Source organism: Mauremys mutica, unplaced genomic scaffold, assembly GCF_020497125.1.
Source record: "Mauremys mutica isolate MM-2020 ecotype Southern unplaced genomic scaffold, ASM2049712v1 Super-Scaffold_100166, whole genome shotgun sequence".
NCBI lineage: Eukaryota > Metazoa > Chordata > Testudines > Geoemydidae > Mauremys > Mauremys mutica.
Window position 1 is genome coordinate 603,227 of NW_025423279.1, and position 60,948 is coordinate 664,174.

General features: G+C 52.6%; 4 non-coding genes across 4 annotated transcripts; 2 read left to right on the forward strand and 2 right to left on the reverse strand.

The window, feature by feature from the left end:
- Nucleotides 1-15,467: 15,467 nt before the first annotated feature.
- On the forward strand, nucleotides 15,468-15,541 carry TRNAI-AAU. Its single transcript has one exon. It is a non-coding gene; the product is annotated as a tRNA-Ile (tRNA).
- Nucleotides 15,542-26,246: 10,705 nt separating this feature from the next.
- TRNAA-UGC lies at nucleotides 26,247-26,318 on the forward strand. Its single transcript has one exon. It is a non-coding gene; the product is annotated as a tRNA-Ala (tRNA).
- A 12,646-nt stretch (nucleotides 26,319-38,964) lies between these two features.
- Nucleotides 38,965-39,046, reverse strand: TRNAS-AGA. The gene has a single exon. It is a non-coding gene; the product is annotated as a tRNA-Ser (tRNA).
- Nucleotides 39,047-42,946: 3,900 nt separating this feature from the next.
- TRNAD-AUC lies at nucleotides 42,947-43,018 on the reverse strand. Its single transcript has one exon. It is a non-coding gene; the product is annotated as a tRNA-Asp (tRNA).
- Between the last annotated feature and the right edge of the window lie 17,930 nt (nucleotides 43,019-60,948).

A 60,948-nucleotide genomic window follows, 5' to 3' on the forward strand; every position in this document is an offset into this window, starting at 1 on the left:
GACAGTAGAAGCCCCGCCCACCAGAATCAAGGGGGGCGTGTCTAGTTGCACCCGCAACAAGCCCACTCATGGTTGTAAAGAAATCCCACCCAGCCCCCTGCTAGGACAGGATCTCCTGCTCCCACCTGTTTCCTTATCACCATGAGCTGCTCCCCACCAGGCACCACACCCCAGTCACACGCCCTTGGTCACTATGCAGCTCAGTGGCAATCACTGCCCCGAAGTGACTCCGGTGCAGGCACCCTCAGCATGAACTCCCCACACCGGATTCTGTCCACACGCAGAGAATTCTCTCCGCCGGGCTCCTTCGGTTCCTCTCGCTGCTCTGCGTCCTGCCACCAGACACTGCTCATCTGCATAGCCCCGCCCATGGACACGTGACACCTTCTGTCGTTTTGGTCTCCAGTGAAGGAGTTGCCTGCGGGGGAGTGATCACGTCACCAGACGTCACAGCGGCCGGGCGGGGATCGTCTGTGAGCCCCGCGCTGGGGGCGGGGCTTCAGGGAGAGACCCAGCCCCATAGACAGCCTGGGGTAGGGAGACATTGGGGGAAGGGATGAGGGGATGGGGGGAGAAGGGGGGAGGGAGAGACCCAGCCCCATAGACCCATATGGGCAGGGAGATATTGGGGTCAGGAGGAGAGGAGAGGGGGTTGGCAGAGACCCAGCCTGGGGTGCAGGAGAAATGGGGTGGGGTGGAGGGAGACATGTCGGGTGGGGGTGTGGGTGTGTGAAATGTTGGTCCAGGGAATCTGAGTCACTCCCAGGACATGCTGTGCAGGGGGGAGCACAGGGGCAGGGAGAGAGCCCCAGCTCCAGCCCCACAGAGCCCCAGAGGGATATTGGGGGCAGGGGAGGGGATGGAGCGAGGAGAGACCCAGCCCCATAGACCCCTAGAGGCAGCGGGATATGGGGGGGTAGGAGAGGGGATGGCAGAGGAGAGACCCATCTCCATAAACCCCCAGAGGCAGGAAATGAGGGGAGAAGCGGGGAGGGAAGGATCCAGCCCTATAGACCTGTAGGGGCAGGGAGATATTGGGGGCAGGAGGGGAGAAGGGGGATTGGCAGAGACCCAGCCCGGGGTGCAGGGGAAATGGGGTGGTTTGGAAGGAACTGGGGAGGAGAAGAAACACATGGCCGGACACACATTTGGACAGGGAAACTGACTCACTTTGAATACATGCAGAACTGGGCAGGGTGGAGGCAGATCATGCTGGTCCCAGGGTAATTTTGGGGGGTTCTGATTCCCCACTCAGCCGGGGGGCTCCCCTCTGGGCTGAGGAGCTCCGGGGTGGGGCGGGTGCAGGGGCTGGGTGTGTGTGTGTCAGGCTGGGGGAGCTGCCTGGGCAGAGGGGCTGGAAACAGGGGCGGCTCCAGGCACCAGCTCACCAAGCAAGTTGTTGGGGGGGGGCAAGCTGCAGGGGGCGCTCTGCTGGTCACCGGGAGGGCAGCAGGCATCCCCAACCCCTCCCCCACTCTACCCCCCTCCCAGAGCTGGGGGAGAACCCAGGAGTCCTGGCTCCCAGCCCTGCCCCTCCCCTCCCCGAGCTGGGGGAGAACCCAGGAGTCCTGGCTCCCAGCCCCGCCCCTCCCCCATTCTACCCCCTATCTCCCACTCCCCTCCCAGAGCTGGGGGGAGAACCCTAACCCAAGCCCTGCCCCTCCCCCCTATTTCCATATGGCTCCATCCAACAGCCCCCCCCCAGTGGGCAGAGACGAGGCCAAGGGAGAAGCAGGCGGGGGGGGGCGCTGGGGGCGCGGCGCTGCGGGGGGGGGCCGGGCCAAGACCCCGGGACACGCACCTTCGTGTCAGGAGCCGGAGGGGGGCGGGGCGGGGATGAGGGGTTGCGTTGGGGGGGGGGAAGGTGTCAGGTTGACCCAGGGACCCGCCCTCACCTGGGCTGGAGAGGACGGAGGCGCCCCGGGGCAGGCTGGGAGTTGTAGTTCCTGGCTCGTCTCAGAGCGGAAGTGACGGACAGGTTGCTCAGACAACGCGCCCCTTCCCGGTGCACACTGGGAAGCGTAGTTCTCTCTCTCTCTGTCTCACGCGCGGCCTCTATTGGAGGAGGGGCCGTAACTCGTCACTTCGCCGCGCCCCTCCCCGCTCCCTGATTGGCGGAGAGAGCGCGGGACAGAGACTCGGTGCGTGGGGGGAGGCCCCGGTTCCCTCCCCGCCCCCCCGGGCGCGCACTGCGGCCGTTGGGATTCGAATCCCGCTCGCGGCCAGGGGCTGCGCGGCTCAGTCCCCGCGGGCGGCACCAGTGGGACCCGCCCCGGCGCTGCTGGGGGGTCCCGGATCGGGGGACGCGGCTCGAGGGCAGCCGGCGGGCGCGGGGGGTGGGGCCGGTCCGAGGGGCGCTGGGGCGGGATGGTGAGTGGTGGTTCCGCACGGGGGGGCCGGGGTCTCAGACCCCCAGTTCCAGGCACCAGGAGAGGGGGCAGAGGCAGCGCGGAGTGAAAGGGCTTCACACCCCCCCCCAGCTGGGCCTGGGGGGCAGCAGCGGGATCGGGGGGCTGAGCTGCCTGGGAGCAGCCCCACACGCGGCAGCCTGGGGCCGCGGGGCCGGGCGATGTCCCATCCCGGGTGCGCGGGGACCCAGGGGCGGCCCCAGCCTGTGAGTTGTCGCAGTTCAGGGGCTGCAGCCTCGTCACCCACACGGGCACTGTCTGAACTTCAGAGCAGCCCGGGATCCACCTCCCCCCTTCCCCGCGGCCCCGCCCCGCTCACCCCATCCCCCTTCCTCTGTCGCTCCCCCCCACCCTCACTCACTTTCCCCAGGCCGGGGGGGCAGGCTCTGGGCTGGATTAACATGGGGGCAAATCAAATCAGGACATGTCCCTGTGGGGAGGGTGTTTCACTTGTTGATAAAGGGCGGGGGGAGCCCTCAGTGTCTGTCTGATTGTGTCTCTCTCTCCTCAGGATATTGGGGTTGAGTTTCCTGGGTCAGGCGCTGCTGATTCAGAAAAGGATTAGACATTTATATGGACAAGATCATCTTAACTTCGCTGGTATACAAAACGTAGAAGTGATATAAATCTTCATGCTTCAGGATATAAGCCTACCACTAACTGATGGGGGTCAGGAAGAAACTTCTCCTATGGGCAGGTTAATCCATAGTTGTTTTTCTATGGGGTTTCTCAGACTTTCCTCTGACACAGCTGGGCCTGTGACTTGCCCTGAAAAATAGATCATTGGTGGGCCTTTATATTAGGGGGCTGATCATTTTTTGTTTTACAGTAGTGTTTAGCTGTCCCAACCAAAATTCAGGGTCCCATTACAAAAACATAGTAAGAGATTGTCCTGTGCCTCAATTACAAGCTAAACAAATAGACAAGATAGGTAAACAGTAGCATAAAGAAGTATTAACCTCCATTTATAGATGGGGAACTGAGACAGAGATGAAGGACCAGATTTTCAAAGGTATTTAAGTGCTTAAGATGCAAAGAGATGCTTAAAGATGCTTTTGAAAATCCCACCAGCAGGTTAGGTGCATAACACCCACCGATTTCAATAGGAGTAAGGCGCCAAACCTAACTTTTAAGCACTACTGGTCTATTTCCCATTCCAATTTTCACCAAAACCAATACGGTTCTGCTCACTGATGCCTAGAATATTGCTGGAATTTTGGAATTAATTGGATGTGGTGTTCACAAGTTCATGTTACAAACAGAGAAATGCCATCAAGTAGAGTGAAGAACTCACATTACTCAGTAAACAAGTTTTCAAATGTTTTCCTCACACAGATCACTTCTTCAGATAAAGAATATTTCTTCTCCCAACCCGCCCTGCCTCACATGTACAGTACCCCGCAGCAAGAAGAGAGCATGAGAAGGTAATTTTAGGACAGGATTAAGGGCATGGGTGCAAACAAAGTGGTTTAAAAGTGATGGGTGCAGTCAGTCATTACATGATGATGGACACAGTCTGTGACATCACACTCCATTGCTAAAGAAACAATTGTGACATCTCGTGCAGAGGAATGTAAACAAGAAGCGGGCAGCATTATCTCCTGCAAATATAAACAACTTGTTTGTCGGAGTGATTGGCTGAATAAGATATTATATTATGCCCATAACATCGCAGGCCATAGATGGTCAAAACACCTGGCATTATGGTCACTGCTGTGGTGATGGCACTTTTACATCACTGGTACCTGATGGCTGTAGATGGTCAAACCTTGTGGGATTTTTCCTTATATGGACACTCAGAGCCACAAGTAACAGGTGACCAATCTCAAGCGAGTAATAAAGAGATTGTGTGACACACCAGCCAGCCTCTGCCTATAAAGGCTGGAGCTGCCAGTTCAGCTCACAAGCTCCAGAAATCCCAACAAGAACAGGCTGGCTGCCTCCTGTAGGCAAGACTTGAAAGCCAGATGCCTAGCATGATGGAAACAAATAGAAGGCGCAGAAGCTGTGACAGGTTAGATCACAGGGACCTCTGAAAGGGAGGGATGGAACTAGGATGACCAGATGACAACTGAAAAATCGGGACAGTGGTGGGGGGTAATAGGAGCCTATATAAGAAAAAGCCCCAAATATCAGGACTGTCCCTATAAAATGGGGACATCTGGTCACCCTAGATGGAACATTTTTACAGTTCTTGGCAATAACAACAGAGTTACAAAAATTACCATTAGCAATAACAACAAATTCATTGCAGGTGTCCACCTACAATCATTTTTGTCGTCATGCCACACCTTTGGCTCAATACCATTGGGGTTTGGGCCTTTTAGGGTTAACCTGTGGCTTCCCTTTACAAACTTAAGTTCTCTCTTTCCTCCTTGTTCTGAAGGATCAAACCCTGATTTTTCTTGCTTAACAGAATTCACTGGCTGATGGGGTGGGCTCTCTTTGCTAACAGCTATTAGCAAGTTTCAGAGTAGCAGCCGTGTTAGTCTGTATCCGCAAAAAAAAAAAAAAAAAACCAGGAGTACTTGTGGCACCTTAAAGACTAACAAATTTATTGTAGCATGAGCTTTCGTGAGCTAAAGCTCACTTCTTCGGATGCATAGAATGGAACACACAGACAGGAGATATTTATACATACAGAGAACATGAAAAGGTGGAAGTATGCATACCAACAGGCAGAGTCTAATCAATTGAGATGAGCTATCGTTAGCAGGAGGAAAAAAAACTTTTTGAAGTGATAATTAAGATGGCCCATAGAAGGTGTGAGGAGAACTTAACATAGGGAAATAGATTCAATTGGTGTAATGACCCAACCATTCCCAGTCTTTATTTAGACCACAGTTAATGGTATCTAGTTTGCATATTAATTCAAGTTCAGCAGTCTCTCTTTGGAGTCTGTTTTTGAAGTTTTTTTGTTGCAAAATTGCCACCTTCAAGTCTGTCACTGAGTGGTTAGGAAGGTTGAAGTGTTCTCCCACTGGTTTTTGAATGTTATGATTCCTGATGTCAGATTTGTGTCCATTTATTCTTTTGCGTAGAGACTGTCCGGTTTGGCCAATGTACATGGCAGAGGGGCATTGCTGGCACATGATGGCATATATCACGTTGGTAGATGTGCAGGTGTACGAGCCCCTGATGGTGTGTCTGATGTGATTAGGTCCTGTGATGGTGTCACTTGAATGGATATGCGGACAGAGCTGGCATCGGGCCTCCCTGGAGCCCTCCTCACGCTCCTTTCCCCTGGTACAGCCTTTGTTCCAGCTCAGGTGGTAGCTAGTGGATTTCTCATGATGGCTGCCCCATTTGTTCTCTTCCACCCAGATACAGATAGAAAAGTGATACATTTATACAAATAGGATGACCACACTCAGTAGATTATAAACTTTGTAATGATACCGTACAAGAGACCTTTTGCATGAAGCATAGTCCAGTCACTTTATATTCACACTCATTAGCATATTTTTATAAAATCATATAGAATGGAACACGACAACAGTGAAGATGACGACAGCAGAGACACCTCCAAAGAAATGCCCTAGAGCCCTTGGGCCATCACGCTTCAGGAATGTGTGTGAGGTACTAGGAGACCTGGAGATGGGGGGTGTCCTGCTGGCCATAGGTCAGTGTTGTGAACCTCCAGTTACTAGGCTGAGTTTATCCATCCCCTAGCAATAAAACATTGTCTTGTTTTCACAGCTACTTTTGATCTCCTGGCTTCTGCCCCCTACCCAGCTGGCAGGGCATTGTGCAGCACCCTTTCCAGCCCACCTGGGTGCAGGAGACCAAGGAAGAGAGCATCTGCCATCCAGCTCCATCCCATCTAGAGCAAGTGAGTGGAGGTCTCCAGAGCCATCGCCAGTGTGGTGGGAATGGCCCAGCAATAGGGCTCCCAGCGCTTCCCTTGCAGGAGATTGTTCCCAACGTCGAGAGTCTTTGGGGAGGGCAGAACCTGCCAGGTGCTGAACACCCACAACCGCAAGCAGTGAAATCAGTGGGAACTGAGGGCAACTCCTCCCTCCTAGGATTGGCACCTTGTGAACGAACTTTCATTGAGGACTGTCCGGGTTCTGCTCTTTCTCTGGCCTGGGAGGGAGCGGGGCCTACTGGGGTGGAGGGAGCTGCTTGTCCAAACTAACGGAGAGCCCCATTGCTCTGGGAACATTGGGAGCAGCCTGTGCTGTGAGCTGCTGCCAGTGCGTGTGGACGGCAGCCCCCCTGCCCTGGGGTGGGGTGTGTGGTGAGGAGGAATTGCCTCAGCAGAGGGGACGTGGACAGGGGAGCAGGCAGGCCCGTTAATGAGAGGCTGCCTTGAGCCCAGACTCATGGCTGTTCCCCATTCAGTTCCAGGATGGAGCGGCTGAAGCGGATGCTGAGGAGGAAGCCTGGGCAGGTGGCTCTGGAGCCAGTAGGGAGCAGCGTCCGTCTGCCCAGGAGGAGAGTGGCCCCTCTGTCCCCGCGGACGGGGAAGAGACCAGTGGGCAGGCAAAGCGGAGGAGCTCTCTGACCTTCTGGAGGAAGAGAAAGCCACCAGTTCCCTTAGCAGGCCCAGAGGCACCTTCTGGTCCCAAATGGAGGTGGCCCCGAGTAATGCTATGTAGGGACCCAGGAGAGGGCGGGAGCCAGGCAAGGTGGCTCTGCGGCTTCCTTTCCAGGAAGCAGAGGAGGCAGCAGCCCAGCCCCAGGGCCCAGCAGAAGCCATCCACCAGCCTGGCCACCGAGGAGCCTCCAGCCAGCCCAGAGCAGGAGCTGGGCGGCTCCTGCACAGGAACCAGCAGCTCCGCCTACTCCCGAGGGGCCAGCAGCTCCTCTGTGGGATCTGACAGTCCTGAGGCTGAAGGCTCCCTCTGTGCAGGTGAGGGGAGACCCTGGGGACAGGGGGAAGGACGGGGGCAGTGGGGGACTAGGAACACCCTGTGCCCATTGGGTCACCAAGGTGCCAGGACTGAGCCACGGGAGCCCCACTAACACCAGTGGGGGTGACACAGCCACACCCTGTGGCAGGGGTTGCTGGGCAGAGTCGGGGGAGCTCCAGCCTTCCCTGATGATGTTGGGGGGGGGCTGATGGCCACGGGGCCCTGAGGCTGATGGCTCTGAGGGTGTCTCTGGGAGGGGCAGGGTGGGGCCCTCTATGCCATGGGGTTCCTTGTTGAGGATGGGGGACATTGAGCCATTTCTCTACACTGCATCCCCCCAATGGCAGCAGGGATTGTCCTTTCTCCTTCTCTCCCTGGTGCAGAGACCCCCAGTGCCCAGCAGCAGTGGGCTGGGAGGAGGAAGAGGAGTGGGTTGAGGAGGAGGAGGAGGAGGAAGAAGAGACGGAGGAGGAGGATGTGTCCCCTGAACAAGACACCATCAGGGTCATCCAGCAGCACCTCCAGGGCAGAGCTGAGGTACAAAAATCCCCCAGCTGCTCTGCCCCCGAGTCTGTCCTGCCCCTTGTTCCATCGCCACCCACGCAGGGGGGTCTTGTCCCAGAGAATCCATCACCCCCAATGGGGGGAACTTCTCCCATGTTACCTGGCACCCCAAAGTGGGGGCATTTGTCTCACGCAGGCCAAGGTGCCTGCTCCCCGCAGACACTGTCCCAGTTACAACCCCAGTCTGTTCAGGGCGACACTGGTTTCGGGAAGCGGGGCGGTTTTACCTGTCCAACTCCATGGGGTTCCTGAGCCATGGAGCTGTTGTAGGTGGGTTGGGGAGGTCCCCACCTAACCATCTCCATCTCTCTCTCTCTCTCTCTCCCCCACTCCTAGTTGGTGGAGGACAGGGCCCAACAGCTCGGCTTCCTCCATGTTGTCCCACGTCTGTGCTTCTTGGCACAGCAGCAGGAGCTGGACTCTCTGGAGCCCCAGGTCTCCAAAGGGCCCTCGTGGAAAGCATTGCGGTGAGTGGGACCCCGTGTCTGGCCCCTGGGGCGAGGGACCCAGAAATGGGAGGAAAAGTTGGTGGGGCCAGAGGGGGAAGCAGAGGACAGTGGTTCCTGGGGCTGAGGGCTGGGGAGCAGGGAAGGGAGAGCGTCTGACTCCGATGGGGAGCTGGCAGTGGGGGAGTTGTCAGGCCGTGTCTGCATCCGTCTACGAGCATTGGTATTTTCTTGAAATTTGTCAGACCAACCTAACTAACACCTAACCCACATTTGAACCTCTTTTCACACTCTTGCTCATTCTCAGGTTCTGCTTTGCCTCCAGACAGATCCGTTGTCTTTCAGGACAGCCTTGCTCTTTCTGTCTGTTTCACTCCCTGAGGTGTCGGAGTAAACACTCACCTTCACTCTATTCTCAGACAAACACTAGTATTAACTGTTTGCTACTGATTTGTGGAGTGGAAGATGCCATTTCTGGGGGATTGTTCCCAAGCTGCAGTACTTTGTGTTCAAACATCTCCCAGCTTCCTTAGTGAAAAATAACACCAGGTTTCTTTGCAATATACATGAAAGGAGGAGTTTTTCACCCTAGATAGGACTTGAACCCACAATCTCTGGCTTAGGAAGCCAATGCCTTAGCCATTAGGCCACAGGGGCTCTAAAGAGCAGTAGAAAGAGGGATGGAAATTCACTCTCATAATTGCACATTCCTCATATTCACTCCGAAGCCAAATACCCCATTTAATGGCCTTACAGAAACGTCTGCATCCCCTGGCAGCGAGGCAACTGGGCAGGTCGCTGACAGAGCTGAGCACCACCTTTCTGCCAGCCATCTTTAGAGAAGAACCCCACCCTGGAGTCACCCCTCCCTCCTTCAGCACCTCCACGGCTGTGGCTCTGAGTGGCAGTAGGATGATTAGGGGGCGAATCCTGGGCTGGAAGGGGGGTAAGGTCGGCCTGTAAGGAGTAACCAGGTGGGGCAGACTTAGGGGGAGGCTGTGGGCTGCTGGTTGGTTGTTGGGATCCTAGCTCTAGATTGAAGTGGCACAGTGACCTGACCCCAGGGATATAGGGCCGACATAGTGACCCCCTTACTGGCCTCGGTGACCCCCAAACCCTTGTTACTAAGGGCATTGAGGAGTCTCTGTCTCTTAATAACTTCTGGGAGCTCCCCAGCAGGCTGCGGGCGTCAGCCGCCTCCTGCCACACAGGTTGGAGCTGTGCCAGCTGCCCTCTCGCTTGCAGGCCCAGTGTAAGAAGAAGGAGGCCTGGTGCTGGCAGAAGAGGGTTTTGATTAATCAACCTCTGTGTTATGGGCACAGAAGGGGAGTTTATGCTCCCCCAGGGATGCCACTGAAGGCTCCTCGTGGGATCCTTAAGGTCTGCTGGGAGCTGTGATGTCCCCCTTTTGCCACCTCAAAGGCTCCCTCTTGGACACAGTGGGGTCACCCGCTGGCTGGAAGAGTGTGGGGGCCACGCTGCAAAAGCCTGCCTCTGAGCAGTCATGTCAGGGACTCGGGCTTAATCCAAGTGCAGAATCTTCAGTTGTGTATGTTTCGCTCCTTGGAGCTATACGGATTTTCGCTCCTGCCCAAGCGGCAATGGAGAAGCGGACGAGACAGGCCGGCCCGAAGATGCCTCCCTCCCACTTCCCTGTACGCTGTGCAAAGCTCTTGGCCTGCCTCATGCCTCGTCAGGAAAGCGCGGCCATGCGGCCCAAGCCTGAGTCACGTCCGCAGCCTGGCCCGCCCCGCCCCCGCTGACAGCGCGCAGAGCCACGCGAGTCAATGGCAGGTCGAGTCGGGAGCCTCGGCTCTTTCCCCTGACAGCCACACACACAGCACTGCCTAGCGCCCCCAGAGCCTCCCTCGTGTTCTCCCGCAGCAGCCGCCTGCCGGTGTGGTGGGAAAAGGGGACCAGGAAGCACTGCAGCCTCATTCCAGGACAGGAGGCCCTCACCACGCCCAGGCCTGCCTCTTGCCTTCAGCCCAGGCAGCCAGAGGTGCCGGGGAGCTCCCTGGCAGGCCGCCGCTTCGCCTCAGCCACCTCTTGCCTCATGGCCTAGGCTCTTGGGGCTCTGCTGGTCACCGGCTCGCTTGAAGGCCCAGAGGGAAAAGAAACAAGTGCATGTGTAGTGGAGGATGGTTTCGATCCATCGACCTCTGGGTTATAGGCCCAGCACGCTCCCGCTGTGCCACTCTGCTGGCTTTTCATACTTTCACCCAGCCACCACTATCCAGATTAGTGCCTTACGCTCTCTCGCACTGGCAGAGAGATGCGCAGGCTGTCACTGAACTGAAGGAGGGAGATCACTTTTTGACAGGTTATGCCGCCTCTTAAAGGTGTTTGGCTGGCAGCCCTGGTTCCCAGGTGTCTCCTGGGGGAAGAAAGTTTCTGTGCAAAATATTAAAACTTTTAACAGAGAGGAGGGAAAGGCCATGGCCACATGATGGGGCCAGTATGTACCTCAACATGGTTCTTCTATGTGGGATGACTCTGAACACTGACTGATCTCCACTCCCTTGGATTTGAAGAGATGTTTAGTTGTGCATTTGGGAACCTATAAGGCTGAAGCAATGTTATGGATGGTGACACTAAGATTGAAGGGTTTTTTAATGTTGCAGAAATTGTTAAAAACACTGAGCTTAAACTGGAACTGCCTGTTGCTAAAGACTGGTTTCCCCACGTCAGTTCCATAAGCTCTGCTAGAAACACCCTGGCTTCTCTCCTGCCTCGGTGGGAACTAGAGGGAATCGTCCCCTGCTGCCCTTGGCTCCAGGTTGGTTTTTCTGGGGAGGGGACATGGAATTGATTTGTTTGCTGTTGAGAAGGGAGCCAGGCCAGTTCTCAGAGAACGAGAACTCCCAGCATCTTCCCAGCCCAACCCAGGCTGCTGCCCTGTCCCAGCCTCTGTTCCCCTGGGGGCCCTGCGTGTTTGACTCTAGAGCAGGCCGGGAGCAGCAGCTGAGGCAGAGGACAGCCTGGGCCAGGCAGATAAGAAGGAGTTTAGCCAGCAAAAAAGGTAAAATGGCAATGGAGTATCACCTTGGACTCGACGGCATTTCTCCATTGGTCTGTCTGCTTTGGGGCAGGGACAATAACACGTCCTGCTGCATTCGTTATTTCAAAGGACAGTTTAGTATTTTCATTCTCACGGTGCACAAAGCAGGACTCAACCTTTGGCGAAAACTAAACAAGCTGCTCACAGATTCTGTCAGCCCCAATGAGCCATTTGGGTGAGAGCTCAGACCTGCCCCGTCGCAGAGGAAGGGGTGGGGGTCATCTGTGTGGGGACTGGAGCACTGACCTACCTGCTCGTAACTCCCAAACGTTCAGTAACTCTATTATCAGTGCCTGTGAGTGTTATTTAAACCATAAGAAAAACCACACTAGGCTATACCAAAGGCCCATCTAGCTCTGAATCTTGTCTTCTGACAGTAGCCAATAGCAGGTGCCCCAACAACCAGTCAACAAGGCCCCACTGGGAATTGAACCCAGGCTCTCCTGTTTACAAAACAAATGCTTTAGCCAGCTAAGCCATGGTACCTGTGGGTGGCTAAAATATACTGTCTGCCCACACCTGACTCCCTGCCATTGCCACTGGGGCCTGACAAGCTTTGCTTGTGTTTGGATTCTGCAAAGCAGAGGAGCAGGTGACGTTTTCCTTACAAGTTGTATGTGAGTGAATCTTTGGCCAGGTCTGCACTACACAGTTGTTTCAGCAGAATTATATTGCTCAGGTGTGTGAAAAACACACAACGCTACCTCGGTCGGCAGCTTGTGGCTGGTGCACACACTGCAATGCCGCGTCTGGCGACAAAACTGCCCTGTTTTGGTGACAAAATAAAACAACTTCGATGAGAAGCCTAAAGCTTTTTGCAGCAAACTTAAAGTGAGAGAGTGTCAGTGTGGACACTGCTGTTCATTATATCACCATAACTGGCCTCCTCCAGTATCCCACAATGCCCGCTGTGAACTCGCCTGCCCTGCATTCCTGCTACAGAGCCATGGGCCCCTCCCCTTTCATCGCTCTGGGAAGTTCTGACAGCTGAACCTGCTGCTCTGCTCCGGCTGCCAGGAGCAAATCACTGCCATGGATGCTGCTCTCTCCCGCCCTGCGAACACAGAGCAGGGTGGCGGGAACTTCCATACATTGGGGAGGCACCGGCATCCGAACTGTGACACGCCCAGGACATCCCTTCCCTCGAGGAGGCTCTTACCTTCTAAACAGGGACGTCTGTTTTCTAGTAAAACCACTAAAAGGGAAGGAGAAAACTCAAAAGAGGTTCCTCCTGGCGCTCACGTCCGTGAACCCGAATACTCTCTCAGTCCTCAAAGAGAGACCTGGAGAAGGAGACTTGCTGAGGCAAAGCCACAGGGGTCTCTGAGGTTTCCCTGGCCCCTCACCCCTCTCCTGCCTGCCTGATGTCAGCATCTCTCTGTGAGGTCACCACCTCCCCACCAATAGTCTGAGATCCTGCAAAAGGCCTTTGTGATGTCACTGCCACACCCCTCCCTTGCTGTGCTAATGTCCTGCCCTTTCCAGGCACTTTGGAGGTTTGAGCTACTCCCTGTGGATCACCCCACTCAAGGAGAGTTCGTTCTAGGCAGGAAGCCGGCTAGACAGGAAAACATCAGATGCTGCTCCCAATACTACACTCAGTTTTTCAGAAATTAGTAAAATTTATGGCCAGAAGGGACCATTAGAGCATCTAATCTGACCCCCTGCATATCATAGGCCTCCTGTATGACACAATAGCTACTTTTGGAGCAAACACATTCCAGAAAGGCATCTAGTCTTCATAAAATGACATCAGGAGATGGTGAATCCACCACTTTCCTTGGTAGCTTGTTCCTGTGGTGAATCATCCTCATTGTTGAATATTTGTGCCTTAGTTGTAATATGAATTTGTCTCTTTTCACCTTCCAGCCATTGGGTCTTGTTATGCCTTTCTCTGCTCTATTAAAGAGCCCTTTAATACCCAATCTTTTCTCTCCATTAAGGCCCTTCAACACTTCAGTGAAATCACTTTTCATTCATGAAGGACCCCCCACCGCCGAATTGCCACCGAAGACCCAGAGCTGAAGAATCTCCGGGGGCCCAGGCCCCACGAGAGTTTTCCAGAGCCCCCAGAGTTAGTGAAGGACCCTGCTCCAGGAGCCCCGAAAAACTCTTGTGGGGGGCCCTGTGGGGCCCAGGGCAAATTGCCCCACTTACCCCCCGGGCAGCTCTGATGGGCCCTGGAGCTACTGATATTTCAGGACTCCTGTGAGACTTTCAGCTGGTTGGTTTGCACTCTGCTCTCATTGCTTCTCTCTCGGGACTCTCTCTTCTTCTCCCTCTCTGCTGCTCTCCTCCCCTAGACATTGAACCCAGCTGTTGCTGCTGCCAACACCAACTGGCAGAAGGGCCTATAAGTCCCCTGCCTGACGGGAGGCCAATGCATGTGGGGGGCCATAAGCAATATGATATTTTCTGTCTTATTCTCTATCCCTTTCTTAATGATTCCCAAGATTCTCTTTGCTTTTTTGACCGTCGTTGCACACTGAGTGGATGTTCTCAGAGAACTATCCGCAGTGACTCCAAGATCTCTCTTGAGTGGCAACAACTATTTTTGGCCTCGTCATTTTATATGTATAGTTGGGATTATGTTTTCCAATGTGCATCACTTTGCATTTATCAACAAATCTGTCATTTTGTTGCCCTTTCACCCAGTTTTGTGAGATCTTTTTGTAACTCTTCGCAGGCTGCTTTGGACTTAACTTTCCTGAGTATTTTTGGATCATCTGCAAATTTAGCTACCTCGCTGTTTACCCCTTTTTCCAGATCATTTATGAATATCTTGAATAGCACTTATCCCTGACGCCCTGGGGGGCACCACTATTGACCTCTCTCCATTTTGAAAACTGACCATTTATTCCTACCTTGTAACCAGTTATTTACCCATGAGAGGACCTTCCCTCTCATCCCATGAGAGTGTAATAGAGCAGAATAGGGCTTCCTTGGGAAGGGGAGTGAACTGAGAATATATCAGGGGGTCGTGCACATTTACTGTCCTGGTGAAAAAGTGTGTCTGATACCCAGTCTTTGCTGCTCCTGCCAGCTGTGACTGCTGAGGACATTTTCCTTCTCTCCTCCAGGGTCTCCCTTCTGCCAGAGTCTCAAAAAGTCAAGCTGCCCTGCAGACTGTGGCAGAGCAGTTTGGTAATAGGCTGCAGGACTCACCACGTAAAAATGTAGCTGCTGTAGCACCTTGACTGTCCATGGGCCAAATCCTGCAGCCTTGGCAGCCCTGGATAACCTCCCACTGATGGTGATGGGAATTGAGCCTTTGTAACTAGCTGCTGGTACCTGAGGTCTCAGCTATGGATTAAACTGGTGGCAAACACAGCTTCAGCCAAAGAAGTGAAGGATGTAAGTGAAAGAGCAAAGCTGGCCCTGGGGAGCTGCTGCAGTCCCATCACCACAGCTGGAAGGGAGAAGAGGAAAAACTCCCTAAAGTGCTGGGAGCAGCCCCGAGAAAAGGAAGTTTGTCAGTGAGATCAGTAGCAATAACTATGAAATGAGGAGTGCTTTGTCCTCTGTGCCGACATGGTTGAATTGTGTTACTATACTGTGAGAATAAGCTTTAAAATATCCTGCTCTAATTTCAGGATGGGTCTGTAACCATAATCAGTATCTGTGGGAAGTGGCCTCTGGATAGTGATCTTTGGGAAGAGCTGGCTGAAGAGCCTTCCTACTCACCAGAAGTTCCTGGCTTGGCCTGCCAGTTCTTCCTTGCTGAACCTGGCTTTTCTGTCAGGCTCCTTTCTTTTATTTCTTCTCATGAAAAGAAAAGACCTCACTGCACAATCCTTGTTCTAGACACAGAGACCCTTCCTTGCAGCTAAGTCTTGTGGAAAGTGTTAAGTGGTAAATCTGGAGCTGATGGAAAGGTTACCATGACTCAAGTTGAGCTGAAGCTGCTGTGAGTGAAACACAGAGCACTAATCAGTATCTGATCATGGCAGCTTGTGGGAGAAGTGCATGTTAGAAGCCCTCTGTCAGCTCAGCTGTGGCTTTCCATGCACAGAGAGCCAGACAGCAAAAAGTCTGCAAGTCTTGAAGGAAATGGGGAATGTCTGTACTTTGGAATTTGAAGGTGTAGTCTTGGACCATCAAGTGTAGTGGTTGCAAAGGCTCTTTTGGGGAAGGCACCATGGCTTAGCTGGCTAAAGTGCCTGTCTAATAAACAGGAGATCCTGGGTTCAACTCCCAGTGGTGCCTTGTTCTATAGTTTTCATCTCCTTTGCTCACATTTTCCTGTGTCTTTCTAGGAAACAGAAGAGACCTCCCTTGACAATCCAAGTAATTGCTTGTGAAGGAAAAGGCTTCTTTCCAGCAGAGCATTGGAGAGAATCAAATCCTCAGTCTGGAGTTGATCAAAAGGCTATTGGCATTGGCAAGGAGGTTGCTCCGGCTGCAATTTGCTGTGACAGGAGACCCTGTGTCGTGCGCCCATGCAATTCGCTGGGGATATCTATGCACAGAGCCCCTTCTAGAGGGTTCTCTGCAGGGCTTGCAGGAAATGGAGAATTACTGTCCTTTCACCTTTCATGTTAGTGTTGATGAAAAATGGAGCAGTTCGGGGAGAAGTCCCAGAGCGTGGCACCATGGCAGAGCTTGCCAAGAGAGCTGCTGGATAAAGAGCAGATTCAGGATCCAGCATCCAGTGCTGCCTTGCTGAACGTGCCTCCTCTTGTCCCCTTTTGGTCAATCTTTTTTGTTAATGGAGAAGCCCAAATCTGGCTAGCTATAGAAATGCTTGCAAAAGAAACGGGTCTTTTTGCTGACAACTGTCAAAAGGAGGCTTTGGATAAACATGGAAACAAGGTCAAGGTTACTGAAACTCATCTTGCATGTGCAGCTGTTGAAACTACAAGGCAGAGCACTAAGCACAGTATTATCACGGCTGGTCACAGCAGGATCTCTGTGTGGTGGGATCTGTGGGGTACAATCCCAAACTGTGGGACTGCTCTGTCCTCTTATCTCTCCAGCCTGGGCTGTGTCTTACAATGCCGCACTAGTGACAAGCAGCAAAACCCCCTCCATGTGCTGTGATCACTCAACCAACAACATGCAGCAATGCACCCAACTAAGTGGCATGAATGCTATATAAGCCACTTCTCAATTATACATAGAGAGACACCAGCATATCTCCCCAGCCCTCAGCCTTGCACCTCAGAAATGTACCATCTTACACTGCTCAAAACCTCTTGAAAAGTGCAAGCTCATTAATTAATTCACCATTTCCTCAAAAAGAAAGTGAACATGCACCAGCCTTTTTAATCTGAGCAGCTTTCCCAAGCACTTTGGACAATTTCACAAGTAAGTATAAAACATTAAAATAAGTTTATTAACTACAGAAAGATAGATTGCAAGTGATTATAAGTGTTAGGCAGAGAGATCAAAGTTGGTTACATAAATGAAAATCGAATCTCAGAGTGACATTCTATACCTTTGGGGGAGCAGCTGTATTCCTCATTTTCCTCCCATATTCCTCATTTTCATATAATCGTGATCTTACATATAGAGCATGACTTGTAAGGTATCAGGGGAAAGGATATGATCTGCTGAAAGGCATTTCTCTACCCATCTATGTATAACATTCATGCATATGACGTTATGAGAATTGTGCAGTGTGGTTGTCACTATGCTGTAAGTTGGGGGAATCAGCCATCACCTGCACGAGGCCACACAAGGGGAATTGCTCAGCCTTGCTTGGAGAGACGCAGTGATGCTCACCTGTCTCTGAAGAGGGCCACAAAGCCAATGGGGAAGAAAGGACATGATAAAAGGAGAGACATTCGCTAAGCTTTATCTCTCTCTTCCACCTCCACCTACAGACACCACCACACCAAGGGACTGAGGAGCTGATCAAAGGGGAGACCCCGGCTGAAAAGCAACCAGCCAGCCTGTGGTGAGAAGCATCTAAGGGTATGGCTACACTGGCGATTTGCAGCGCTGGAAAGCCTCCACCAGCGCTGCAATTAGTAAGTGGCCACACCTGCAGGGCACTTCCAGCACTGCAACTCCCTGGCTGCAGCGCTGGCCGTATACCTCACTCGGCATGGGGAATAAGGATTCCAGCGCTGGTGCTGCAGCGCTGGTCATCAAGTGTGGCCACACACCAGCGCTGTGATTGGCCTCCAGGGTATAAGGATGTATCCCAGAATGCTTTTATAAATTACTCTCTTTGTTTTGTTATGCAGCCTCTCTTTGTTTTGTTGTGAACGAGCTCCGATCGGAGCTCCGTTCTGTACCTGGCTGTAAACAATCAAATCAGGCAGGGAGAGTGAATGAAACAGAACGGAGCCGATCGCGGAGCTCCGTTTGAACTGCTTATCTATAAAAACAAACACTGATCACAGCAAACAGAAGCTATCTGTACCTGGCTGTGAACGATCAAATGAGGGGCAGGGGAAACAGTGTTGGATGCAGGCTGTTAGGGTTCGCAAACATTTTGTGATTTTTCCAATCTCTCTCTTCCCCGTTCCCTGTCACAGTACACCACAGGGAGTGAGTGAAACAGGGGGGGAGTCCGTGTTGGAGGCAGGCTGTTTGCAATTAGAGTTAAGACTAAGGGCTCATGAACATTTTGTGATTTTTCCAATCCAGGAAGCTAACACACAGTGTTGGCTCCAAAAATCCACACTCTCTATCTTCCCCGCTCCCTGTCACAGTACCACCCTCCACCCCCCTCTTTTGAAAAGCACGTTGGTGCACTTGAATGCTGGGATAGCTGCCCATAATGCAGCACTCCCAACAGCGCTGCAAATGCTCCAAATGTGGCCACACACCAGCGCTGGTAGCTGTGAGTGTGGCCACACACCAGCGCTGCTCCTACACAGCTGGATGACCAGCGCTGCAAACTACCAGCGCTGCAAACCGTAAGTGTAGCCATACCCTAAGTTTGTAAGGGCAATGAAAGGGTTAAGATCAGCTTAGAACGTGTTTTGCTTTTATTTCACAAAAACAGCAAGGAGTCTGGTGGCACCGTAAGAACTAAGAGATTTATTTGGGCATAAGCGTTCGTGGGTCAAAAACCCACTTCTTCAGATGCTTGGGGTGAAAATTGCAGATATAGGCATAAATATATATTGGAACATGACATGAAGGGAGTTACCTTACAAGGGGAGAACCAGTGTTGAAGGCCAATTCAGTCAGGGTGGATGTGGTCCACCGCTAATAATTGATGGGGAGGTGTCAATACCAAGAGAGAGAAAATTGCTTTTGTACTGAGCCAGCCACTCCCAGTCCCTATTCAAGCTCAAATTAATGGTGTTAAGTTTGCAAATAAATTGTAACTCTGCAATTTCTCTTTGAAGTCTGTTTTTGAAGTTTTTTGAAAGGCTACTTTCAAATGTTAATGAATGTGAATGTGTGAATATGTTACTGAATGTGTAATTGGATTAGTGCCTGTGCAAGTCCCATAGGGTCTAGTGGTCAGGATTCCTGGGTTTCACCCAGGCAGCCTGGGTTCAATGCCCAGTGTGGGAATAGTTCAGAGCTTTTGCTCAGAGGGGAGGCAGGAAATGAAAGGAATGGGAAAGGATCCTGCCAGCAGGGGAGTTGGACAGTGTTCAGAGAGGATCCCAGAAGTGGGGGTGGGGGGCAGTAGCATAGCTGGCAGGATTCAGCAGAAGCAGCCACTTCCCATCAGGCTGGCAGGTGCGGAAGCGGTGCCTGCCGGCTGCACAGCCAGAGGAGCCGCAGGGCTGCAGCGGCAGGCTGGCGTGAAAGCTGTGCCTGCCGGCCGGTGCAGGTACAGCCAAGCGCTGGGACAGGAGCTGAGGACAGGCGGCGGCGCAGGAGGGAAGATTCTGGTCTGAGGGCATGGCCAGAGGGGGAGCCAAGGGGGGGGGCACCTTTTTTATGTTTTTTGCTCCTCCTATGCTGAAAACCTGGCTACGCCACTGGGTGGGGGGCAGTGGAGATCAGGGAGGGATCCCAGCTGTGTGGGAAGTTGACACTCTGGAGAGCACAGGCCTGGCATCGGGAGTGGGAAGAGGGAATGTGTCCCTCTAAACTCACCACTGGCAGACTCGGCAGGACTGGAAGAATTATGTGTTTGTTGGTAAATGTCAATTTCTGTGGAAACACATGACCCAATGGCAAAATATTTCCATCAATAATAATCAAAATTGACAGATGGGCAAAGTAAGAAACATGCTGCTTGAGAACGTGTCCTGTTCTAATCCTATAGGGGTCCCTTCTGCCTTAGGCACCACCCTGTGGGCATTTCATTTCCCTCCCCATTTTCACACAGAGACACAATTTCCTTTGCATGGATCCATGATCAGCAAAACCTCCCTGTGTCTCTTGTCTGAGCCAGGGCATTCGATTCCAGTGAAACCTTCTCTCCTGCAATGGCAATGGTCAGACAGAGGGGATGCGGCCACCTTCACCCCCGCCCCCCGGCAGTGAGATATTCTCTCTCCTCTTCATGATGCTGCTGTTATTCCATGAGTCATCAAGGATAGAATAAAAAGCTGAGTTTGCTCCAGGGTGAGGAAAGAAAGAAGCCACCAACTCCCTGAAAAATCTCAGAGCACAGAGAAAACCTGCCCTGCTATTGGACTCACAGAGGTGCTGGCGAGACGACGGGAAAAGGGACTGTCTGAATTGTCAAGGCAGGGAATGAACAACATGATTAACCACAGACACACTGTAACCATGCTCCAGCCAGTAGGGAAATGGGCAGGAATTCTTGCTGTTCAGCCATGGCCACACGTACAGAGCTGCACAGCAGTGAGTGTGCTGGGGAAGCTGGTCTGAGCAAACAATTGGAAATGACCTTTCAGTGAGAACAGAGCCATAGTGTAGAAAGGCCCCTGTGTTAAGTGGTTGTGGCTGAGGGCTTAGGGAGCTGGGCTAGAAAACCATGGGTGTCTTTCTGTGGAGGCTTGATTCTTGCCAGCAAGGCAAGGCTGGTGTGTGGTATCTTCATGGTTGTACTTTCAGTGTCAGATCACCCACAGTGCGCCAAGTCTAGACGTATTCAGAGGCTAAGGACAAGTCAACATTTCAAACATTGAGTCTATGTCACTGCAGCTCATTAATGGAGATGCTCTATGCCAGAGTTTCTCAAACTTCCTTTCACTACAACCCCCTTCTGCCAAAAAACTTACTACATGGTCCATGGGAAGGGAGGGAGAAGGATGCCATATCTTATACTGACATGTGCCAACTTCTCATAAACTCCAGGTTGGATCTGTGGGAAGAACGTCTCCCTGCAGATGGGACTAACACAATAGGAACAGGGATTCTTTGTTCAATCTGCAACTCTGAATAAGACACAATTATTTAGTTCTTAGCTCCAACACCTGGCAATTTGCTGACCAGGCCTATCTTAGCAAGCAAGGCTTTCTGTTTATCAAGCTTTCTCTTAGCTGATCACGATTTGCTAGGCCTCTGGTCCCTTGACCATACTCTGGACTTTGGCTCTGGAAAAGAGCTGGCACAATCCATAGAGCAGGTTTTATACAAAATGCACATGAATTTTAACCCTTCACATTCAGTAATGGCAAAGTTCTTGGTTCAGGCTTGTAGCAGTGATGGAATAAACTGCAGGTTCAAATCAAGTCTCTGGAGTCCATCCACAGCAGGGATGGGTCATTCAGTCCTTTGTCTAGAGCTTCAGTTTGTATCAAAGTTCCTCCAGAGGTATGAAGCAGGATTGAAGACAAGATGGAGATGAGGCATCAGCCTTGTATAGTCTCTTGCCATGTGGTCTTTGCTTTCTTTGTCTCGAGGACACTCTATCCAGCATGTGGCATAGAAAAACTTAAGAGTTCTGTCCACAGGCAGGTCCCTGCGTACCTTGCTGAGGCACAAGGCGTATCTGCCTTCTCTCGATGGGTCGATTGTATAGCTGATCGTCCTTAATTGGCCATCAAGCAGGCTAGGCAGAACTGATACCAACTTGTCTGGCTGGGGTGTTCTCTGGAAGCATAGCACAAGTTTGAAATACAGGCAGCATAGAGCCAATATTCATAACGTCAGCTACAAAAATGATACACATCTAGAGATAGCATCATTATAATCAGCCAATCAGAACCTCTCCATAGACCCCTTACACGACAACCTTTCTACTACATTGGCTGCAAATATAGAACAGTGGTCCCAACGGTGATCTATACAGTTTCAGATTATGTCAATAACATCACAGGAGGTGACACGGCATCAGTGAGACTGATACTGGAATACTGCCTCCAGTTTTGGTGTCCTCATTTGAAAAAGATGTTGTGAAATTGGAGCTGGGTCAGCAAAGAGCCACCAAATGTTCTGAGGGCTGGAGAAAAATGCCTTCTAGTGAGCTATTGAAAGAGCTCAACCTGTTTAGCTTATCAAAAGAAGATTGAAAGGTGACTTCATTGAAGTGTTGAAGGGCCTTAATGGAGAGAAAAGATTGGGTATTAAAGGGCTCTTGAATCTAGCAGAGAAAGGCATAACAAGCCCCAATGGCTGGACGGTGAAAAGAGACAAATTCATATTACAACTAAGGCACAAAAATTCAACAGCAAGGATGTTTCACCACAGGAACAAGCTACCAAGGAAAGTGGTGGATTCTCCATCTCTTGATGTCATTTAATGAAGACTAGATGCCTTTCTGGAATGTGTTTGCTCCAAAAGTAGCTATTATGTCATACAGGAGGCCTGTGATATGCAGGGGGTCAGATTAGATGCTCTAATGGTCTCTTGTGGCCATAAAGTCGACTAATTTCTGAAAAACTGAGTGTAGCATTGGGAGCAGCGTCTGATGTTTTCCTGTCTAGCCGACTTGCTTCCTAGAACAAACGCTCCTTGAGTGGGGTGATCCACAGGGAGTAGCTCAAACCTCCAAAGTGCCTGGCCAGGGGCAGGACATTAGCACAGCAAGGGAGGGGTGTGGCAGTGACATCACAAAGGCCTTTTGCAGGACCTCAGACTTTTGGTCAAAGGTGGTGGGGAGGTGGTGACCTCACAGAGAGATGCTGACATCAGGCAGGCAGGACAGGGGCGAGGGGCCAAGGAAACCTCAGAGACCCCTGTGGCTTTGCTTCAGCAAGTCTCCTTCTCCAGGTCTCTCTTTGAGGACTGAGAGAGTATTCGGGTTCATGGACGCGAGCGCCAGGAGGAACCTCTTTCGAGTTTTCTCCTTCCCTTTGCCTGATTTTACTAGAAAACAGCCGTCCCTGTTTAGAAGGTAAGAGCCTCCTCCAGGGAAGGGGTGTCATGGGGGTGTCACTTTTAGATGCCGGTGCCCCCCTACACTGTCAGGAAGTTCCCACCACCCTGCTCTGTGTTCGCAGGGGAGGAGAGAGCAGCATCCACGGCAGTGATTTGCTCCTGGCTGCCGCAGCAGAGCAGCAGGCTCAGCTGTCAGAACTTCCCAGAGCGATGAAACGGGAGGGGCCCATGGCTCTGTAGCAGGAGTGCAGGGCAGGCGAGTTCACGGCGGGCATTGTGGGATACTGGAGGAGGCCAGTTATGGTGATAAAACAACAGCGTTTACTGTGTTACTTTAAGTTTGCTGCAAAAAGCTCTAGACCTCTCATCAAAGTCGTTTTATTTTGTCAACAAAACAGGGCAGTTTTGTCGCCAGACGTGGCATTGCAGTGTGTGCACCAGCCACAAGCTACCGACTGAGAGAGCGTTATGTGTTTTTCACACACAAGAGCAATATAATTCTGCTGAAACAACTTTGTAGTGCAGACCTGCCCAAAGATTCACTCACACACAGTTTGAAAGGAAAACATCACCTGCTCCTCTGCTTTGCAGAATCCAAAGACAAGCAAAGCTTGTCAGGCCCTGGTGGCGATGGCAGGGAGACAGGTGTGGGCAGACACTGTATTTTAGCCATCAACAGGCACCATGTCTTAGTTGGCTTAAAGCATCTGTTTCGTAAACAGGAGATACTGGGTTCGACTCTCAGTGGTGCCTTGTTGACTGGTTGCTAGGGCACCTGCTTTCGGCTACTGTCAGAAAACAAGATTCAGAGCTAGATGGGTGTTTGGTCTAGCCCAGTGTGGTTTTTCTCATGGTTTAAATTACACTCACAGGCAGTGATAATAGAGTTACTGAAAGTTTGGGAGTTAGGAGTGGGTAGGTCAGTGGTCCAGTCCCCACACAGATGACCCCCTTCCTCTGGGACCGGGGAAGGTCTGAGCTCTCACCCAAATGCTCATTGTGGCTGCCAGAATCTGTGAGCAGCTTGTTTAGTTTACGCCAAAGGTTGAGTCCTGCTTTGTGCACCGTGTGTGAGAATGAAAATCCTAAACCGCCCTTTGAAATAACGAAAGCAGCAGGACGTGTTATTGTCCCTGCCCCAAAGCAGACAGACCAATGGAGAAATGCTGTCGAGTCCAAGGTGATACTCCACTGCCATTTTATCTTTTTTGCTTGCTAAACTCCTTCTTATCTGCCCGGCCCAGGCTGTCCTCTGCCTCAGCTGCTGCTCCCGGCCTGCTGTAGAGTCAAACGCGCAGGGCCCCCAGGGGAACAGAGGCTGGGACAGGGCAGCAGCCTGGGCTGGGTTGGGAAGATGCTGGGAGTTCTCGTTCCCTGAGAACTGGCCTGGCTCCCTTCTCAACAGCAAACAAATCAATTCCACGTCCCCTCCCCAGAAAAACCAGCCTGGAGCCAAGGGCAGCAGGGGACGATTCCCTCCAGTTCCCACCGAGGCAGGAGAGAACCCAGGGTGTTTCTCACAGAGCTTATGGAACTGATGTGGGGAAACCAGCCTTTAATAACAGGCAGTTCCAGTTTAAGCTCAGTGTTTTTAACAATTTCTACAACAATAAATAACCCTTTAATCGTAGTGTCACCATCCATAAAATTGCTTCAGCCTCCTAAGTGCACAACTAAACATCTCTTCAAATCCAAGGGAGTGGAGATCAGTCAGTGTTCAGAGTCATCCCACATAAAAGAACCATGTTGTGGTACATACTGGCCCCATCATGTGGCCATCGCCTTTTCCCTCCTCCTCCAGAGTCAGAATGTGATCAGCTCACACTGAGGGGGTGCAACACCCCTCTCTTGGTGTCTATGCCAGAGCTCCTATCAGCTCAGTGTCCTTCCTGCAAGAGTTGGCTGCTGAGAGGGTTGCAATGGGGTAAATGAAGGCAGAGGAGGATTGTTCCTCATGGGTTTTTTTGTGTGGCTCTGTGATCCTGCTGGAGAAAGCATCATTTGTGTTTGTTAAATGGGTATTAGCCAGGATGGGTAAGAATGGTGTCCCTAGCCTCTGTTCGTCAGAGGATGGAGATGGATGGCAGGAGAGAGATCACTTGATCATTGCCTGTTAGGTTCACTCCCTCAGGGGCACCTGGCATCGGCCACTGTTGGTAGACAGATACTGGGCTAGATGGACCTTTGGTCTGACCCGGTACGGCCTTTCTTATGTTCTTATGTTATGTTCTTATGTTTCAGTGGCTTGGGTTCGGCTCAGGTTGTTACCCTGAGTACAGGGATTCCTGCACTTTCTGCTCTTAGCCCCTCAGGGAATGGACAATGGAGCAGCTTCGGAAATTGGATAGAAAGTAGCCTAAGAAAGTGTAACATAAGTGAGAAGAAAAACAGCATTATCACCTACCTGGTGGTCTGGTGGTTAGGATTTGGCACTTTCATTATCATGGCCTGGATTCAATATCCAGTCAGGGAAAAGTGACTTTAAACCAAAAATGCTTCAGTCATTCTTCACTTGCAATGTAAACAAATCCATGGTATTTTCCTGATTCCCCATGTTCCCAGTGTCTCCATGGCAGGGCTGGCTCCAGGCACCAGCGCAGCAAGGAGGTCCCTGGGGCTGTCAATGGAAAGGGGAGGCTTCAGCAGCAATTTGTCCCTCTCAGAGGGAAGGACTTGAGGCCAACAGCAGCAGAGGTAGAGCTCCAGTTGACTGCAGCTTTTTTATTTTTTTTCCATTTGGGATGGCAAAAACACTGGAAGTGGCCCTGCTCCATGGAAGACAATTTGTTAAATCCCAGATGAGTGCAGTTACATCAGTTCTCAGTCTGAGTCCTTAGGTCTTAATCCTGAGGCTATTGTCCCATCACGGGGCCATTTCCCGCCTCTCTTTCCTAGGGAAGCACAATTTTCCTTGCACAGACACAGGAACAGCAAGATCTTTCTCTGTCCCTTGTGCAAAGCAGGGGGCCAAATTCCATGGAAACAATGGATAAGCAGGGGGCCCTGGGCACATCCAGCCCTGGCTGTGAGATTTTCCCTCCCCTCTTTCTTTATGCCCCGGTTGTTATTTCATGGATTGTCTGGGATGGGGGAAAAGCTGAGTTCACTCCAGGTGGAGGGGAAAAAGGACCCTGAAAATCTCAGGACCCAACCCCTGCTACCAGGATCACCGAGGTGCTGGGAATCTGCATGGGAAAGGGACGGTGTGAATTGTCAAGGTGGGGAATGAATAATAATCTACAACTAGATCCAGCTCATTAACCACTGACACAGGCTAACCCTGCTGCCGATAGAAGGGAACCTGGGCGTGATTCTTTGCTGTTCAGCCATGAAAACAGTGACCCAATTGCACGGCAGTGAATGTGCTGGGGAAAGCTGGACTTCACAGGCAGGTGGAAAGAGCAGATCCTAGAAACACCTGGAGCTCCCCACAGCACTTCTGCCACCAGGGTCAGGTGCTGAGCGACTCACAGTGCCCCCCGACACATTACCTTCCAGCAGGGGGTGGCAGCACCCCCCACCCAATGCCGGGGAGAGGCCTGAGTGTATCTCTGCATCCTGAGTCCAGGGCACCCACTCTCTCTGCCCCACACATCAAATCTGGCCCTGCTGCAAAGTGACCCCTAAGAACCAGCAGCCTCCAGGACAGCAGGTTTGGCCCTCAGAGCAGGGAATGTGTCCCCCATGCTGCTCTTAGGCCACTGGGTGCTCTGGAAACAGGAGGGCTCTGATTGTAAGCTATAGCACACATGGCCCATCTGGGGATGTAGCTCAGTGGTAGAACACATGCTTTGCATGTATGAGGTCCTGGGTTCAATCCCCAGCATTTCCAGGTTCTTTTCAACCTGCTGCTTTGCTCATGCCCAGAGGGAATGTGGCCCTCCAGAAATTTCAATCCTGCTCAGTGAGAGGTAAGTGCCGATTGCATGGAAGGTCTGGGGGGGTTTCTGCTCCTAAGTCTCCTCTGTACATTGAAGATTCCCACCAGCTGTGCTGTTTGGGATAAGGGTAGATGAGAAAGAAGAATCCTCCAGCACTGGAGGGAAAGGTCCCATCGGCAAAAACTAGACTTATTTCTTGTCTGGGCCCAATCTTTTCACCTGGTATAGTCCTTGTTCCAGCTCAGGTGGTAGCTAGGGGATGTCTCATGACTGCAGCCATGTTTGTTCAGTTCCACCCCCTTATACAGCTTTGGTACAAGGCAGGAATTTTTTGTCTCTGTCCTGGGGAAAAGCCCCAGGTTTAAGATGGATTCCTGTACCGGGGGACATGGTCACATGTCCTGTGAGACCCCCCCCCAAGTCTTCATTCTTCCTGGCCTGACTCACGGATGGTGCAGGACAGAGCCATCTACAGTCAATTGTCCTGGTTAATGGGAGCCATCAAAAGTCCAAACCACTATTAAAGGCCCACACTTTGCATCATTACAACAGGACCTCAGAGTTATAGTTCATATTTCTAGTTTCAGATCCAAGAATGATCGGTTCATACAAATAGGATGAACACACACAATAGATTATAAGCTTTGTAATGATACCTTACAAGAGACCTTTTGCATGAAACATAGTCCAGTCACTTTATATTCACACTCATTAGCATACTTTCATAAAATCCTATGGAGTGCAACATCACAGCAGGGAAAGGGTTTTACTGCGGCACCTGGGAGCAGTTGAGTTTCATGTTCAGGCTGTGGTATGAGTTCCTCCAGGTTTCTCGTAAGCACACAGGGACCTTAGCGGGTGCTCTTGGTACAGGAATGGCCCAGATACGATAAAGTGATGGGGATTGCATTTTCCTCTTTTATTTCTGTATTTCCAATGACATTTCTGTTTGTGATTTCGTTTTGCTTTGTATAACTGTGTTTTCTCCTGGATTTGATATTTAACTAAAAAAAGAATAAGGTCTCAAGGCACCGGATGGAGGAGCAGGCTGGGGCTACGACTGCTAAGAGAGCAAGAGTAGCAGGTTTTCTGTATTTCCAGCCCTCATTTTTCTTGACTGGTTCCTCTTCTGCATGAAATTTGCTTTTTTTTTTTAAACATGAACCTGGCTAGCTCAGTTGGCAGAGCATCAGACTTTTAATCTGAGGGTCTAGGGTTCAAGTCCTTGCTAACAAAGAAACACTTTTCCTCCGTGACATCCCCAGAGAGTTTTAGAAGGACTCTCCTTGACTTTAGTTTTTCCTTTTCAGGACATGGCCTTTCCTAGGAAGGGCACTTTACTGCCTGGGACTGAAGGTGCTACTGCCTCATCTGTCCACTGGCCTCACAGTCTGGAGGAAGAAAGGCCTCTGGGCCTGCAGCAAAGTGCTGGGTGCTGACTTTTTGAGCAAATGTAGGGCTGGCCAGAGAGGCATGTTCCCACTGAGTCCTCCCTGCCAGAAAAAATTGTCCCCACAGACAGGGGCGGCTCCAGGCCAGAGCACGCCAAGCACGTGCTTGGGACAGCAAGCCGCGGGGGGCGCTCTGCCGGTCACCGCGAGGGCGGCAGGCAGGCTGCCTTCGGCAGCTTGCCTGCAAAGGGTCCACTGGTCCTGCGACTTCGACGGACCTCCCGCAGGCAAGCCGCCGAAGGCAACCTGCCTGCCGTGCTTGGGGCGGCAAAATGGCTAGAGCCGCCCCTGCCCACAGAGTCCTCCCTGCTGGAAGGCTACAGTAATCAACAGGTGCTCTGCTGGTCCCATGGTGTAAGGGCAGCACTCAGGACTTTGAATCCTGCAATCTGAGTTGAAGTCTCAGTGGAATCTGAGAACAATTCCTGGGCCACAAACCCTGCTGGGTCTTCCAAGGCTCTGTCTTGCTTTCTCAAAGGCCATGAAAGCCACTACAAATGGTTTTTTTCTCCTGCTGATAATAGCTCACCTTAACTGATCACTCTCGTTATAGTGTGTATGGCAACACCCAATTTTTCATGTTCTATGTGTATATATATATATCTTCCTGCTGTATTTTCCACTGCATGCATCCAATGAAGTTGGTTTTAGACCAGGAAAGCTTATGCTCAAATAAATGTGTTAGTTTCTAAGGTGCCACAAGTACTCCTTGTTCTTTTTGCAGATAAATGAATGGAGGTTAAGTCCATGAATGGCTATTAGCCAGGCTGGGTAAGGAATGGTGTCCCTAGCCTCTGTTTGTCAGAGGGTGGAGATGGATGGCAGGAGAGAGATCACTTGCTCATTACCTGTTAGGTTCAGTCCCTCTGGGGCACCTGGCATTGGCCACTGTTGGTAGATAGGATGTGGGGTTGGATGGACCTTTGGTCTAACCCAGTAGGGCCATTCTTATGGTCTTATGAAGGGAGGGGCAAAGCACTGGGACAGAGTTTCTGTAGTGTAGTGGTTATCACATTTGCCTAACACACAAAAGATCCCTGGTTCAGAAACATGCGGGCTTAATTTTCGCAGCTCCTACTGGCCTGTCCCTACTGTTCTAGGAGCAGCAGTGATTTCTATGCTCAGAATGTCTGTTATACTTCCCCTGCTCCCACTTCTGTCTCCTCTCTCTCTCTGAATGCCTGTGAAGTAGTTTTCCCCCTCCCGTTCCCTCCTGGATTGCTCGTGGGATGAATGTTCTGGTTGAAGAGCAGAAGAGCTCCCAGGTAGACAAGGTGTCTGGGACTCTAATTAGGCAGCGATCACACACCCAGAGCATGGATACTGCCCAAGGTGGAGTGTGACCAACCAGATGCAGCCAAGTCATCTCTAGTCGCAGGCCATGAGGTGCAGGCCCTTAAAAGGGGAAGGGGCCCTGTGCTCAGGAGAGCACTCACAAGCTTGTACCTCCAGTGAATGCCCTTTGCCCGGACCGCCTGGTCAGTGGTTCTCTGCGTAGTATTTCATTGTGCCTCAGGAAGACTTACCTTCATCGCACCGTCCATAGCTGCGCTGTGGGAAACTTACCTTGCAGAATCCTGACATCTCCAGTGCTATGCCTGTCCTGGGAGCATGCGTGTGCAAGTGTGAGTGTAACACCCACCCCCTTCTTCTTTTGAGCTTAGCTGTCAGTATAATAAACGTGCTGCTTTCTGCCAAACTCTGGTGGGTCATTAGTCCTCCCTACGCTTACTAGCTGGCCCAATTTTGGCTAACACCTGCGATAACTCCAACCCCTGCATGGCAGAGGGAGGTGAAATGAGCTGGGAAAAAGCCTTGGCATCAGCAGGGGAAAGCTAGAGGATCTGGGCCAGGCACCTTTTGAAGCCTTGTGGCTTGGTCTCCTCTGCCCTGGGAGGTTGGCCTATGGAGGCCGGCTCTTCCTGCTGCCTCCTCTGTGTGACTTGCCAAAGGAGGGAGTGAGGCAGGAATGGGGCGAAAGAGGAAAGTCGAGCTGAGGAAGGCAGGGCAGAAGCTAAACGCCTCAGTGCGGCTAAGTGGGGTTAGTAGAGCGCCACTATTCGTTCTGCAAAGCCTGGGGAGGTGCGGTTGGCTGCTGGGAGGCAGAATCCTGTGCCTGCCTCTTGGCTTCCCAGGGGTGGCTACTTGCAGCCCAGGAGAAGGACAGTTCTGGGTGAAAGGAAGACAAACAAAGCTCTGGGAGGAAGTTTGGGTGCACGGTGCGGGCTCTGCGCTGGGGGAGGGGTTTGGGGTGCAGGAGGGGTGGCGCTTACCCCGGGCACTTGCAGCTCCCAAAGTGACCGGTACACACAACCCTCTGGCAGCAGCTCCTAGGTGGGCGAGGCCAGGGGGTCTCTGTGTGCCGCTGCCTGCAGGTGCTGCCCCCAGAGCTCCCATTGGCTGCAGTTCATGGCCAATGGGAGCTGCGGAGTTGGTACTCGGGGCAGGGGCAGTGAATGGAGACACTCCCCCCACCCCAGGGGATGCTGGGACATGCCAGCCATTTCTGGGAGTGGCACGGAGGGACGGAGGCCGAGTGGGCAGGGAACCACCTCAGTGCTGCTGGCACATCTCTGCACACCCATGGGGAGGGGAGCAGAGGGTCTCCATGTGCTGCCTGGGGTAGGGGCAGTGCACAGAGCTACCTCCCCTCCCGGGTCTATTACAGGAGTGGGTGGGTGGGGTCTTTTGGCCTGCAAGGTGCAGCAGGTCGGACTAGATCAGGGGTCTCAAACTCAAATGACCCCGAGGGCCGCATGAGGACTAGTGCATTGGCCCGAGGGCCGCATCACTGACATGCCCCCTTGCTGCCCCTGGCCCCACCCCCAATCCACCCCTTCCATGAGGCCCCGCCCCTGCCCTGTCTCTTCTCCACCTCCTCCCCTAAGCGCGCGGCTCCCCGCTCCTCCCCCCTCCCTCCTGGAAAGTGCTAAGCGCCACCAACAGCTGTTTGGCGGCTTGGCGGCGAGAAGCGCCTGGAGGTAGGCAGAAAAAAAAATGAAGAGTAATATAGTAGTATAGTATTAAAATATAGTATGCTATTAAAAGTCAATTTATTAACTTTTTTATTAACTTCTTTAATTGTAATGTGAAACGTCAGTGCTAATTTTGACAGTCATTTCATTTTTGGCCACTTAGCTGGCAGCGTTTTGCATCAACCAGAGCATCAATATTAGGTTTGATATCCTGAGACGAAACCAATCTCAGTGTTGCTTGCAAATGTTCATCAGTGAGCCTTGACCTTAACACAGATTTGTTAATCTTCATGGAAGAGAAAAACTGTTCACATATATATGTACTTCCAAACATTGCCATTATCCTTGCAGAAGCAGAGAATAACATGGGAAATCTTTCTTGTGAAAGAAACCTGTAGAATTCTGGAATTCCAACATCTGTATACTTCTGCTTCAAAATCGTGTCGCACTGAAGCTCCACTAACTCCATCTGCATTTCCTCTGCAACATTGTCAATTTCAACAGCAAATGGTGTGGAAAAAAGTTGAAAATGTGGTTCAAGTGCCTTGAAATCTTTAAACCGCACATCAAACTGTTTGTGTAAGTTAGAAATGATCTCTGCATATTCTTTCAAGGATTTGGGTTCAACTTTTCCTAAGGAATTCAGAGTTGAGAAATGGACCAAATTGCCAGCAGTCAGCTGTTTCCCCCATAAAGTAAGCTTGACTTTGAATGACTTAATACTGTCATACATCTGTGTTATCACCTGTTTTCTACCCTGAAGTTTCAAGTTCAGTGCATTCAGGTGATCAGTTACATCTGTTAGAAAAGCAAGGTTGCAGATAAAAGTGGAATCAGCAAGCTGTGGAACCTCCTTGTTTTTCATTTTCATGAAGGAATCAATCTCCTCTTTAAGTGCAAAAAAACGCTTCAAAACATTTCCACGACTCAGCCATCTAACTTGAGTGTGATACAGAAGTTCCCCATATTCACTGTCCATACTTGCTAGAAAAGAAGTGAACTGTCTGTGATTCAGCCCTCGTGCACGTATAAAATTAACAGTTTTAACAACTACATCCATAACTTCTTTCATTTGTAGACTTTTACTACACAGGGCTTCTTGGTGCAAAATACAATGTATACTGGTGAAGCTAATTCCTGGTATATTGAGGCTGTTCAGTTTGGTCTTCAATAATCCAACCACACCAATGTTTTCAGAGCACATTGATGGCGCACCGTCCGTAGCCAAAGATACGAGTTTGTTCCATGGCAGCGCAGCTTTTTCAATGCACTCTTCCAATCCTTGAAATATGTCACGTCCCGTTGTGGTACCCTTCAGTGGTATTAAGTCTAGCAATTCTTCAGTTATATTCAAATTGCAGTCCACACCTCTAATGAACACTGCACACTGTGCGGTATCTGATACATCTGTACTCTCATCAAGAGCAATTGAAAATACTTCAAAGTCTTTTGCCATTTGAATCAATTGTTTTTGCACATTATCAGCTAAATCCGTTATCCTGCAGGCAATTGTATTTGCAGACAAGCTTATGCCTTCAAAAACTTTCTTCCTATCAGGACATAAAATTTCACTGGCCTTCATAAGACATTCTTTTATGAATAAGCCTTCTGTAAAAGGTCGCGATGATTTAGCTATCATTTCGCTTATCACAAAACTTGCTCTTACTGAATCTTCGCTAGACTTGTTAATCCCTGAAAATAAATTTCTTTGCTTGGCAAATGCTGCTTTAAGTTGCTGAACTTTTTCCTCTCGGATTTTTTCCGGTGAATGCATCATATTTTTCACGGTGCATCGTGTCATAGTGCCGACGCACGTTATACTCCTTGGGAACAGCAATCGTTTGCTGACAAATAAGGCATTGAATTTTATCTTTTACCTCTGTGAAAAAATATAAATTCTCCCATTTGTCTTGGAAAACTCTCTTTTCTTCCATGAGTGTTCTTTTTTTTGATGAAGTCATTTCCAAGCTGTTTTAATAAATATATACACTCAGTAATGCACCTCACTCAAGGGACAAAACACGCACTTAGATTTACTGCCTAAGGCTCTGGGAGGGAGTTTGGGTGGGGGAGGGGGTTTGGAGTACAGGCCCTGGGCTGGAGTTTGGGTGGGGGAGAGGGTCTGGAGTGCAGGCTCTGTGCTCGGTGCAGGCTCCAGGCTGCGGCAGGGGGTGGGGGTGCAGGCTTTGGGACGGAGTTTGGGGATAGGAGGGGGTGCAGGGGTGAGGGCTGTGGGGCTGAGGGTGAGGGGTTTGAGGCACTGGAGAGGCTCGGGGCATTGGAGAGTCTCAGGACTAGGGCAGAAGGGCAGGGGAAGGGCAGCCTGCCCTGGCCCTAGTGAAGGGGGGCTCTAGGACCCTGCGGCAGCAGGTGATGCCGGAAGCTGGCATAGCAGAGGAGTGGAGTCAGCGTGAGCTCCCGGCAGGGGCGGCTCTAGCTTTTTGGCCGCCCCAAGCAGTCATGCGCGGGAGGCGCCCCGGAGCCGCGGGACGAGCGGACCTGCCGCAGGCATGACTGCGGACGGCTTGCGGGTCCGGTGGCTCCGCTTGAGCTGCCGCAGTCATGCCTGCGGGAGGTCCAGCCGAGCCACGGGACGAGCGCCCCCTCCGCAGTCATGCCTGCGGCAGGTCCGCTCGTCCCGGGGCTCCGGTGGACCTCCCGCAGGCATGACTGCGGCAGGTCTGCCGGCCCATCCTGCCGCCCCCCCCCCCCGGCAGCAGGGGACGCCCCCTAGATTTTGCCGCCCTAGGCACCAGCTTGTTTTGCTGGTGCCTAGAGCCGCCCCTGGCTCCCGGGCAGGCTCCCGGGCAGTGAGGGGGCAGCAAGTGGGGACCGGAAGACACTGGGGGGCGGTGTGTGGGGGTGGCAGGTGGGGCCAGGGGAGAGACCCGGCCCCAAACATTGGGGAGCAGCGCGCGGGGAGCTTAGGCACAGAAAATAACTCGGGGAGGGGGGCGGGGGTGAGGGGAGTTTGGCGGTGACAGGAAGTAACTGGGGGAGCTCCAGGGCCGCCCAGAGGATTCCGGGGGCCCGGGGTCTTCGGCGGCGGGGGGCCCCTTCCGTTCCGGGACCTGCCGCCAAAGTGCCCTGAAGACCTGCAGCGGGGGGGGGTCCCCACCGCGGGTCTTTGGGGCACTTAGGCGGCGGGTCCCGGAACGGAAGGGGCCCCCCGCCGCCGAAGACCGGGCTGCGCTTCGGCGGCGGCGGATCCCTCTTTTCCCCACCCCGGCCGGTCCCGCTTCCCACCCTGGCCCCGGCGGGTCTCACTTCCCTTCCCCCCCCCGGCCCGGCCCCGGCGGGTCCCACGTCCCTTCCCCCCCACCCCCCGGCCCAGCCCCGGCGGGTCCCGCTTCCCTTCTCCCCCCCCCCACGGCCCGGGCCCGGCCCTGGCGGGTCCCGCTTCCCACCCAGGCCCCGGCCCGGCCCCGGCAGCTCCCGCTTCCCCCCCCCCCTTACCCGAGCTCGTCTCCAGCGAGGGCTGAGCTTCGTCCCGCTCAGAGCCGCGTGGTGAGGGGGCGGGGCTGGGAGCTCCACGCCGAGCGCAGCGCTCAGCCCAGAGCTCCCAGCCCCGCCCCCTCCCCACGCGGCTCGGATCGGGGCGGGGCTCAGGCGCTCGGATGGAGACGCGCTCGGGTAAGGGGGGTAAGGGGAGGGGGAAAAGGCTCCAGGAGAGGGGCGGAGGCGGGAGCCTCCGCTTTTCTCTTGGGGGCCCCTGCGGAGCCCAGGGCCCGGGGCAAATTGCCCCCTTTGCCCCCCCCTCTGGGCGGCCCTGGGGAGCTCCGCGGGCCGCAGGGAAGAGCTCCGCGGGCCGCATGCGGCCCGCGGGCCGCATGTTTGAGACCCCTGGACTAGATGATCACACTGGTCCCTTCTGACCTTAAAGGCTCTGAGTCTAAACGGGAGAGTGAAGTAAAGAAATTTTTTTTTAAAATATAAACCAAACATTGTAATACCAGGATAACTCCAACAGCTCATTGTATAGTCCCACCCCATTTTTCCTCCATTGTGTGTTAAATGAGCTGCAAGACATTGATTCTCTCATTCCATTGATAAACTGATACAATGTGACTGAAATTAAACCCATTCCCAGCAGAGAAAACATCACATCCCTGCATTGGCTGGGAATTTAACCCAGATCAACTGCTTGGAAGGCAGCTATGCCCACCACTATACCACTAATGCATAGAGCAAAAGTACCAATTATGCTTGCCCAATGAGGCTAGAGCAGCATTGAGGAGCTTTTCTGCCTGTTAAAATGTACTGGATTAGCATCACTAAAAAAAAACACCTCCATCTTCACTTGGGTTTGAACCATCAGCCTTTCAATTAGCCACCAAAGTTGTTAATCACAGGGTATGTCTACACTACGGGATTATTCTGATTTTACAGTGCATCCGAGTTCAGATTGCTGTCCAGACTGCGGTCACAATGATGCACTGTGGGATAGCGCCCGGAGGCCAATACCGTCGATTTGCGGCCACACTAACCCTAATCCGAAATGGCAATACCGATATCAGCGCTATTCCCCTCGTCGGGGAGGAGTGCAGACACCGGTATTAAGAGCCCTTTATATCGATATAAAGGGCTTCGCTGTGTGGATGGGTGCAGGGCTAATGCGATTTAACGCTGCTAAATTCGATATAAACTCGTAGTGTTGACCGGGCCAGAGAGAGCAGCAGGTTTCCTGTATTGTTTCCTGCTCTTGTTTTCTTGACTAGTTTCTCCTCTGCACCAACTTGCCCTTTTGCTTTGTGAGCCTGGCTAGCTCAGTTGGCAGAACGTCAGACTTTTAATCTGAGGGTCCAGCAGTCAAGTCCCTGGTCAGGTGATAAACTACTCCCCAGAATCTTAACCTGTCTTTCTGGAGTTCTCTTTGATGTTACTTTTTCTCTTCAGGATTTTCTCTTTCCTCAGAAGGGCCTTTTTGTGTGTGGGTTTGAAGGGGCAACTTCCTGACAGCCCCTCTGTCCTTGCAGCCTGGAGGAATAAAGGTCTCTGGGCATAGAGCATGTTCCTTCCCTGCACACAAACACACAGACAAACACACAGAATATCCCTAAGGAATTAGAATCACCTGCTGCCTTCCCCTTTCCTGCTGGATCCCCAAATGAAGATACTCTTCAGCCTAAACCCATGTCCCCTCTTTTCCCAGTGCCCCTAAATCCCAACTCTCAGTCCCTCCTATGCTCACTGCTCCTCACTCCCAACCAGAGCCTGCTCCTCTTCACCCTTCTCCTCTGTCCCAACCCACAGCCCCGTCCTATTCCCAGTGCCCCTCAATCCCAACCCACAGCCCCCTCCTTCCCTCCAGCAGCAGGTGCTTCACACCCCCTCAGGAAGATTTTCTTGCAAGGTTTTGTGTATGACTTTGCATGTGGATTTTACAGTATGTTGGAAATATGTTGGGTTGCTTGCCGAAATGATCACTTTTGGCTGGTGTTGAATTCCCAGTCTCCATGTTATAGGAGCAGGAGAAATAAAGGATTGTTATCCTTGTTGTGTGAATCGAGGGCCGCACAACTGTGCTTGGCAGACCCCGATAGAGGGACTCACCCTCAATTCAATAGCACTTGCTAGGCAGGGGACAGGGGTTCCAAAGCCAAGTGGGCCAGGGTCTGGGTCCCAATACTAAAATGTAGGTGTTAGACCAACTTTAGGACAGGGTGGTTGTGGAGGGATGAGTGAGTCCCTAGTACGGTGCCTTCTTATTTTCCCCCTTTTCCACCCAGGATGGCAGGTGAACTCTACAGAGGCACCTCTGGGCTTGCACTGACTAAGGACAACAGCTGTGAGTGGGGTGCAGAGAGGGGATGGCTCATGTTAAAGAACTTTTGGTTGCTGGACTTACGAACCGTAGGGAGAAGGACACTGCCCAGCTTATATGGGGCGTGGGTCTTTCCCTCGTGGTTTATGTTTATGTGTTGGGGCTGCTGACATGACTTCTGCTAACCCTGGGCTTATTTCTTGCATGAGAGACACTGTCCCAAAGCAGGACTAATGCTTAGAGCTGGTTATCAGTGATTTCAGATCTGTTGGTCTGCAGTAAGACTCTCCATTGAGTCTTAACCAGCTCTGTTATTTCACAGGGAAGAACAAAAGGGTCAAATGGTGCCTGGAACCCTTAAGAAGAATCCACCCCACCAAGTACAACACTTGTTGCTAAGCGCTCACAACACCACTGAGAATGTTTTGGGGTCTCTCCTTGCCTGTATCAACCTAGGGGTCTCAGAGAATGCTTATTATTAGCTGCTCTAGTGGTGCAATTCGTTAGCGCACAGTATTTATAGGGCAGTGCTGAGAGGAGCTATGTTGAGGTTGTGAGTTCAACCCTCACCTGGAGAACTGGTTTTCATTAGCCAAGTGGGGTCACCCCCTCATTTGGCCCTGTGGGATGTAGAATTCCAGCCCTGGGACACTGAGGAGGGGAGGAGGCAGAGATGCCCCCTTCACTTATTACCTCCTCTCCAGAGCACAGGTGAGAATCTACAATCCTTTCTCCCCCCAGCCCCTGTGCCAGGATCCCTCAAGCAGAGCCTGGAGTCCTGCCCCTGGCATCTGTACTATTGACACAGACTAAGTGACAGGGACAAAACACTCAAATCCCGCCTGGTGCGGGGAGCTAGGTTTGCTCTTCAAATTCTGTCGTTGGTACATTTCCAGGCCTGGGAATGTCCCACAACAGCATTTAATGGGAAGCTGCCTGCAGAACAGTTACACTGCACAGAGCTCCTGTGGAGGAGGGGTGGGAATTAGTAACATTTTGAGGATCGTTTGGGAAATGAGCCTTTGCTGACAAGGTTTGTCTCTGTTCATATTTCACCTTCAGGTGTTATGTTGAGGGATCTTTAGTGTATTTTTGGGAGGTTAATAACTATCTCCTCAACTTTATTTACTCAACTTAAAAATTGGTGTCACTTGATTTTTGCATCTCCCTGTGAAAATACAACTGACACGTGTGGCTTTCTACATGGGGTCATGGTGTTAAAGTTGGGGAATTCAGTCTCTGTACTTCTGGGGGGGTGGGCTGCTTTTTTACAGCTGCCTCAGGGCCAGGCACACTGGGCTGTTAGCTGCACCCACTGTCCTTGCCAGGGGCCCCTGCTGAACCCTGGGCGGCTGCACTGCAGTGCTGGGGTGACTCTGCAGGTAGAGGAGCTGCTGTGGAGCAATGTAGAGCAGGTGCAGGAAGGAGACGGGGTCACTATTCACATTCTGAACTGCACAGTTTTCCAAATTTGGGACTAGAATAATAGATTCATAGACTTAAGGTCAGAAGGGACCATTATGATCATCTAGTCTGATCTCCTGCACAATGCAGGCCACAGAATCTCACTCACCCACTCCTGTAACAAACCCCTAACCTATGTCTGAGTTATTGAAGTCCTCAAATCGTGGCTTAAAGACCTCAAGGTGCAGGGAATCCTCCAGCAAGTGACCCGAGCCCCATGCTGCAAAGGAAGTCGAATGTCCGAGAACAATTCTAGGGGAAGGTGAACGCAGAGCAATGACACTGGAGATGCCCAGACCTCCAATAGGGGCAATGTGGAAATTAATAATGGGAAGATCATTTGTGAAATTAGTCGTCACTGACAAGATTTGTCTCTGTTCCTATTTCACGCTGTGGTATTAGAGGAATCAGTACAGATTTTTACTATATTAATTAAACACTTAATTTTATTTAATCAAGCCAAAAACTTAGTATCACTTATTTTTTCCTCTGTCCTAGCAAGAATGAATTGAATTTTGTGACTTTCTGGAAAGTGCAGCGAGATTAAATGTGGGAAATTCAGTCTCTGTGTTTGTGAGCTGATGTTTTCCTCTCACAGGTCAGTGCCTGCATTGAAATACGAAGAGGGATCTAAGGGCTGGTGTATGCTGGGCACTTCACTGGCAGAGCGACGTCTCTCAGGGTGTGACCCCCCCTCCAAACCCATATAGTTAAGGTGACCTAAGCCCTGGTTAGATAGTGCTAAAGAAGAGGAAGAATTGTTTTGGCCATGTAGCTATTACAGGGACAGGAAAACCCCTCCAGTCACTGTTTACTCCAAAGTGCTATAGCAGTGCCACAGCAGCCTTTTAAGTGTAGACAGAGTGAAACTAGATCTGGCTACAGTTCGCACTGTTGATGCTCAGTTACTAAGAGTGCAATAATAACAACAGCTCAGTGTTTGCATAGTTGGCAGGATTTGAACCTGCGCAGGGAAACCCCAATGGATTTCTAGTCCACCGCCTTAACCACTCGGCCACAACTACTTGTCATGCACACATTTTACTACATGGTGATTCTGGTCTCACTGAATTGTCACTTCAAATTTTTTGCTCAGACCAGCTTCCCCAGCACACTCATGGCTGCATTAGTGTAAGTGTGCCCTTGGCTGAACAGCGAGAATTCCTGCCCATTTCCCTTCCGGCTGGAGTAGGATGAGAGTATGTTTGTGTTAATAGCATTGCTGTAGATTGTTGTTCATTCCCCACTCTGACAATTCAGACAGTCCCTTTCCTAGTCAAATCTCCAGCACATCGTTTCAATACCAGGGGGCAGGATTTCTCTGGGGCACTGAGGGCTGGTGCATGAATTCAGTCTTGCATTCCACCCTTGATGTTTCCTGGACTAACAACAGCAGCAGAAAGAAAGAGCCAAGCCAATATCTCTCTGGCAGGGATGCAGGTGCCACGTCCTCTCTGTCTGACCATTGCCACTGCAGGAGAGAAGGGTTCACTGGAATCGAATGCCCTGGCTCAGACAAGAGACACAGGAAGATTTTGCTGTTCATGGATCTTTGCAAAGGAAATTTTGTTTTTGTGTGAAACTGAGGTCGGAAATGAAACGTCCACATGGTGGCCCAATGCTCTAGGGAATGTGGGTGAAGGACTCGGACTGAGAAATGATTTAACAGGGGTTTGTTTCAATTTATTGCGCTGATTAAAATCCATGGCTAAAACGCAGCCACTGTTGTTAGTACTTGTACCTGTGTAGGGACAACCCAGTGGGTGTCAAGTCCATTGCCTTCACCAGGGGCAGTCGATTATTTTATCAAGGTACAAATTTCTTGGCCAAGGTCTAGACTCCAGAGAAAACAATACACTGCTGATAAGAGGAAGTACATCAAAAGACTTTGCAGCCACCATGGTCATAACTATGATGTGTCGTGTTTCACTCTTTATACCTGGTGCCACCTCCTTTCCCTTTAGCCTTGTAGTTGGACCAAGGGCAAAGCTGAACATCTCCTCAGATACCAGGGAGTGTTTATGTCCATTCCTGCGAGCTACACAGGGGTTTGATGTTGCTGCTTTCAATCCTCCGGCTCTGCCGGGATAAGGAACAATTCAGGCTGTCACTGAACTGAAGGAGGAAGATCAGTTTTTGACAGGGAGAGGGACGCCTCCTCTTAAAGGTGTTTGTCTGGCTGGCAGTCCTGGTTCCCAGGTCTCGCCCGTGGGGCTCCAGCAGTTTTGGGACCGGGTCACTCCCTTGGCCCCACCGGCTGCCCCCAGGCGCTCCCCCCTCAGGGGCCCCGTCAGTGCAGCGGAGCTGAGCAGCATCTGTCTGCTCGCTCCAGTGCCTGCCGGCCCCTCCGCATGGCAGGGCAGGGTGGGGCTGTGCCTCTACGCGCTGCCCCCACCCCGAGCACCACTGCAGCCAATGAGATGATGCAGGGGCGGTGTCTGGGGGCAGCAGCACACGGAGGCCCCTCAGCCCGCCCTCCCTTAGAGCCACAGGTAAGCGCTGCACCCCTGACCCTCTCCCAGAGCCTGCACCCTCACCCCCTCCCCACATACCCCTTCCCACTCCCAAACTCCTTTCCAGAGCCTTCCCCCCCTTCCCACAACTCCCCAACCCAAACTCCCTCCCAGAGACCAGCCTCTCACCCCTTCTGCACCCAAACTCCCTCCCAGACCCTGCACCCCAATCCCCAGCCCAGGGCCTGCACCCTAGACCTCCCCACACCCAAACTCCCTCCCAGAGCCGTAGGCAAGTGGAGGGTGGAGTTTGGGGGGGCAGAGTCTGGGCGGTATGAGTGACATTATTGGCCCATTGGGAGGACTGGAGGACTGGCCCTGGCCCTAAGGTAAATTGTGGTTGAGATCCTGCTTTAAGGGATTGGAGCAATGCTGGAGAGACTGACGGGCAGGGAGCTGGGGAGCTGTGTGTGCTCCAGGGAGAGTTGTTGTTGTGCTCTGGTGACACAGAGTCAGGGTGGGGAGTTTGTGAGCTGTGGTGTTTGTATAGAGATAAAGTTTATTCACCCCCAGGTTCAAAGCTGTTCCTGCTGTGGCTTATGCATGACATTCTTTATTGCAAGTATAGCTCAGTGGGTGAATGTTTCCTTGCAGGATAATGGGTTCCTAGTTCCAATCCAAGTGATTCCCTTTAAAAACTTCTCGAATGAAAATTGATTTCCAGACCCATCTCCAGTATGTTCAGGAGTTCGCTGAAGGGGGGGAGGAGCTTGAAATGAATTTAAACACTCAGCATTTTCCTGTACAAATGAATAAAGACCTAGCAGAGCTGTCCAGCAGCTGAAATCAGTTCCAGTCATCTGCATCTCTAAGAGGGACACTCAGTAGCTGAGGCATGTGGTGAATGGCAGCATCACACAGGGTTATAACACAGACACGGGGCTTCACTGTCACTGCCCCTGTGTTTTCTATCATTTCTATCCTAAGGAACACACCCTCCCCCTCGCCCACACACTGTCACACACAACTTTCTCCCCTTGAGCCCAGTCCAACCCTCCCCCTCTCCCCCACACACGCCATGGGATACAGCCTCAACAGGGGAGCAGAGAGCCGAAAGGGCCACAGGAGACCAATGGACCTAGGCAGGGATAGAAAAGACTTCCCCTCCCTTCTCTTCTCTTCTCAAGAGTCTTGTTAATCTCACCCATGGGATGTTCCAGCACCGGGTGGGCTCAAAGCACCAACCTTCCCCTCAGCAACGGAAGGGGGAACCAGCTCTATCACATGGAAGGAGGCTCCTCACCTCTGCTGCTGCCATCCTGCAGCCTTTAATATGGATTTGTTTTAGCTAATGCAACCCCCTCAACCCCTAATCCATCCATGAATCAAGGAGACAAGACCCTCAGGTGGGCACCAGAGGTGCAATGGGTTAGTGCACAGGACTTATAATAGCAGTGCTGAGTGGACCGGCTGATGGCTCTCTTTGCAAACGGACGCCATCAGACTGAGCCACGAGGCGTGCTGCAGGATAGCTCCCCCCAACCATAAAGCAATGCCGTGACCAGGATTCGAACCGAGGTTGCTGTGGCCACGGCACAGAGTACTAACCATTATACGATCACGGCCAGGCGCTGGGGGCGCAGGCAGCAGCCCAGCGGAAAATGCTTAGCTCTGCGCTCTCCGGGCGGCCACCTACCTCGCCGGCGGCCACAGGTCTTTCTCACGTCTCCCCATTACAGTCACAGGTCAAATGCTGAGCAAAGGAAAAAATAGAGGAAGCCAATCCCATGCCTGTCCCTTTTTCTGTCTTCCTCCACCCCTGGACCAAGTCCCTCCCCGTTTGTCTGGGCCATTGTCCTCATGGCCCTGGCCAGCCTATTTCCCTTTGCCGCTCTGAAACGTGCCCCCACGTGCAGGCCCCGGGGGAGGCTTTGGCTAGGGCCAGCGTGTCCTTGCGAGGTAATTGTCTCTCTGGAGGTGAAAGTCATCAGTGCAGGGTGCGAAGGGAAGTGGCCATAGAAGGAGAACGCAAGGCATGGGGTGGGCACAGGGCCGGCTTTAGGAAGTGCGGGGCCCAATTCGAAGAGTTTTGACGGGGCCTCGGCAGGGATAACTATTAAAAAAAAATGTAAAAAAACCACATGGGGCTTGTACTTACTGGGCGGCGCTCCGACTCTTCGGCAGCACTTCAGCGGTGGGTCCTTCACTCGTTCCAGGTGTGTTCGGTGGCACTGAAGGACCCACCGCCGAAGACCCAGAGCAAGCGAAGGACTCAGTGCCGACAAAGACCCGGAGCGCCGCCACGTGAGTAAAAATTAAAAAGGCGAATCTAGCCAGGGAAAGGATTCTCACTGGGCGCGGGGCCCTCTTAGGCACGGGGCCTGATTCAGGGCAATTGGTGGAATTGGCCTAAAGCCGGCCCTGGGTGGGCAGGCCAGGGATTTCTTTGTCCTCCCTTCAAAAGGGGTCACCCTCCCCGTCGGGGAATCGAACCCCGGTCTCCCGCGTGATAGGCGGGAAAACTCACCACTATACTAACGAAGAAAGGGGCACAGTGAGGGGCCCCAGCTCCCACAGACCAGCTACGGTCAGCGTACACCTACACCGTCGCATGGGCACCAGCAGGCAACAATACCCCCGGCCCGCTTCTGCTTCCCAAAGGCTTTGGCCGCAGCAACAGCCCTGGGAAAAGCCCTGGCCCTCCTCACCTGCCCTTGCCCAGCACCACGCCTTTTCGGGCCTACACAGCTCCTCACACAACACCCGCCTGGGACCTTGCCCTCCCCTACCAGCTCAGCAGCACCTTTTTTCCTCTCAAAACCTCCTCTTGCCACCCTCCCCCTTCCACACTTCAGACTCACCTCATCACAAACTCACCCACGGCCCCTTTGGCTTCCCAAGCGCCTCTGGAGGGACGCAGCTTCCCAGGCACGCAGATCCGGCTGATGGCTCCCAAGTGTGCAAGTCCGTCCCCGCAGAGCTGCCCCATAGGGTGACATTGAAGAAACTGTGGAAAACGGGATGGGGGTGGGGGGTTATAGGCTCCTATATAAGAAAAAGTCCAGCCAGACCGGACTGCCCCTATAAACATGGGACATCTGGTCACCCTGGAGCAGCCCCGCACTCCTGCTCCCCGGCTGGTGCGTTTGTAACCCGGGGGCTGAAGCCGACGCGAGAAAGTGAAGGGAGCGAGCTCGGAGCTCTCCGGCGCCACCTGCTGGGAGCAGAGGGAAATGACTGAGCGACGTCTTAGCTAATTTAAATATGACCTTGTTCTCTGCCGGGTGGCTCCACGGCAGAGCTGGGGAGAGGCCTGAGTGTGGCAGCATCTTATTTGCATATATTAAAAGCGGCAGTTTGGGGCCATTGGGGTAAAATATGAGTAAGTTTTGGGGTTGGGCCCCACATGTTTAGTGCAGGCTATGGGGAGCCGGGCTGAGCAGAGCCTGCCCCGCCGGGGAGTGTGGTCACCCTGAGCTGGGAGCGCGTGGCCAGACATGGGGAAGGGGGCTGCAAGAGCGAGGTAGAAAGAGAGGAGGGAGAAGGTTGGTTGTGGGCAGCAGAAAGTTTTTCCCCCTTTTTTGGGTGCCTGGGCGGGGTTCTTGTTACCTAATGGAGAGCAGTGGTGGGGGAGGGGAATTGAGACTCCTGTTTTGGGGGTTGCTGGGGGGGCGCGACATGAGCCACCGGGTGCTGTTGTGGGGCATGGGACAGGTGGGGGCGGGGCTGTCTGGATCCTTGAGATGAGGGGCAGTTCCTGGTTGCCTGGTGCTGGCCTGATAGTGTTTTCTGACAGTTAATCTCCCATTGGCCCTCGTGCGGAGCGGGTCTCTGAAAGCTGGTCTCCCATTGGTGACGTTGTCTGACAGCGATGCGGGGCGGAGCCGCCAGGGCCTTGTGCGCTCAGAGCTCAGCGCCGCCCACGAGAAGCGGCGCGAGGCCGTGCGGGGCCGGGTCCCACTGCCGGGTGGAGGAACCGAGACCGCAGCAGCGGCGCCGCCTCCCGCCTGGCGAGAAGCCGCAGCACCCGGGGGGGGGGGGTCACAGGGCGTGAGGCGCTTCCGCGCGTGGCTGTTTCCTGCCGGTCGCGGGGTGACGGGTCCTGCCCGGGGCGGCCGGGGGCCGCGGGGTCCCGATGGCAGCTGGGGGCTCTGGCGTCCGCCTGCCCGCGGCGGCTGGGAGTTGCGGGGCCACCTGCAATGGCCAGGGGCTGCGGCTTCTCCTCACCCCCCCCCCCCCCCGGTGACTGGGAGCTCCCGGCTCTGCCTGCGGTGTCTGAGCGCTGGGGGCTCCTCTCCTGCTTGGGGCGGCCGGGAGCTCCAGGGGCTTCGGCGTTGCAGGGTCTATTAGCAATGACGTGGGGCTGCAGGGTCCTCCCGCCATCAAGGCCTGTTGGGAAATCCTGGGTCCATCCGCAGCGGCTGGGAGCTCTGGGGTCCACTCGTAGGAGCTGCAGGGTCCATAGGCAGTGGGGTGGGGCTGTGGGGGCTCCCCGGCCACCCATGGCTGCTGGGAGCTCCAAGGTCTGCCTGCAGGAGCTGTGGGGAGATGAGAGGTTTGGGGTGGAGGAGGGGGCTCCAGGCTGCAGGGTGGGGCCGAGGGATTCAGAGTGCAGAAGGGGGCTGTGGGTTGAGACAGGGGGTTGGGGTCCAGGACGGGGTGATGGCTCTGGGGTGGGGGCAGGGATATGGGGTTCCAGGTGTGGGAGGAAGCTCTGGGCTGGGGCAGGAGGTTGAAGTGCAGAGGGGTAAGGGCTCTGGGGTGCAAGAGGGGGCTCTGGGTTTCGGGGGGTTCAGGGCTGGGGCAGGGGGTTGGGGTGCAGACTTACCTCGGGCGGCACCTGGTCAGCGGCGCAGCAGGGGGGACCTACTGGCCACTTCCAGGGCGCAGCGCAGTGCCCTAGGACACGTAGGGACCAGTCTGTCTGAGCCCCACAGCACCGCTGACCGGACTTTATAACCTGGTTACCCCACTGGGAGCTCCAGGGTCCCCCTGTCCCATGTGGTGGCTGGGAGCTCTGGGATCCACCCACAACAGCTGGGAGCTGTGGGGTCCATCCGTGGTGGCATGGGCCTGTGGGAGCCCCTTCCGACACTGGTGGCTGATAGCTGTGGGGCCCCCCCACCGGCCGACAGCTCCAGTCTTGCTGCCCCAGGGCTGAGGTGGAAAATGTCACTGAGATCTCTGAAAGTCACAAATTCTGTGACCCCCTTTATATAATCTTAGCCTTAATCGTTGTTGACTGTCTCTCTCAATCTAGTGGTCTGCTCTACCGCAGATGGGACAGGGAAGACAGAAGCTCACCCCCCAGCACAGGTTTGGGCAGCAATGGCTCTTGGGCTATTTGCTGAGCATGCAGAGGACTTGTCCAGGCCGGTGGAGCAGCTCAGCCAGATGAGGAGCTGGAAGAAGGAGACCGGAGCAGCCTGGACATCCCACTTTTTCTCCACAGCCACTGCCTGTCAGCAGGATTCCTCCTTCTCCTCAGTGAGACCAAATCTAAGCACCTAGACAGCCGGTCCGTCCGCTGCACCCCAATCCCTCATGCCTGAGCCTCCCTGCCAAAGTCCTGTACCTGACTCCAGAGAATTGTCTCACATCTCACTGGGAACTCGACTTCTTGTGCCCAGAGAGTCTCCGTCCCACTCAGTAGAGGACCTGAGAAACACAGTGTCTGCCTTTTCCAAATAAGTGCTTGGAAAGGTTTTGTTCCTGTGACCATGTGGCCTAACGGATAAGGGGTCTGATTTTTGGATCAGGCGATTGAGGGTTCGAGTCCCTTCGTGGTTGTGCTTGTGCAATTTTACCTTTGCGCTGTAAGTCCTGCTCCCTTCAGGGCTGGAACCTGTTCTTGGCCGCTCAGGCCAATGCTCTGGCTTCAGCTAGAGCCCCAGGAAGGAGTTGGGGGTTGGGCGTCACAAAGGCTGGGGCATGAGCCCCAGGTGCTTCCAGTCTCACCTTTGCCATTCCTGACTTGCCAAAGAAAATGGGCGGCTGCCCAGGCTAGAGTGTGGAGCAGTTTCCTTCTTCCAAATGTGCCCCTGTCCCTGTGCTTGAGGGGGTTACTACATAGCACCTTTGGAGCCTGGGTGTTTCTCGGCTTCTCACCCGCTGGGGAAAAGCCTCTTGGGGTAAAATCTCCTGCCCCACTGCCAAAGTCAGCACCTTGAGTGGGAATGGTAAGAGGCCCCACCAGGGGGGCTGGCCCTGCTTTCCTACCATCTTCTCATGTTGGCCACATCAGCAGTTGGCTGTGGGTGGTTTTCAGTGGGTGTTTGCCATGCCAGGGAGCAGGGAGCAGCCTGGCTGGGTGTCTCTGTCGCTGTCTGCTGGCCATGCATAGGCATGGTTCTCCCCTCCTCTTACCCTACCCTTGGTTGCTCTGTGGCTTTTAAGCCTTCCCTTGGAGCTGTCAGCACCAGCCGCCTCTGTCCTAGGTGCCCAGAGGAGGAGAGGTGTGCTGGGCTCCAGCCTGGGACTCTTCCTCCCTCCTGCCTTTCCCTGACTATGAAACCTGGCCCTGACACTCCTTTCTTCAAGCGCCATGTGGGCAAGAGGAAAAGTGTGGTAGAAAGCACAAGGGCCAAACTTGTGGGCATCAGAAATCCCAAACACCCAGTCAAACCATAGCCACTTCTAGACCCCATTCCAACAAAAGACCTGGCTCCAGTGGGTATGAATCACTCGGCACAAGGTAAACAACTCGTTCTTATACAGCTGGAGACAGGAAAGCACTTGGTTCTCCAGGGATTTACCACAAGGTCCCACTGATATGTGAACTCAGATTTCAGCATGCCAACCATTACACCATGGGCCCAGCTTGTGCTAGTTCTCTGAACATTGGTGACCCTATCATAGAATACCAGGCTTGGAAGGGACCTCAGGAGGTATCTAGTCCAACCCCCTGCTTAAAGCAAGGCCAATCTACAGACAGACTTTCGTCCTAGATCCCTAAATGGCCCCCTCAGGGACTGAGCTCACAAACCTGGGTTTAGCAGGCCAATACTCAAACCACTGAGCTCTCCCTCCCTCACAGGGCCAGCTTGTGTAAGGGACTGTTGGCCCTTTACTAAAGCTGAGTGGGTTTTTTTTAGGTTGGCTAGTTCCCAGTCCCAATAGAAGGGGGAAGGGTCAATGGGAAATCAGGACCCTGAGACTGACAGGCCCCTGGGACAATGGTCACCAACTGGTAGGGAACAAGTGAGAATTTGTTAATGAGTAAAATTCCTGGTGAAAATTGGCAAAGCTGTGGAGAGTTTGAAAAGTTCCAGTGAATTTACACATGAAGATACAAACAGAGAGACAACTAGAGAGAAAGAGAACATCACAGACTGCACAGGCCCACACAGACATAAACAAAAACCAAACCCGCCCAGCAAACAGAACAAATCCACACCAAAAAATACAGCAAAAGCCCACAACAAGAAAGCACAAAAACCACATACCAAAAGAATACTTAGCAAAAAACAATCTGCATGCAAAAGTCACACACACACACACACAAAACTATATGGCATCCACAAAAATCACACAGGACCCACATGCACATCAACACGACAGACAACAAAACCCCAACATACAGAAAGCCAGGCAGGGTTTGAGTCTCACAGCGAAGAGGGTGAGCACACAGGTGGTTTGGGGAGCAAAGACTGAGGGGGAGTCGGGGGCAGTGCTCTGGGCTCTGCCTGACCACTCCTGACACAGGAGGCTGGTGGAGAGCAGAGCCTGGTAGATCTGTGGACTCTGCCCTGCTTTCTGTAAAGCAAGGGGACCTCGGTGTCTTCTGAGCTGCAATTGTATTTTCTGCAGGGAAAAATGATTGGCAGAAGCCATTTGCTTAAAGGAACCTAGTGCTGTAGGTGAGGTTTGAAGTCACAACCTCAGCATGACTCTACTCAGCACTGCTCTGTAAGTACTGGGCACTAACCCATTGCACTATTGGACTCTGCTTTCAGGAGCTTGTCTCCATGTTTCATGGATGGATTAGCGGAGTGGGGGGGTTGCATTAGCTAAAACAAATCCATATTAAAGGCTGCAGGATGGCAGCAGCAGAGGTGGGGAGCCTCCTTCCATGTCATAGAGCTGGTTCCCCCTTCCGTTGCTCAGGGGAAGGTTGGTGCTTTGAGCCCACCCGGTGCTGGAACGTCCCATGGGTGAGATTAACGGCACTCTTGGGGAGGGAAGGGAAGGGAAGTCTTTTCTATCCCTGCCTAGCTCCATTGGTCTCCTGTGGCCCTTTCGGCTCTCTGCTCCCCTGTTGGGGAGATGCAGAGACAAGCCCCCATCTGGGTGAGTCACCGAGAGGCTGTGTCCCATGGCGTGTGTGGGGGAGAGGGGGAGGGGTGGGATGGGGCTCAAGGGGAGAAGGTTCTGTGTGTTGCCGGCACAAAAGGCCTGAGGCTACAGCAACAGTGATTCGTTGCCCGGAGTGCCTCGCTCCAATTAGACACACCAGGGTGGAGAAGCAAAAAAAAAAAGTTTATTTGAGATCTCAAAGCGCAGGATGCTTGGAGGTACACGCCTCAGATCAAGCACACCCCAGACAAGCAGCTCTCTGTCTTTATACATGATCTTAGCTAAGCATGTCTATTACCCCCAATGCCCAGCTCCCCCCTCCCTCCCCCTCTTCTCCCTCCTTTTTAGTTCTCATACAGCAAATACATTATAACGTAGCAATTACTCTAAACAGGTTAGATCATACTTGGCAAAAATATATTATCTCATTAGTAACTTTTCTTGACCGGTCATTCTGTTTCACTCCCTTTAGCCAGGTGCAAGCAGGCTGTATAATTGCCTCCTGGTACTGATAACTAGTTGCCACACATTCCATTCTTTCCATCTAGCCTGTGGGGTTAATTAAAGTTTAAACATGGAAGCGGTTCAGACAAGCAGAGGCCTAATACAGGGAGCCTTCATTGGCACTGTCATTTTCCACCCCTCTGTCAACACTGGGTCATGCCTGGTGCCACCAACAATTCCCTCCTTTGAGAATACTCAACAAACCTTTGTCTGAGTGTTCTCATATACTGTGGACAAAACGTAATTGAGTTCTATGGAGCTGGGGCTGTCAATGAGAGGGTACATAGGGACCTTCGGGGCACGGAGGGTACAAAGTTTACGGAGGAGCAGTTAGAGAGATTAAACTCTTGGGCAAAGCAAATCTTCAGGTTCTCATACGTATTTGACTCTAATTTGTTAGGGGTTCCCCTCCATCCCGCATGTGCCTGGGGAGAAACGGGAGTCAATGAGAGGAGTGTTCCCATAGCAAAGAGTAACATCGTGGCAAGCCCTAGGCCTGGATCCATACTGGGCCAGTGATCCTAAGGCCTAACAATTACAATTCCCCAAATACCCACAAAATTACTACTACTAACAACAAGCAGATTAAAAACAAAAGGGACCAGGCCCACAGGTTAGGCTGGCCCTGTAAAAATAAACACAGCCAACGCTCAGAGTGTTCACGGGGAGTGCGCTGTAACTGTCCAAAGGGGTCACAGGGCATTCCCAGCAGGCCTTACTGTCGCCTGAATAACAGCTTAAGTCCCAGATCGTCGTTGGCAGTCTTCTCCGCAGGTTGGACGGTCCACCGTTCAGGAGCTGGCACTGCTTTCAGACGGGAGTAGTGGATCCAGTTCTTGTATCCCTCGACCTTTGCTGCTGTGTGGGTGATCAGCAGGACGGTGTGAGGTCCCTTCCACTTCTCTTGGAGAGGCTCGTCCTTCCAGGTACGAACGAGAACGGAGTCACCAGGCTGCAGGGAGTGGACAGGGGCATCCAGCGGGAGAGGCTGCAAATCTTTGGTATACCTGTGGAGAGAACAGAGAACAGCAGACAGAGAGCACATGTACTGAGATAAGAAACCGCAGCCTACCTCCCACTCCCCTAACAGAACCGGTGTACCATTCATAGGCCATGCCCTCCCAAACATAATCTCGAAGGGACTAAGTCCTAACCTGCCCTTTGGGAGAGCACGAACTCAGAGCAAAACAAGGGGTAAGGCATCAGGCCACCGAAGAGAAGCCTCTTGGCAGACCTTTGAGAGATGCCGCTTGAGTGTCTGATTAGTACGTTCCACTACTCCACTGGCCTGTGGTCGCCATGGAGTGTGGAGCTTCCAGGTGATCTGTAGAACATCCGAAATCCCCTGAATGACTTGCGATGTGAAGTGTGTTCCATTGTCAGATTCCATCCACTGGGGGAGTCCAAAGCGAGGAATGATCTCCTTGACAAACTTGAGAGCCACTGTTCTGGCAGTGTTGTTTCGGCATGGGAAGGCTTCAGGCCATCCGCTGAATCGATCCACCATGACGAGGAGGTACCTGAACCCTTGGGTCCGGGGGAATTCAGTGAAGTCTACTTGCCACACCAATCCTGGCCCTGGGGTAGGTTCCAGATTGGCTGGTGGCACTGACACTCCTGGTCGAGGGTTGTTCTTTTGACAGACTAAACACTCAGCCTGTACCTGGGAAGCCAGGGGTCTTAATCCAGAGGTTAGAAAATACTTATTCATAAGCTGGGTGAGAGCCTCCCTTCCAGCGTGAGTGGTCTGATGTAGTTTCTGTAGTACTGGCCGTATTAGGCTTTTAGGTAGGAGGATTTTTCCTTCTGTGGAGTGGAGCCATCCCTCCTTTTCCTGGAGCCCAAGGGAGTCGGCCAGATTCCTTTCTTCACGAGAGTACTGAGGGGCTGGGAGCTCACCCACTGATGGGATGAGGGCATGCACATGGGCCTCCTCAGCTTCCAATGGTTCCAGGGTGGCAGCCCGCTTGGCTTCCCTGTCGACCCTGGCGTTGCCCTTGGCTACGTCCTGGTCTTCTCGTTGATGAGCTTTGCAGTGCACCACTGCTACCTCTGAGGGGAGCTGCACCGCTTCCAGAAGCCGGAGAATCTGTGTCCCATGCTTGACCGGGGACCCTGAGCTGTAAGCATTCCCCTTTGTTTCCACAGACCAGCGTGAGCATGCAATACCCCAAAAGCATATTTTGAGTCAGTAAAAATATTAACCCGTTTGTCTTTTGCCAGTTCAAGTGCACGGGTTAATGCTACTAGTTAAGCAAGCTGGGCAGATGTTCCAGCAGGTAAACTCTCTGCTTCCACTGTATCGTAGAGGGTCACAACAGCATAGCCAGCCCTCCTTTGCCCATCTATGACAGCACTGCTCCCATCAGTATACCACTCACAGTCTGCATTTGAGAGCGGTTGATCTTTTAAATCTGGACGGCTGGAGTACTGGGCATCTATGATTTCTAAACAGTCATGTTCCTGCTCCTCTGTTTCTGGTAACATAGTGGCTGGGTTGAGGGAGGGGCAGGTCTGCAGGGTAACTTCAGGATTTTCTAGGAGTTTAGCCTGGTACCGAGCTACCCGAGCCTGCGTGAGCCAGAGACCACCCTTAGTGTCCAGCAGAGCTTGGACCATGTGGGGAGTGTACACGTGCACAGCTCCTCCCAGTGTCAGTTTTTCAGCTTCCCCAAGTACCAGGGCCGTGGCTGCAACCGCCCGCAAGCATGCCGGCCAACCCTTGGCAACTTGATCCAGTTGTTTAGAGAAATATGCCACAGGACGTTTCCAAGTGCCTAATAATTGAGTAAGCACCCCTAGAGCCACTCCCTTCCTTTCATGCACATACAGTTGAAACGGCTTAAAGATGTCTGGAAGACCGAGTGCTGGAGCTTCCATTAGCTTTCTTTTTAATACTTTAAATGCCTTGTCAGCTTCTGAGGACCAGTGAAAGGGGTCGTGATTCATTCCCTTAACACATTCATACAAGGGCTTAGCCCACAGTCCGAACTCTGGGATCCATATTCTGCAAAAGCCTGCCATGCCCAGAAAAGCCCTGAGCTGTTTACGATTGCTTGGGACAGGAATTTGACAGATTGCTTCCTTCCTCTCATTTGAAAGCTGTTTCTCCCCCTGTCTTATGTGAAATCCTAAGTACTGTACTTCTGAGAGGGCAATTTGAGCCTTGCTCTGAGCTACCCGGTATCCTCTGAGTCCAACAAAGTTCAGGAGGCTCACAGTGGCGTGGAGGCAAGGGGTTAATCCCACCGCCCCAATTAACAGGTCGTCCACATACTGCAGGAGGAGAATTCCGTCCGGAGTATTCCACTCCTCCAGGTCTTTGGCCAGAGCCTGGCCGAAAAGGGTGGGGGAGTTCTTAAATCCCTGTGCTAACACAGTCCAGCAGAGTTGTTTTTTAACCCTTCGGTCGTCTTCCCACTCGAAGGAGAAAATCTCCTGAGATTGTGTGTCGACCGGAATTGTGAAGAAAGCATCTTTCAGGTCTAGGACTGAAAAGTGGGTGTACTGCCCTCCTATAGATGCCAACAGTGTATATGGGTTTGGAACAAGGGGGTGCAGAGTCTTAACCCGTTCATTAACTGCCCTCAGGTCCTGGACCAGCCGATAGGTGCCATTGGGCTTTCGAACAGGCAGGATGGGGGTGTTCCAGGCTGACTGGCATTCTCGCAGTACCCCGTACTTCAGAAACTGATTTATAGTTTCCTGCAGCCCTTCTCTGGCCTCCCTCTTGATCGGATACTGCTTGATCCGCACCGGACTTTTTCCTGGCAGGAGCTGAACTTTAATGGGGGTGTGATGTGCTGCCTTTCCTGGGACCCCCGATGCCCATACTAGAGGAAAAACCTGGTCCTCCCACTGGCTCCACTCTGGGGCTTGCATGGCTGATGGCTCAACTGCAAGAGTTATTATCCAGGCATTCTCTGGGGGCAGGGTGAGAGTGATTTCATCTTGGGTGAAGTGCAGGGTGGAACCTAAGCGACAAAGCAGATCCCGTCCCAGTAGAGGCGTTGGGCAGTCGGGGAGGTAAACCAGCTTGTGGGAGAGAGTTCTGTCTCCCAAAGCACATTCTGCTGGGGCATACACTGGACATTTGATTCCTTTTCCTGTAGCGCCGACCACAGTGAGGGAATCTGCCACGGGCAGCTGGAGGGGTTGATTTACAGCGGTTCGAGCTGCTCCAGAGTCTACTAAAAAGTCTATTTCAGAATTTCCCACCCGCATTTTTACTCGGGGTTCCGGGGACAGGATAGTCCGTCTCCCCTGACACCCCTAGTCTTGATTCTCTGCTGCCATCATAGGGGTATCTTTTCTCTCAGGGCACTCATTTTTCCAGTGTCCCTCCTTCCGGCATATGGCACACTGATTGCGACCCAAACGCCTTTCCTGTGAGCCAGGGCGCCCACGTTCACGGCCTCTCATTTCCCGGCCCCTTCCACCACCTTCCTGAAACTTCCTCTTGTCACTGGCCTGTACTGCTGCAACCATCATCTTCACTTGCCTTTTTTCCTTTTCTCCCTCTCTAAGGCTGTAAACCTTGTTTGCAGTTTCCAAAACCTGTGCCACAGACATGCCCATCAAATCCTCCTTTTTCTGCAATTTCCTTTTAATATCAGGGGCAGCACGGCTGGTAAAGATACCTTTTATAATTGCCTCAGTTGCTGCATTATCAGGGTCTGCGTTAGTGTTTTGCCGAATGGTATCCCGGATGCGCTGCAGAAAAGCGACCGGACTTTCCTTAGGCTCCTGTATGAGCTCATAAGGCTTGGCCCAATTGTTATGGCGAACAGCTGAGCGTCGGAGTCCGAGCAAAAGCAGCTCCTTGTACACAGTGAGGCGGGTCCGATCCAGTGGATCATTAGGATTCCACCTAGGATCTGCTAGGGGGACCATATTGGCAGGAGTGGCAACATTAGCTGGATCCCGATCATGCCTTAGTTGTGCTTCTTCTCTTGCCTTAGCTATAACCTGATTTCTCTCCACTTCAGACAACAGGGTCCTCATAAGGATATTACAGTCATCCCAGTCAGGCTTGTGACTGGCAAAACATCCCTCAAAAACCGAAATAAACTTGCTGGGATTCGTGGAGAATTCCCCTGCCTGTGCCTTAAAGGCTGCTAAGTCCACTGGGTTAAAAGGCACATGTGAGTAAACTAGCATAGTAGTGGCCCGGCGCCCCTCTGCTCCCGGGCGAGCCACCACAGTCTCAGTAATCAACGGATAAAGTCCCACTGAAGGAGCAATCTCTGAAACCTGATGCACCTGGTCTTTATACGGTGGGGGTGTAGGAGCCGAAGGGGACACCGACTCTGCCATTACAACCGGGGAGGGGTTCGGGGAACTAACAGTGACTGCCGAGCCTGTCGGAGTCAGATTACACTCTTGCAACAGATCTGACCTATCTCTCAACAACATAAACAACTGTGCATACATAAATTCATTCCACTTATTCATTCGCTGACAAAACAAAGCTAATTGAAGGATCGTGTTGTAATTAAGTGATCCCTCCGGTGGCCACCTTTCCTGGCCCTCTAGCTGGTACTGAGGCCAGTTTACTGTACAGAATCTTTTCAGTTTACTTTTAGTCAATGGATCTTTTTCAAACACTTTCCAATTCATCAGAATGCATTCTAAGGGTGTACACCGTACCCTGCCTGTACTCTGTCCCTGCCCCATACCTATGGGAAGACACTGGGCATCCCCAGGTCTTAACAGGCAAACAAAAGGTTAACAGCACTGGACTGTTCCTACCTTATCCACGAGACCGGTTCCCCACCGTCGCCCGTAGCTGCTTTTCCACTATCTGAGCGCGTTGCACCGTAGTGCCCTCCGGGGTCGACCACACTGCGTCTCCGCCGAGGCCCCCGATGAAGTCACCGGTGCGCGCTAGGCATCGGTCGTCGCCGCAATCCGTCAACCTCCAGGAGGGGTCCGGGCAAGGCTAAATTTAGCCTCAAGCCCACCCAGGGACGCCAAAACTGTTGCCGGCACAAAAGGCCTGAGGCGACAGCAACAGTGATTCGTTGCCCGGAGTGCCTCGCTCCAATTAGACACACCAGGGTGGAGAAGCAAAAAAGTTTATTTGAGATTTCAAAGCGCAGGATGCTTGGAGACACACGTCTCAGATCAAGCACCCACCATACAAGCAGCTCTCTGTCTTTATACATGATCTTAGCTAAGCATGTCTATTACCCCCAATGCCCAGCTTCCCCCTCCCTCCCCCTCTTCTCCCTCCTTTCTAGTTCCCATACATCAAGCACATTATGAAGCAGCAATTATATTGAGCTGGTTAAATCATACTTGGCAAAAAAATATATTATCTCGTTAGTAACTTTTCTTGACCGGTTATTCTGTTTTACTCCCTTTAGCCAGGTGCAAGCAGGCTGTATAATTGCCTTCTGGTACTGATAACTAGTTGCCACACATTCCATTCTTTCCATCTAGCCTGTGGGGTTAATTAAAGTTTAAACATGGAAGCGGTTCAGACAAGCAGAGGCCTAATACAGGGAGCCTTTATTGGCACTGTCATTTTCCACCCCTCTGTCAACACTGGGCCATGCCTGGTGCCACCAACAGTCCCTTTATCAATTCTGTGGAACCTGATTCGAAACATGAACTTTTATCTTCTGATCAAACAAATTGGCGAGCCTAAACTCATATTAATTAATATAAATGATTAAGTATTATTAATAATTAATTAAAATAATTACAATACAAATTAAATTAAGTTGATAAATCAAATCAACATTACTAACACACCCCAAATAAGGCTACGCATCCCAAGGCCATCTTCCTTGGCTCAAAGTGGCAGGAGAGTTACTATTATAACAAATCATATTCGCTACCTTAGTGCCTAAGGACCAACTAACAGTGGGTCCCCATTGTGCTAGGCAAAGTACAAACAGAATAGTAGATGGCCCATGCCCTGAAGAATTTACAATCTAAATCAGGGGTAGGAAACCTGCGGCAGCGAGCTGATTTTCAGTGGCACTCACACTGCCTGGGTCCTGGCCCCTGGTCCGAGGGGAGGTGGGGGCTCTGCATTTTAATTTAATTTTAAATTAAGCTTCTTAGACATTTTAAAAACCTTATTTATTTTACATACAACAATAGTTTAGTTCTATATTATAGACTTATAGAAAGAGACCTTCTAAAAACATTAAAATGTGTTACTGGCACACGGAGCCTTAAATTAGAGTGAATAAATGAAGACTCGGCACAGCACTTCTGAAAGGTTGCCGACCCCTGATCTAAATACACAAGACAGACACAGAATGGGGGAAGGGCTAGAACCCACTGTTAGAATAGACATATTCAGGCCTGCCTGTAAAGCCTATACAGTTTAAGAACTTAGGGGTATTTTTATCACTTTGTCTTTATACCCCTGTAACTAGCTAAGAATCAAAATCTCAGTCTGCCTGTGTCTGGGCCTTCTCTCACTGTGACAGTCTGAGGCCTTGTTCTTAGGCTAAGGCCTTTGGCTAAGCAGCAGGGGCAGCCATAAGCTGGGAAGCGAAGGGTCACATCCTCACCTCCCAAACCCGTCACACTGAAATAAGGTGGGGTTGGGCTGTTAGGAAGATGATCCTGTCCTGATAGCGCCCATCACCACCAGATAAAGAAACAGATCTTAAGATGGTTAATGAAAATTTAGTCTGACAGCAGCCTGTCTGGCAAGAAATCCCTTATCAATGGTTGTGGTTCTGAAACCCTCATTTCTGTATTGTTTTATCTTTATGGCCACCACTTTTACCTTGTTAATCAGTCTGGTTCTCTAATTGTTTCTGTTTGCTGCATAATTAATTTTTCTAGGTGTAAGTTCATTAGGGCAGTGGAATATGCTTGCTTGGAAATAACCCTAATAAATATCGCATTATCTGTGCTTCAGACTTCTGGTCTTTCGCTGCTTGCTGTCTGCGTGACAAGAACCAGGGAAGTGGGAGGGTGAAGGGAAAACCCCCTAACAAATGGACATGACCTGATAACCAAGAGGTGAGCCTTAGAGGAAGGTTTTAATACACTTTGGAACGGACCAGGGATTCCCCTGAAGACTGAGAGGGAGCGATGGTAAACACGCATTTAGATCCTTTTCTTGTTTTATATCTTTTCCCCATAAGGCTTAACCTCTGGCACACTGTCATGGATCCATAGGATCTCTGCAATGCCCTGGCTTTTAAACAGTCCTTGGGAGGTGCTTCTTGAGTGCACTAGACCCCCAAGGGGTCCCACTCTTCCACAAGGACAGGCCACTTAGTTTCAACACCTGAGACTGAGCCACTTCCTCGGTGCCCTTCCTCCACACTCCTCTCCACTTCTTTCCATTACTCTCAGCCAGCACCACCTGCCGGCACCTTGGGAGATTCTTGTGTTCCCTCTTCACCTCTCACTACCTCGTCCCTCCCTGCTGCTTCTTAGCTCTAACCCTGCACACACCCTCCCCATGTCCTGGCACCCCAGAATTATCTACTCCCCCCTTCTCCTCCCCTCCCATAGCTCTGTTCTCCCTTCACCTGTGGGGTCCTGAATGGCAACATTATACGCTCTCGTATCGAAAGAGGAGCTCATCTGACTGTCACACAAGCCATGCATGAGTCATACACCTATTTACTCAATTTAGAATTCTACAGGAGGTATATTTTCCTCTTAAAATGAGGAAAAGGCATGAAAGCTACAGTTATTAATGTATCCAATAAGGATACATTAAATTCAATTTTAAAATGACTGATGGCACTAAAAAGGCACATGTCCAAAATGATACCAGTGGGTGGGAGATAAGGCAAAAAAGGGGGGGCAAGGAAACTTGTCAAAACTTGTATGACAAATAAAGGTATAAAGTTATCACTACTCGGGTTCTTTAGAGACCCCACAGCTTCTAATAACCCAGGGGACAGGACTCCTCACCCAGCGAGGTCACCGTCTCATAGTTCTCCTGCATGACACCCCCGTAGAGGGCTCTCTGAGCGGGGTCCAGCAGAGCCCCCTCTTCCCTGGTGAAATACACAGCCACCTCCTCGAAGGTCACCGGCCCCTGAAAGAGCAAGAGTCCAACATTCAGTACCTGCTGCTCCACTCACAGTCCCATTATTCACAGAACAGCAGCACCAGGTAAATGGAAGCTCCGGCAGGCACATGTTAACAGAGTCCCACCTCACCTTGTCTAGAGCAGCCAGGAGGCATCAGAGGGTGGAAAGAGAGAACCTCTGTGTCTCCCAGCTGACAGACGGAGGCAGGGTCTTCACGTTTATCACATACCTACTAGCCAGAGCTTAATGTAGGAGATGAGGCTGTCTCTGGACCCTGCTGGTGGCTCCCTGGTAGGAATCCCAACACTCTCCAAATAAAATATATGGAAGAAAGGGGAAGTCAATAGTAAAGAATAGAAGGTCAGAATTGTAGAAAGTTAGCAAGGGAAGCTATCAGAAATAAATGACCAATTAATGAAACAAGAAGGAAGTTTTTTAAAAGTATATTAAGTACAAAATTAATCCTAACAATGGAAGTGGCAAATTACTACATGGAAATGGCAGAATTATCAAAAATAATGTAGAAGAGGTAAAAGTGTTAAATAAATATTTCTCTCCTGGATTTGGAGAAAAACGGATGATGTAAGTCATATAAGACGTTGACGACGACAGTCTTTCCATTCCAACAATAACTCACAAGGATGTTGAACAGCAGCTATTACAGTTAGACATGTTTAAATAAGCAGGTCCAGATAACTTGTATCCACGAGTTTTGAAAGACCTGGTGGAGGAGTGTGGTGGACTGTTAATGGTGATTATAATTAGGACTTGGAACACTGGGGAAATTCCAGAAGACTGGACTAAAGCTAATGCTGTGCCAATATTTTAAAAGTGTAAAAGAGATGACCCAGCTAATTACAAGAGTGTTAGTCTGATACTGGGCAAGATAATGGAGCAGCGAATATGGATTTAATTAATAAAGAAAGAAAGGAGGGTAATATAATTAGTACCAATTAGCAAAGGTTCAGAGACAACAGATCCAATCAAACTAACTGGATATCCTTATTGGATGAGATCAAAAGTTTGGTTGCAACTACAGTTGAACCCTGTTATGTCGCTGGCCTAGGGGTTTGCCAAAAAGCGTCGAGATAACCGATGATCGAGATAAACAAAAACCAATATGGCGGCAATACATTAACATGTGCTTGAAATTTCTTTAAATTTCAAGCGGGCGGCGGGCGGCGAAGCGGAGCCGGGCGGACGGGCGGGCGGCGAAGCGGGGACCAGGTATGCGGGGCCGGGCGGGGCCGGGCAGGGACCGGGTATGCGGGGCCGGGCGGGCGGGGACGGGCAGGGACCGGGTATGCGGGGCCGGGCGGGGGCGGGCGGCGAAGCGGAGCCGGGCCGACGGGCGGCAGGCGAAGCGGGGACCAGGTATGCGGGGCCGGGCGGGGCCGGGCAGGAACCGGGTAGGCGGGGCCGGGCAGGAACCGGGTATGCGGGGACGGGCGGGGACGGGCAGGAACCGGGTATGCGGGGCCGGGTATGCCGGGCCGGGGGGGGCCGGGCGGGGCCCGGGATTGCGGGGGGGGGCGGGGCCGGGCCGGGCCCGGGCGGGGCCGGGCAGGGACCGGGTATGCGGGGCCGGGCCGGGCAGGGACCGGGTATGCGGGGCCGGGCGGGGCCGGGCAGGGACCGGGTATGCGGGCGGGGCCGGGCAGGGACCGGGTATGCGGGCGGGGCCGGGCAGGGACCGGGTATGCGGGCGGGGCCGGGCGGGGACGGGCAGGGACCGGGTATGCGGGGCCGTGCGGGCGGGCGGCGACGCGGCGCGGGGCGGGCGGCGAAGCGGGGACCGGAGAGGCGGAGCCGGGCGGGCGGCAGGCGAAGCGGGGACCAGGTATACGGGGCCGGGCGGGCGGGGACGGGCAGGGACCGGGTATGCGGGGCAGGGCGGGCGGGGCCGGGCGGGCGGCGAAGCGGAGCCGGGCGGGCGGCGAAGCGGGGACCAGGTATGCGGGGCCGGGCGGGGCCGGGCCGGGAGCGGGGCTGCGGGGCCGAGCAGGGACCGGGTATGCGGGGCCTGGCAGGGCCGGGAAGGGACCTGGTATGCGGGGCAGGGCGGGGCCGGGCAGGGACCGGGTATGCTGCGCCGGGAGGGGCCGGGCAGGGACCGGGTATGCGGGGCGGGGCCGGGCAGGGACCGGGTATGCGGGGCGGGGCCGGGCAGGGACCGGGTATGCGGGGCCAGGCGGGCGGGCGGCGAAGCGGAGCCGGGCGGGCGGCGAAGCGGGGACCGGCGAAGCGGAGCCGGGCGGGCGGCAGGCGAAGCGGGGACCAGGTCGACGGGGCCGGGCGGGCGGGGACGGGCAGGGACCGGGTATGCGGGGCAGGGCGGGCGGGCCGGGCGGGCGGCGAAGCGGAGCCGGCGGGCGGCGAAGCGGGGATCAGGTATGCGGGGCCGGGCGGGGCCGGGCAGGGACCGGGTATGCGGGGCCGAGCAGGGACCGGTATGCGGGGCCTGGCAGGGCCGGGAAGGGACCGGGTATGCGGGCCGGGCGGGGCCGGGCAGGGACCGGGTATGCGGGGCCGGGCGGGGCCGGGCAGGGACCGGGTATGCGGGGCGGGGCCGGGCAGGGACCGGGTATGCGGGGCGGGGCCGGGCCGGGACCGGGTATGCGGGGCCAGGCGGGCGGGGAAGGGCAGGGACCG